At 32.1% G+C, this 72,089-nt stretch overlaps 4 protein-coding genes and 1 pseudogene across 4 annotated transcripts; 2 read left to right on the forward strand and 3 right to left on the reverse strand.

The window, feature by feature from the left end:
- The first annotated feature begins 5,531 nt into the window (after positions 1-5,531).
- LOC131608973 (importin beta-like SAD2) lies at positions 5,532-15,718 on the forward strand. Its single transcript, XM_058880584.1, has 22 exons — positions 5,532-5,874; positions 6,635-6,767; positions 6,857-6,944; positions 7,102-7,251; positions 8,085-8,247; positions 9,175-9,359; positions 9,461-9,634; positions 9,938-10,083; positions 10,168-10,291; positions 10,362-10,542; positions 10,854-11,013; positions 11,110-11,151; positions 11,239-11,357; positions 11,457-11,655; positions 12,268-12,399; positions 12,989-13,092; positions 13,216-13,395; positions 13,960-14,099; positions 14,223-14,362; positions 14,470-14,630; positions 14,866-14,992; positions 15,075-15,718. The coding sequence occupies exons 1-22, from the start codon at positions 5,785-5,787 to the stop codon at positions 15,239-15,241; spliced, it is 3,105 nt and encodes a 1,034-aa protein (XP_058736567.1). The 5' UTR covers positions 5,532-5,784; the 3' UTR covers positions 15,242-15,718.
- A 10,783-nt stretch (positions 15,719-26,501) lies between these two features.
- LOC131613350 (uncharacterized) lies at positions 26,502-27,689 on the reverse strand (annotated as a pseudogene).
- Positions 27,690-33,802: 6,113 nt separating this feature from the next.
- On the forward strand, positions 33,803-38,879 carry LOC131608974 (aspartic proteinase 36-like). The gene is made up of 10 exons (XM_058880586.1): positions 33,803-34,243; positions 34,350-34,479; positions 35,291-35,544; positions 35,783-36,010; positions 36,822-36,984; positions 37,062-37,135; positions 37,659-37,746; positions 37,982-38,057; positions 38,308-38,379; positions 38,494-38,879. The coding sequence occupies exons 1-10, from the start codon at positions 34,023-34,025 to the stop codon at positions 38,637-38,639; spliced, it is 1,452 nt and encodes a 483-aa protein (XP_058736569.1). The 5' UTR covers positions 33,803-34,022; the 3' UTR covers positions 38,640-38,879.
- A 1,697-nt stretch (positions 38,880-40,576) lies between these two features.
- On the reverse strand, positions 40,577-44,767 carry LOC131608975 (probable protein phosphatase 2C 33). The gene is made up of 6 exons (XM_058880587.1): positions 44,403-44,767; positions 43,929-44,273; positions 42,391-42,756; positions 42,176-42,293; positions 41,790-42,013; positions 40,577-41,312 (listed from the first exon to the last, which is right to left on the reverse strand). The coding sequence occupies exons 1-6, from the start codon at positions 44,409-44,411 to the stop codon at positions 41,019-41,021; spliced, it is 1,356 nt and encodes a 451-aa protein (XP_058736570.1). The 5' UTR covers positions 44,412-44,767; the 3' UTR covers positions 40,577-41,018.
- Positions 44,768-63,108: 18,341 nt separating this feature from the next.
- Positions 63,109-65,938, reverse strand: LOC131608976 (chitinase-like protein 1). The gene is made up of 3 exons (XM_058880588.1): positions 65,436-65,938; positions 64,148-64,307; positions 63,109-63,768 (listed from the first exon to the last, which is right to left on the reverse strand). Exons 1-3 carry the CDS (start codon positions 65,827-65,829, stop codon positions 63,357-63,359), a joined length of 966 nt encoding a protein of 321 aa, XP_058736571.1. The 5' UTR covers positions 65,830-65,938; the 3' UTR covers positions 63,109-63,356.
- Positions 65,939-72,089: the final 6,151 nt, after the last annotated feature.

The following is a 72,089-nucleotide window of genomic DNA, read 5'->3' on the forward strand; positions in this document are numbered from 1 at the left end:
AAATATTTGGATGTTTAATCACCTATTACCCGCAAATTATTCAAGGTTTAGCCGTGGGTAATATCGTGGGTTTACGTAGCCGTCTGTAGACGTTACCAAGGAGAGAATTACCGAGGGTCTCGTAGCCGTCGTTAAGCCCTCGGTAATTTACCTTTACCCACGGCTTTTTCTAGTTACCGATGGTTTTTGGCCCTTGGTACTGACAAATTTTCTTGTAGTGACGATGATAATAGATAGAAACAATTTATTAGAGTGGTGGATGGTGCCAATAGATGTGATAGTGGTGGTGAAGGACCGTAGGTGATGAAGAAGCGAAGGTGAAAGGGTTTTTGAGGTGAGGTGAATATGGAAGGAAAACGAGCGGGCAAGGCATCTGCTTCTATGGTGAGACTGTGTTAGGGTATTGGTAAAGTAGAATTTAGAAGTACATACATAGTACTGGCTACTCGGGTGAGTAGAGTACTTGCAGTTTAAACTTCTCCAAATGGACCCGCCCATGACAATCCGACTCAAACTGGATTTATGACCCGTTAAACCGTTAACTCATTATAAACCGCCCAAATTTCATATTTTTTTTCCGTTTCTTGCGGTTTGGACTGGGCCTCGCCTACCTGCGTGTCATGATTTATCGTAACTAAATACAACTTATGTGTCGTGCCATTTAATTATTTATTTTATTTATGTAAATATTATAATTGTTCGAGTTCAAGAGTTGAAGAGAAGACAACGCTAAATGATGACACTGGTGAAGAAGCTTGAGAAGCTTGTTCGAGGGTCAAAGAATTGTAACAGAGTAGTTTATTTAATTCTATCGCTTTATGTGGTCATAATCGCATTACCAAATTTAGACTCATCAAGACTAGTATTGAATAATGTAGGTTTTGCCTAACGCGAGCTGCATGTTTTATATTAGTAAGGCGCGATAGGATAAATGTAATATCCAACTGCTAAAATTTTGGGTTTGACTTAACTAAACTAATTATAATAGGTTATATATGTTTAGAAGCAAGAGTTGAGAATAATCCATATGATGTATGAGTTTTTTTTTTGTTTATCAGTGCCTGTTTATTCCGGTTCGGGGGTCAGTTCTGTCATAAAGTGGTTCCAGCCCCCTCCCGATCGTAGTTGCGGAGGATCGAACCGTGATTCTCCCTACCAAGTTCAGCGTCAATCACCACTGAACAAACTAACGATTGGTTGATGTATGAGATTTTGAAATGTAACCCCGCATATATCTAATGATAGTTGTATTAACACTACAATTAATCACGTGTTAAATTCATATTTGATTTTTTTTTTTAAATTAGAGATAAAGTATTTTTAAATATATGCAATAAATTCTTATTAATTCTTATTTATATCAAGTTATTTAAATTGTGAGTGAACTTTCTCTATGAAGATGTATTGGTTTTTAACATAAAGAGATAGTGGATTGACGAAGAAATATAATGTTTTATTGTTTTGAGATGAAAATATTAAGAGAAGTATAAGATAACAAAATTTAGAGAAATGTGATATGAATTTTTTCATTTCACGGTCACTATCACCGCAATACCTATTTTGTTGAAATAATCATGCTAAATTTTTCATTATCATTAATTTTCAGTGTATTTAAAATAATTAGTCATAGTTATTTTTATATCAATTCTTTTCATTCCACTTTTTTTTACAATAACAATAAAACCTGTGCGGACGCACGGGTCTTCTACTAGTATTATTATAGACGAAGTCGTTTGACATTACATCCAATAATTAACATTAATAATTAAGTACTATTCATTTACCTAATCATAAAGTAGGCTAGTTTGACTTAAATGACATAAATAGTAGTTCAATCAACAAAGGTGATTTGAAGCTAATCTATCATTTTTCCGAAAAGGTTTTGAACCATCAAAGTCACAAGATTAACTTTTATTTTAACAAAAAATAAATAAATAAACCACTAAATAATTACACATTAGATCAGAGTATTTTATTTCTCATCTCTCATTCTTTACGAGGATAGAAGGTAGTCCATATGTGTGCCACTTGCTCAAAAAATTCTTCTATATTAACTTGTTTTCTACGTTAATTATGACCCACCACATAGTTTAGTTTCATAATAACAATAAAAAAATATAAAGAAATATGATATATAAACAAGTAATATGGAGTAGTAAATACTAATCATGTCAACAAGTGCTTTTTGTATAACCATGACGCCTACACAAATACTAGTACATTTTGTAAAAAGGAAAAGTATTTTAAAGAGAACTTTTTCAGGACCAAACAATAATTAATCATTATAAATAAATTGATTAATTAATAAAAAATTAGAAAGAAAAACTTAAAACTATTTTATCTTAAGATATTTGCATGTGAATTATTTGTGATATAATTAAAGTTTGATCAAACTAATACTAACAAAATTGGAAGGTAAAATAAGACATGTAACTCTAAATAAATCCCCTCACATCTATTACTATCCAAATTTGATGCATGAATATAATTTATAAACGATTTGAATTGTCGATGAGACTTGAATTTATCAATATACCCTCGTATGTTCAACATTATTAATTTAGTGTGTTTTTGAATTGACGAATGATATATAGATTTTTTAAATTTTGGTATCTGGTCTTGCGACCGATTAATTCAAGAGAGACTAATTTCACCGTTCACTAAAAGGGATTCCGTTTAAAGTCAGAACAAAGTTCTGTATGGATTGACCCAACACAAAAATTGATAGCACATAACAGAATTCGAACTCAGGACTTTGAGAAGGATGAATGATATAATTAATTTTGATAGAGTTTAGTAGAATTGATTTTAACAATATTGAATTTAGTATAATTAATTTATATTTTAATATATTTTATTTAAAAATGAGTTGAACAATGTAAAAATCACATTTATATTCAGAAAGTATAAATTATAGTTTCAAATAAAATCAATTATGAAGACAAAATCAATTTTGTGTTAAAAGAATCAAACAACTCAAAATCACTTCAGAATCAATTCTATATCTCTATAATTGCTTTTGCCTCTTCCAAAAGTCAAACCAAATATGTTATTAATATGCATATAATAATTGCTTTTGCCTATTCCAAAAGTCAAACAAAATATGTCACTCCCTCGGTTCTTTTTTAATTGTCACATTTTGACTTTTTATACATACTAAGAAAACTAATAACGATTGTTACTTTTTAAGCTATACTTTTTAAAATATTATAAACCTTTTAAATTATTTTTTAATAAATTAAAAGACTAATTTCGATATTCTATAATATAAATATAAATTATTATTGAAAATCAAAATATAGTCAAACTCATAATATTTTCAAAAAGATGTATCTCAAAAATAATTTTTATAAAAAACTATTTGAAATAGTTTTAAATTGAAGTGATTTTTAAAATTTTATTATTCCAAAAATGTTATAGCAAAAGAATAAAATATTTTAAAAATAATTTTTTAAATTAATTTTTATTATTTTTCTAAAAATTCTTTATAAAGTAAATTTCAACAAAAATATATTACTCTATATAAATCATTTTTTAAAAAACTGAAATAAACAGTTTTTATATCTCTATCCAAAATTTGAAACCATTAAATATATAAATCATCTATCTTATTTATTAACATTTTCATAATTCAGGACACATAATTGAATTTAATTAAGAAGGGAATATATTTTTTTATAAAGCTAACTTGACATAACTATTAAAAGAGAACATAATTATTTATTAAAGCAGCTACATCACAAAAACATGTAAACAGTGATTAGTGCTGATTGGTAGAGAGAACCACAGTTCGATCTCTCGTAATTGTGATTAAGAGGAGACTGAAGCCACTTAATGCCAGAACTGACTCCTAAACCGGACTAAACCGATGATGATAAAAAAAAAAATCAATAGTTTTCATGTTAAAGCATTGGGGGTAAAGGAAAATAGTAAACAAAAACATTTTTGTAAAAAACAACAATAGAAAAACACATAACAAATGACAAAAACAAAAAAATACAAGCATCATTATGCAGTGTTAGGTGGAGTTGGCAGCCAACCTATCAAAGTTCAAAGCAGCATCTTCCTCCGTGAGTGTACAAAAGCATGAAAAACAAACCTTTCCAATGTCCCTCCAAACAACAAAAACCCAACCAAACTCATTGAAATTACCATTTCACTTTCCAAAATTACAAATGTGTACAATTATGTTCTTCAACTTAACTAAACTTCATAATAGTTAGAATAAATAATGTTTTTAGCTAAATATTTTCTTTCAATTGATCGAAATTTTACTTAAGACTATTTGAATGAGAACGTAAGAGATCTTTTTCAACTTAATTAAGTGTTTTGAGTTCGAACTTAACTCTGAATATACAATATTATTACATTCTCCTAGCGAGAGTTTTGATATCAATTGTAATTTTTTTAAATTTTATAAATTAGCTTATGTAGATACACACAAGAAAAAATATAATTTTTACGAAATGAGTATCAAAATTTCATAATTGTGTTAATTTTAAGATATATCTGTCATCGTCATACATGAGAGAATAAAGTGATAGTATATTTTAAATTCTATTTCAGACGATTCTTAAACAACCATTAATAATACTATTATTAACCATAATTGAGTAATTGATTCTTTCCTAAAATTTACATTTATTTTTGTAAAAAACTGTTATAACAAAGATTTACAATTAAGTTAAAAGATACAAGTATATTCTAACAAATGTACCACCTACCTAACCAATCTCATTACCATAAAACACACAAAATATCTCTTTGTACTCAAACATGCATAACACACACTAAAGAGGAATTTACATTTACACTGTCTCCATATGAAAATGCTAAACTTAACATAATAATTCAACCTCAATTCTCTAATTAAGATCAAATCCCTTGTTTTAATTATCATAATCACTTTCTAAATATATACAATCTTAAAAATATATGGAAATTAAAATAAAATCACTAATAAATAATTAAATAGGTTTAAAATAAATTTTTTGGATCATTCGTAATAACTATTTCATTCAATTAGAGCAATTAAAAAAACATAAACTGAACTAAATCAAATCGAAGTTAAAATAATTCAATCGTTATATTTGATTAATGAGTCAAACTATAATGCACAAACAATTCTAAAATCAAACTGAAATTAAAAATACTAAAGTCAAAATTAAAAATTAAAAAATATTAAAAATAAATTTAAAAATTAAAATAAAATTGAAAAATAGTTATCATTCGCTTCATTAATAAATAATTTAGTTTGAAAAAAATTATTTTCAATTTTGAAATAGCATACTAAAATAAAAATTTTAATTCAATTCAATTCTGAATAAATTAAAACGGATTCGATTTAATTTAATTCGATTCTGAATAAATTAAAATCGATTTGATTAAAAATAAATTTTTACTATAATTCGACTCGGTTGTCAGAACTTATGTACAATTTTTATCTCGTAATAGTGAAAAATGAAAAAAGAGTTAAGTACTAACAGTAGTAGTACTAGTAGCAAAGATGGTTAAAAACCTGTAAGCGTAAACCCTAGAAGTTTAAATAGCCTCCAAACTATTTCCACTTCGTTCCTTTCTCTTTCATCTCATTCCTCTTCACAATTTCATCACAACCATTTCTCTGTTCGATTCATCTCTGTTCTCGTAGGTGTTCTAAACCCTAGAAGAATATCTTCCCAGGGTTTAGATTCATCACCGCATCGCCAATTCTCGTTTTCCGTTTTGATCGAAGCTTTTTGATTTTGATTTTGATTTTGATCGAGTTTTTGTGATTTTGACGCTATGGATCTTCCTAGTCTCGCTGTTATACTCCAGGCTGCTCTCAGTCCTAATCCGGAGGAACGGAAAGCTGCTGAACAGAACTTGAATCAGGTGAGAGTGTTGAATTTGGTTGATGATTGGAATTTTGATTGGATGTAGCTTTTGTTGAGTTGGATTCGTTTTCGGATTAGTGTTTCGAAGTTTTTCGAAGCTTGAGCAGTTGTTAAACGTGTTGATTTTAGTTTGTTTGTGAATTTTGGTGTATTATGAGTTCGAATTGAATGTGTTAGTGCTTTAATTTGTTTGTTTTGATTAGCTTTGTGTTGAGTTGGATTCATTTTCGGATAAGTGTTTCAAAGCGCGATCACTTGTTGAATGTGTTGATATTAGTTTGTTTTTGAATTTTGGTGTATTATTATGAGTTATAATTGAATGTATTAGTGCTTTAATTTGATTGTTTTGATTTTTGAATTTTGGTGTTGTGTGTGTGTGTTTATAGTTTTATTGAGTGTTTAGAGTAGTATCACTTTAGCATAAGTTTGTTATTGAAGCTTGGAGACTTTAAAAAAGTTAGTTAGTTTTTAGCTATGATGCATGCGGACACCGGAAACACGACACTGACATCGGTAATAATTTGAAAAAAAGTACTAGTATAAATTAGACGTTATCACAAGTGTCGCATTCGGTTTCGGATACAAACACCTTTTTTCAGAGGTGACTGCTAAAGAGGTTTAGTATGGGTGTCTATTTTGTCTTGGTATAAAGTGGATTTTGATACTATCTTGTTAATTGAATGTATTTGTAATTTAGTTTTATATAATGGAATGAATGTAACTGATTTGTATTGTAATATCCATTTATAAATGTACAGTTCCAGTATGCACCTCAGCATTTGGTGAGGTTGTTGCAAATCATTGTAGACAACAACTGTGACATGGGTGTACGACAGAATGCTAGTATTCATTTCAAGAATTTTATTGCGAAGAACTGGTCTCCTGATTCTGGTATGCTTTTTATCATTGATGGAGTTTAGATAATGAAATAATGAATACCTTTGATTGCTGATTGTTTGCCTACCTATTGGTTTATGTAGACACCCAACAAAAGATATTGCAGAGTGATAAAGACTTGGTGAGGGATCACATTCTCATGTTTGTAACTCAAGTTCCTCCTTTGTTGAGGTAAAATTGTTTATCTGCGGCTATATGGTGTGTTTGGTGGCAACTTCCCGGGTTCTGACCTCTTGATTTTTCTGACTCTGTTTACCTAGTGATTAATCATAATAGTCTAAACATTGTGAGTTATTTATTTTTCCTTTCTCACATGTTGTTTTTGTAGGGTACAACTTGGTGAATGCCTGAAAACAATTATACACGCTGATTACCCCGAACAGTGGCCTCGTCTTCTTGATTGGGTGAAGCATAACCTACAGGATCAACAAGTCTATGGTGCCTTATTTGTGCTACGGATTCTGTCTAGAAAATATGAGTACGTTTCTATCTATTTAGTTAAATTGAAAAAAATTGTGCTACTGCTCATTAGGTCTGCAGGAGCTATGATTTATCTTTTCTCCTTTTGGTAATATTTTCTACTAGATGTTTGTATTGTCTAATAATGTTATTGACAGTCTTATCCTTTCTGAACCACATCCTGAACCACATTATACCTTACAGTTGTTTTTTTGTATGTTCAAATATAATTACAATGTACGCGGATATGACTGTACTATTAAGTCACTGTGAAGTATACTTTGTTATACATGTCCTACTTTTCCAGTAGAAAAAAAGAAGTGCAAGAACAAATAGTTAAACTGTGAAAATTTTCTGAATGATAAACTCAAGTGTATTTTGAGAGAAAAGTGAAAGATTATGATATGACCATTTATGATGTTTCCAATCTAAAAGAATGTAAAGAAACAGAGAGACAAGAGGTGACGTAGTTTCAGAAGGAAGGCCCAAACTTCATTCCAGATCTCCCTGTCATTGATTATATTGTTATCTCAACTAATAAGATTCAAAATGTTCGAAGGTTTCCCAAATATTTTGATGTCTTGTTTGACAAGAGCTTGTACGCATTTGATCGTTGAAACTTGAAATATCCTGTATATCTTTTATACCTCTTGGTTATTGATTGTATTGTTATCTTCAACTATGAGATTCAAAATGGTGGAAGGTTTCTATTCCCGCATCTTTTGATGTCTTGTTTGGCTAGAGCTTGTACATGATTGTTGAATTATCCGGCAAATCTTCTTACTAGTCCAAAATTATTATTTTTCTCATTTATATGTTAGTTATGTTAACTATCACATTTTATCTATGCAGGTTCAAGTCAGATGAGGAGAGGACACCAGTTTATCGCATTGTCGATGAAACATTTCCTCACCTTCTTAATATATTTAACAGGCTTATCCAGATTGTTAATCCATCACTGGAAATAGCAGATTTAATCAAGCTTATCTGTAAAATATTCTGGTCCTCGATATATGTATGTTGTCTCTCCTCACGTCTATTTCTTAAACGAAGGAATTTATTTTCAGGGTTTTATTATAGATTAAACTTCGTCCAAAATTGCATATTGTTTTTATTGAGTCATTGTGTAGAATTTGTGATTATTATTTACTTTGTATTGTGTGTTCCTTTTGTTCTGAAGTTGAGTTGATGCTCCTATTCTCCGCTTAATAAATCCTCTATAAACAAAGAACAGAGAGTCTTAAAATTTGGGTGAGCTTAACTCAACCTCACGAAATCAACTTGTAAGGTGAGAGATGCCCCTAATTTTAAACTCATTTCAAGAAATATCATTCCCCTCCCACTGCTCACAGCATACTATCCTTATTATGCCCAAGACTAGACAGACATCTGGAGTGTGACGTGACTCGGGTGAATTGGTAACTCATCTGTACCAAATGACTTGTAAGGTCAGGACTTCCCAAACTTAATAAGCATTACATAGGCCATATCTCCAGGCAATGTGAGACCTTATCCACCCTCTCACACCCAACACAATGAAGGTGCTGGATGCCGTAATGAAGGCACAACTCAAATGCCACAATTAAGGTGCACAAGGGCGGACTACAATTAAGACTAAATTTTCAAATAGGGTTGTTGAGGATGTTTATATCTTTGGTAACATGTTCTTCAGAGAGTAATTTGTATAGCAGTGAATGTTCCCTTCCATGCCAAATATAAAACAATTTATTTTGTTAGAGATACAAAAGAAAGTTATAGTTTATATAGCCTATGCATATCCTTGTCTTGAATCTTGATGGATGTGTTGTTTATTCAGATATTATTTTACACTGAACATAGTATTGTGCCATTGTCTATTGCCTCATTATTTTGATGACTTACTTCACTGGAAGTTCACATGATTAACATGTGCTATTGTGGGTTTCTTGGTGAATTTATTCAGTTGGAGATTCCAAAACTGTTGTTTGATCAAAATATCTTCAATGCTTGGATGATACTTTTTCTGAATGTATTGGAGAGACCTGTGCCTTCTGAAGGTGAGCCTGTTGATCCTGATCTTAGAAAGTCATGGGGTTGGTGGAAGGTCAAGAAATGGACAGTTCATATTCTAAATAGGCTCTACACTCGGTATGGTTGTGATGTGGTGTATTAATTTAATGAGTGTTTCTGTTGTATGATTGATAGATTGATTGATTCTGAATTCTATGTCTGTTTAAACTACTGTACAGTTTTGGAGACCTGAAGCTACAAAATCCTGAAACCAGAGCTTTCGCTCAAATGTTCCAGAAGCACTATGCAGGGAAGATTTTGGAATGCCACTTGAACCTGTTAAATGTCATTCGTGTAGGGGGTTATTTACCTGACAGAGTTATCAATTTGATTCTTCAATATCTAAGCAACAGGTAGACTGATTAATTATCATTGTTGTTCTATTTAGTTAAATTGCATCTCTAGGTTCCTTTCATTAACTGTATGCTTTCTGGTCTAATTGGTGTAGGACTGTACATATTTAAGTAGCTAATTTTGAGTGTGTTGAGCTCACTAGGGCGGTTTATAGATTTCCAATCTGATCCTGTGACAAGTATTGTATTCTGTAGAACAAGGGTGTTTTAAATTTAGAAATTTGTTATGTTGAATGCTTTTATTTGCCACTGATGAGTTGCAACATATTGATACTTTTCCCCTGAACTCTTTAATATATGCAGTATTTCAAGGAATAGCATGTATGCTTTGCTGCAACCTCGCCTTGATGTCCTACTATTTGAAATAGTATTCCCCCTTATGTGCTTTAGTGACAATGATCAAAAGCTTTGGGAAGAAGATCCACATGAATATGTAAGGAAAGGCTATGGTAAGTCCTATCAGTGTATAACACAGAAACGTTTTTCCACAAATTGCATTGTGATTGCTTATTGTATTGCATTCCTTGGTACAGATATAATTGAAGATTTGTATAGTCCTAGGACTGCTTCCATGGATTTTGTGAGCGAGTTGGTTAGGAAACGTGGAAAAGAAAATCTTCACAAGTTTATTCAATTCATAGTTGAAATTTTCAGAAGGTAATATCTTGCTTAATGTAGAACGAATTGTGTATACTTTTGTCGAATATTGAGGTTTGTGCTATGCCAGGTATGATGAAGCCGCAATAGAATTCAAGCCATATAGACAGAAAGATGGTGCACTTCTTGCTATTGGGGCACTTTGTGACAAATTGAAGCAGACTGAGCCTTATAAATCTGAACTGGAGCGCATGTTAGTGCAACATGTCTTTCCTGAGTTCAACAGTCCTGTTGGCCACCTTAGAGCTAAGGTATATAAAAAAGCAAATCCTAAATGATGTTCTTAAAGTGCCAAAACAGGAAAAGTTCATGACAAAACCTAAATTGCACCGCAAATTTGATTTGCATATCTAATCAAGCATCCTTGATGTAAAAAATTTGAAAATACTGTTAGATAAATTAATCCTAAGTGCCGGAGTTTTCTGTTGCTCAGCAATGTCCATGACTTTTGAATCCTTAATTAATTCTTAAATTGAAAAGATACTAACAGTCTAATTGTATTGTGTTTTCTTTATTCTTATATATATATTTACAATAATTTTTATTCTCATTTGAAATACAGGCAGCATGGGTTGCAGGTCAGTATGCCCATATTACCTTCTCAGATCAGAACAATTTCCGGAAGGCATTGCAGTGTGTTGTATCCAGAATGCAAGATTCTGAACTTCCTGTGCGCGTTGATTCTGTTTTTGCCCTGCGCTCTTTCATCGAAGCATGCAAAGGTAATTTTTACTCCTTGTTTTGATTTGTTATTGTATAGTGCCTTTTTTCTACGCAGTTAATATTTATACGTAATTTTGTATTCCTCAATGATGCAGATCTGAATGAAATCCGTCCTATTCTTCCTCAACTTCTTGATGGTATGTTTGCTTGAAAGTTTTATATTCCCCGTAGTATTATTATTTTGGACTTGCCGACTAAATTTAATCAAATTTGATTTTATCTAGAGTTTTTCAAACTTATGAATGAGGTTGAGAATGAAGACCTTGTATTCACTTTGGAGACTATTGTGGACAAGTTTGGAGAAGAGATGGCACCTTATGCACTAGGACTATGTCAAAATTTGGTAGTAATTTTGACCCCTTCTATTTGTCAAGAAAGTTGTACTTGATATTGAGTAATGTTCTGTAGAATAACTTTTTTGTTCTCCATTTTCTAATGACAGGCTGCTGCATTTTGGAGGTGTATGAACTCTGCAGAAGCTGATGATGAAGCCGATGATCCAGGCGCTCTGGCCGCAGTAGGTTGCTTACGTGCTATTAGCACAATCCTTGAATCAGTGAGCAGGCTTCCTCACCTTTTTGTGCAAGTTGAGCCAACTTTGCTTCCTATAATGCAGAGAATGTTAACAACAGATGGTCAAGGTACTTCCCTTGCTTTTCTTTTGTTATGCAGGATCCGTATCCCCCATTTTCCTTGTATATTTTTTTTTCTCCGTTTAAACTATTTTTTTTCTTGAATAAAATTTGTATTTCTCCCTTCGAGTCACTTTAACTGATTTAAATTTGAGGCTTTCCTATTTTAATCCCTTCTGTTTTAAAGTTAATTTTCTGTGTTGTACATTTCTGTCTTCTTTTCTCTTTTGTATTTTGATGGAAGAAAATAACAATTGAAAAACAACATGAGCAGGAATCCTCCCTAACCTATAAAACATTTTGTACTTCTTGGTATGTTTTTTGATTTCTTTTTGTTGCAGAGAGACAAAATTTGAACAATTTAAATTGTCGTGCTAAATTTTTTAAAGGAACTATATTGATTGACATTCTTTAATTTAAAGGAACAATTTAATGGACGATGTTGATTGTAAGTAGTTACAGCAGTTTTACTGTAGTATGTCAGAAAATTTGATAAGTATGCATGAAATGTTGAAGTCGGATGCATGTGTTACTATGATTCTTGTATCAAGATTATGATTTGTAAATTTTCTTCCCTTGGATTATCTGGCTTATCTTCATTATTTTTGTGCATGCTTACAGAGGTTTTCGAAGAAGTTTTGGAGATTGTATCATATATGACATTTTTCTCTCCAACAATATCTTTGGAGATGTGGACTCTTTGGCCAGTGATGATGGAAGCGCTGGCAGATTGGGCAATTGATTTCTTTCCAAGTATGGTTCTTAACTATATATTATTTTTGTTTGCTCTGTTCCAAGTGAAGTGCCTAGTTCAGATGATTTATTGGCGTCCAGTTGATTTATTGACATTGAATTGAAGTAGAGAAGAGTTGGTGTCTCAGATTTAACCTGAAGACGATCACAACTCAAAGCAACTTAGAAACATCATTTAAAAAAGTTACAAGCTAAAAAGTACTAACATGGAATGGTATATGGTATATTTCTGTTCCATGGCTTCTAATCAATAAACTGAAGTATGCATAGCCTGGTTACTTCTACAGTTTTTTCACTTCTCGAATGAAAAATAAACTGAAATGTCAATTCTCTACAGAGAAGTGAAAAAAATAAATAGCTAATTGCTTAATTATTTCTGTCTGTTTTCACCGAATGGAGGAGACGCTTGGGGATTATTTGATGGCTTGGGCATGTATGGAAAAGATTTTTAAAAGGAGTGCACCACCACATAAAGAGTCCATACATAGCATCCCAATATTTTAATTTATATTTATGTTAACGTAGAGTTTCCATCCTTTAAAATTTCACTTTGGTATGTATTTATTTGTCAAGTTTTAAACTTCTGCAGATATTTTAGTTCCTTTGGACAACTATATTTCAAGAGGAACTGCCCATTTCCTTACTTGCAAAGATCCTGACTATCAACAAAGTCTATGGAACATGGTTTCATCTGTGAGTTAGTTTTACACTGTTACTTGTCACCACCTGTTGAGTTGAACATGGAGTTAGTATTGATAATAGTGACAATACTAAATTTTCCTGGTTACTTATATTTATTTGTATATCATGTTGCAGATTATGGCGGATAAAAATATGGAGGATAACGATATTGTGCCAGCTCCAAAGCTTATTGAAGTTGTCTTCCAGAATTGTAGAGGACAGGTGGATCACTGGGTGGAGCCATATCTCAGAATTACGGTTGAACGGTTGAACCGGACTGAAAAGTCATATTTGAAATGTCTTTTCATGCAATTGGTAAGTGGCTCTTACAATGGATAATTACATGAATGAGATTATCAGGAAATTACTTTTGTTTCTTCCTGATTGTGATGTTTTGACTTGATAAATACTTGGATGTTTCTGTTCATTTTCACTGTTTAATAAAAATCATTATGTTCTGGAGCGTTGTTAACCTGACGCGTCAAAGATTATTTATTGTTTTGGACTTTCGAGATGTGTTTTGAATATCAAATTATCAAAAGTTGATGGATTTAACCTTTGTAAGATGGTTTTCTATATAAATGTGACATTGTGACATTCTTTGATCTATGTTGTCAGTCCTATCTTTATTGTTGTAGTTCTGATATAAACACGAAACACCTAATGTTGTCCGTTATAACTTCATATGGATTGCACTTCCTTGGCTGCTATATTCTCTATGTAAACTATAAAATTTAATAAATTCGAGGCTTTGTATGCTTGACTCCATTGAGCTTTATAAGTTCGAGGTTGTTAATTTGCCAAGGTTCTGAAAGATTTTAGGCAGACAGGAAAGTGACATCGCAGCAATACTTTTTCTAAGAAGAGTTATTTTTTCAGATTGCAGATGCTCTTTACTACAATGCAGCACTGACTCTTAGCATATTGCAAAAGTTGGGCGTCGCCTCTGAATTCTTCCACCTTTGGTTTCATTTGTTGGGACAAGTCAAAAAGAGTGGTTTGCGTGCTAATTTCAAAAGGTGTGCTCTTTTTACCTATTCACGGCTCCTGTGCACTTGGTATTTCCATAAGTCAACTATTTAAGTTATTTTCTGTGAAATTTAAAGGCCTTATGGTGGTGAACTATAATTATCTATATATAGGGAACACGAGAAGAAAGTGTGCTGCCTTGGTTTAATTTCATTGCTGGCACTTCCGGCAGATCAATTGCCCGGGGAGGCTTTGGGTCGAGTATTTCGGGCCACGCTTGATCTTCTAATTGCTTACAAGGATCAAGTTGCAGGTATATGTCTTGTTTCTGTAACTTTGAGATGTCACAATAGCAATGAAAAATAGATTTGTTTTTGTTGGTGAGTACTTAGTTTTCGGTCTGTTGAACTCACTATGCAGAAGCTGCAAAGGAGGAAGAAGCTGAAGACGATGATGATATGGATGGCTTTCAAACTGATGACGAAGATGAAGATGGCAATGGTTTTGACAAGGAAATGGGTGTTGATGGTGAAGACGTGGATGACGCTGATAATATCACACTTAGAAAGTTGGCTGAACAGGTGCATTGCTATTGGGGCTTTTGATTGTTATCTCGATATTTTAATTCCCCAAAAGTCCATTGTGACACCGAGAATAATTATAATTTCAGAACTTTAGATCTTTCTTTAATTGTAGTCTGTACTTCATTTCATCTTATTCATTCTTCGTTCATTATTTATTATATATTTTGGTCTTTGTATATCATTTATTGTTCATTCTTAGAATCTTTTCACATCCTGCATCTGTTACTCACAGGCAAAATCATTCCGGCCCGCTGATGACGATGATGATGATTCAGATGACGATTACAGTGATGATGAGGAGTTGCAGTCCCCAATTGATGAGGTTGATCCTTTTATTTTCTTTGTGGATACAATGAAAGGTACGCAAGCCATTCTTTAGGTTCATCTTTAGGTTCATCATTGTTTTACATGCTGACCTTTTCAAAATAAAATTGTTTGTAGTTATACAATTATCAGACCCATTGAGGTTTGAGACTCTCACCCAGTCACTCGAGTTCAATTATCAAGCTCTTGCTAATGGTGTTGCCCAGCATGCCGAGCAAAGAAGGGTAGAAATTGAAAAGGAAAAACTAGAGAAGGCCTCAGCTGCCACAGCAGCAGCTTCTTAAGCTTCTGGGCCTACATTAATACTATTACCGTTTTTCAAAGTTCTCAGCTGTTAGCTATTCTTTAGGAGTCTCGGCACGTTGCCAATTTATTTGAGGCGTTGGTTGGCTTTGATCACGAGTCAGTTTTTGAAGAGTTTGCAGTTTTGAAGTTATCGGAGCTTTATGCATTGAAGTTATCGATTGGCACTTTCTCCAGCTTTTGATTCCAAGCTTGGGGATATCCTTTGGAAGAAAGTGCTCTCTCCTATCTTGTACCAGTCTATTCTATTTCGATGATACGGTTCTGTAATATTTATTGCCTGTCACATAGACGGGTGGGTATTAGGGTCACCATTTGCTTTATTGGTATTTTTTGATGAGGGATGGTATAAAAAGTTTTGTTTTTTAAATCATGTGTCATAATTTTTGGGTCGAGAATATTGATGAAGGCATCAAATTCAGGTTATACAAAGGTTTTCAAGGGTGATTTATTTGTTACTGCTGGTTGTAAAAGTTAATCTTCATTCTTTATAAATTATTGGGGGAAAGAAATCAACTTGATTCTTGTTTGGTGGGAGTTTTGAAATTATTTGTTTTGTTAGGCTCTGAAAGTTTCAGCTTATCACTCAATCTTTATCCTATTTCTTTAACTAAAAAATAAACAAGATCTTGCTTAGCGGTAGTAAATCCTCGTATTTAATAATGTCACACTTTGTTGACTAATTCGATAAAAAATTGATGACCATCCAATTTGGATTAACAATTCTTTAAGAAGCGCTTGCAATAGTTTTCTAATTATAATTAAATGTTTGTAAATATTGACCTGTGTTATTTAATGTTAAAAAGGAAAAGCATCTGCATATTGACCTGGGTAATTTCGCTTACGCTTTAGAGGATTTTTATATCAGTTTTCTGTGTGCATGATTTTGACACCACTATGGTACGTTTGTGTATGGAAGAATTTGGCACCACTATGATACGTTTTACATGTTGATTGTCCAATCTACACAATAAAGCATTATTATGTAATAAGGTTAGTAGATAGTTTGTTTCTAACTAAGCTTTGCTAATGGTTTGCTTCAGTTTTCATAATCTCTTTTTATTAGTGCTTCTATTTGCTTTCTTTATAGATTAGAGCTGTAGGTTTTAAAAAATTGGGATTGATTTTTATAATAAATGAGTTCAATATAAGTAAACTCTCTAAATTTAAATAGGGCTTCAAGGTCTCAAAATTTTCACTATACTTTCTAATGTTTTTGCTAAAAATTATGATTTTTTTTTTTTTTTATATTTTCAAGGAAAAAACATAATTTTTTAATAATAATTTTGAAATTAATTTTCAAAAACTAATTTTGAATTGTTTTAATTTGAAAATAATTTTTTTTTTCATTCTAAACAATTTTTAAAAAAGAATTAGTCTCTGTAAAATAATAATTTTCCGGTGCCTAAAAATAAGGGGTTAAGAAAATTTTAAGAATAAAGAGTCAAGGATGTAGTGTGTGTTTGGAAACACGGTCCACTGCTGCCACCGCACGTTTGAAGTCCTTCCATCGTGATTTTCAGAAGTTACTATTGGTAGTTTTTATCCACTGTAATTTTCTACTGTAGTTTTTAATAAATTCTAAACATAGGCGTAGTCTATTTGGTAGAGTTTTTTCATGTAGTCCAATCACTATGACTATATGACTATATGCTCTAAGAGAATACTTGTTATGAACATGGAAACAAAGTGAGACTATAATTGACCACGCCATTTAGGTGTATGAAGATTCTTGAAGATTCTTCAAACAACAATCCAATGTGAGGTAAAAGGACAAGTCATGAATTGACATTCCTTGTTCACACAAAATGTTATATTAGGCCTAGTCAAAGTGACATATTGATGTGGATATAAGAAAGCATTTGTGTCATGATTACTGAGTTTCATATTGCTCAACATTGGTGTGTGAGCTCCATTAGCATCTAACATCTTGACTTTTGCAAGTAGATCTTTTGATGTATTTGGATTGCGACAAGAGAATGAAGTCTATAACATTGACTTCATTGTCTAAAAAGTATTCAGAATCCACATGACTTCATTGCCTAAAAAGTATTCAGAATCCATATAGTTTTATTACACATTTCCAACTATATTGATAATGGATTCATTGTATAAGACCAAAATATACTGACTATCTTTACTTGAATTTGTAGGCGTTAGTTGAACGTTCCAAAAAATATATTATAGGTGATTGTCACTGATTGTGATAATTTACTAATGAATTTTATTACAATTTTGTTACAATTTTTTTATACATTCTAAGATTTAGTATGTCGGTATCACGTAATTGAAAATGTGAGAGCTAGATTTATGCTAGTCTTAAAAATAAAATATTCAAGGTTGAAAATGGGAAAATTGTCAAATCTAAATAGATATTGGAACCAATAATACAAGAATGATGGTTCATCCAAATCACATCAAGTACATAATACAAGAATGATGGTTTTCGGCAAAGGAACGCGGAGGGTTAGTCGTTGCCGAGCACGAAGCTTCAGGGTGTTCGGTTGCACCTTGTTTTTGCTCGGTGTGTGCCGGAGAAGGCTGGCGTGTTTTTGGGCTAGGGCGTGTTGGGCCAGAGAGTAAATTGGACCAATCTAGATGATTGGTCTATATATATATATATATATATATATATATATATATATATATATATATATATATATATATATATATATATATATATATATATATATATATATATATATATATATATATATATATATATATATATATATATATATATATATATATATAACATTATTTCTAAATTTATATTTTAAAAAAAATGAATATGTATACTTTCTATATGAGTATAAATATCTTGTAAGTTATTATTTTTTCTTGTCACTGCTGCATGATATAGATTGATTCAATTTACAAAATTCGGTCAAATTCACCTAAAAAAAATCTAGAAAAGTATGTTGGAAATTGAGTGATTAGGTGAACATGGATTTAAAAACTAAAACTCATTAAAAATTTGGTTTCGAATAAAATCAAACCCAAACCTAAAAAATTGACGGACTCACTAATTAAACATTTCTTATTATAGTTTTAAAGATTTTGATAAGTATTTACTTAGTTGTTGCAATTCTAGCTTCTTGAACATTTCTTATTATAAATATCAACAATTTCAGTGAACCATAATTTTAATAATTTTGGATAATAATTTCTTATTATTTTGATGCTAATACAATTTTATGTAATACAAAATTTAATTTATTGGTAATATTTATGATAGTTTTTATTAATTGATGTTATCAATATTATTTTATGATGTTAAAAAATAATAAAAATAAGTTGTCTAAATTTTTTAAGAGGATAAAATTGTTGAATCACTATTTAATTATTTAATAGTAATAAAATAAAAAATTATTTGAACAAACCAATATCCAATCCAACCTAAAAATTAGTGAATTTGTAATATAGTGAGTGATTATTTTATCTCATTCAAACACTTTTATATGAATTGGGTATTGAATTTGGCCAAATTCAACCCAAACTAGCCTCCATACAACCAGGGAATTTATTTTGAAATCAAATAGCAAAACACTAAAAAAAAAATAATATTTTTATAACATAAAATGAGATATTAAAATTTAAAACTTTGTATAGTGAGTAGTATTTTTCATGGTAAATTATTATTTTTGAGTTGTTTTCATAACAAAATAAGTATTTTCAAAAAATAATTATGAAAAATTATTTTTATAACATAAATATAAAATTGTGTTAACTATTTTTAATAATTTATTAAGTAAAAAATAATGTAGGTTAATAACTACTTACTTTACATCTATATTTCTTTAATCGCTTTTACTATTTTATTAATTAATAAAACAAAATATTAATTATTCACTAAATATTATGTATTTTAACCTATATACGTGATTAACAACATTTTCCATTTTGCTCGTTTACCACTTCCTTTATTTAATATTTTTATAAAACAAAGAAAAATATTTTTGTAATATAAATACTGCATCATCAGTCACTTTTATTAGTTCTTCTATCCTCCTAACTGACAATTGTGTAAAACATTCAAGGTTCAAAATCGGTTAGTTTTCACTCATTTATTTATTTTTAAAAATGTAAACTTCTAATGTAAAATTCCAAAGAAACACAATATTAAATATTTATTTTACATACATATTTATGGTATTTTTGAAGACGTAGTTGTGGTGTTTGTGTGTGAAGACGTAGGTGTAGTGTTTGTGAACTTCTTATTTATTGAAATATTTAATAAAGTATGAATTAATTTCAATATAGTGATTAATTTTTTTAAATTCTAAAACACATAATTCAATGCAATTGTACAAATTTTTAAAACATAAATTGGATGAAACACATTATATAAAGTTAAAAAAATTCATCTATATATCATAATGCTTAATAATATTATTAAATTTTACCAAACAGTTATTTCTTCAAAATCCATGAGTAGAAAATGATACAAAAACATCAAGCAACCAAACTTAATATTAAAAATACATAAATTGCCAAGTATAGATGTACGGTGAGTGAAAAATTAAGACAAAAAGTAGTTTATAGTAATATACTAATTTTATTTTATATTTAAAATAATAATACAAATAATAAATCACTAGCTTTACATCAACGAGACTGAATTGTGAAACTCGAACCAAATACATGAAACAAATCTATGTAGGCACTACAACACGGAAGGCCTTTAAAAGCGTTTATTTTGGGCTTTAAGAGCTCTTTAAAGCGCTGCCAAAGCCAGCGCTGGCGTAGATAACGAAAGCGCTCTGGTAGCCCCCCTATAAGAGCGCTTTTTCCAGAAAAGCGCTATGGTAGCCCCCTATAAGAGCGCTTTTTCCAGAAAAGCGCTCTGGTAGCCCCCCTATAAGAGCGTTTTTTTCCAGAAAAAGCGCTCTGGTAGCCTCCTATAAGAGCGCTTTTCCAAAAGCGCTTTCGTAGGTTGCGTTTTTCTTTTATTTTTTTTAATCTTAGGCAGCGCTTTTAGTAATAAAGCGCTTTAGTAGGTGGCCCTTTAAGAGCGTTTTTAAAGCGCTGTCGTTGCTAAATGAGGTATTTTAAAGTGCAACCTGTAATTTCAGCCTCCCAGTTCGACCTGTAATATTTTCGACCTGTAATATATTTTCAACCTGTAATATTTTCGACCTGTAATATATTTTCGACGATATATTTTCAACCATAGGTAGGACTATATATATATACTAATATAATACCATTATAATATCCAAAATTATATATATACATCATTATAGTTCCTGTCAAACAAACTAAATCTTGTAAAGTATGGATACAGAAAGTTTCACATGTAACTAACTCATGTCAAACAAACTAAATCTGTAACATCAACAATAATATACTTCAAATATTGGCAACAGTATGAACAAAGTTAGTAACCATATATCCTAGAGTACTATAATATTATACTTCAAACGAAACAAATCGTCGTTTGAAGCATACTTCGTATTACACCTCGACTCAACATTCCCGTTACTTTTCTCACCATGCATTGCCCAACATGTATAACTTCTATCAATTCCAAACCGTAGTAAATGTGATGCCAACTTATTCCCGTCAACCTTATCCCCATATCAGCAACCCAAGCAAGGACACGACATTCGAATCGGGTCTTCGGAGTGCGCAACCGCAAACTTAACGAATTCCCATACCCCTTTCTCGTACTCTTTCGACAATCGGTTTGAATTCATCCATGTTTTATCCATGTCTTAATTAAGCTAAACAAATTCTTTTGCTTCTTGGTTTCTCTATCAGGTACTAAGGAATTCTGTCATGATAAGAAATAGCTATCATCATTATGTCTTGATCAGAATACCTAATGAGATCCTATAAAGTGTGAATAATAGAAATAAATCTTGTCAAACTACTCAAGTCTTGAAATAGAATGTTATGCAACTATAGTACAAAAATATACTACTGTGAATAAGCAACACTTAAGCAATACCTAATGAGATCCTATAGCTTTCATATTGGTTAAGTTGGTAGTTAGCTAATGATAGGAAGTTACAGTTGTCTCGATTGTTTGAGTCTCTAAAAGAAGACAGTACCTTATTTCAGCCTACCCCCGATTTCTTAAAGAAGGCATTACCTTATTTCAAGGTAATATAAGTCCACAAACCAAAAAACTGATTGAGAGACACTAAATTGAAATTAAATAGAACCATAAACACTAAACTATAAGCAGAAAACAACAAACTATAAGCAAGAAGAAAGGGCTAGTAACCTGAGTTTGACGAGGTCCTACACGCCGAAATTGAGTGCCTCTTGGACTATCTTGTTAGCAATAATCTGTCAAATGAAGAGGAACTAATTAAAGTGGAGAAGTAAGCAACTAATTAAAGTGCAAACGATCCATCATAGCAATTCATTCAAATCACAACTAATTACTTTGGTGAAAGAGATTCAAAAATTATAGCAAAAGAATAACTAATTACCTTTAGAGAAACTATAGCAAACGAATAACTAATTACCTTTAGAGAAATTCAGAAACTTCTGGAACCACACACCGTAAGCTAATTTGATGTCTCTAGTGTTGTTCTTTTAAAAAATCTTTAATATCCCCTGAAAAATAAAATTTAGAACAATTAGCCTTATATACATCCTGCGAATATGTATAATTGATTACGAGCCTCTTTTATACAATGAATCCAAATGGGACAGCACTACGAGAACAAAATGAATGACATAACATGGCTAAGAAAATGATCTGAAACCAAACTAATCATCACTCAGATGTTATAGAAAAGCTAGATACATAGTACCGCAAGGTAAATCAAAGTTTAACACCTACTTAGAAACCGGGGCAGCAACTACCCATGTCAAAACATCGTCGTGAAAACGACCACAAATCCATAAAAACCTTATTTTGCATCCTTGGGGTTACCGGCCAAACTTTGGATAGAAACCCCACAAAAATTAAAAAGCACCTCAAACTCTATAGAGATAGATGGAAATTAAAAGAATAGAAAGCACATACTGTTTTAGATTTTATCAAAGAAATATCCCTAACATTGCTCACCTCCCTACCAAATTCTCGATATTTTGAGAAGTCCCTGTACCATGTAGGTAATAAACTCATTTAAAGCAATTAGAAATAAAAACGTATGAGTCTCAAGCACTTCATAAATCATGATAAAGTGTAAAAGAAAACCTTTCAAAATGTGATATGAACAAGGAAGAGCGCAGGTGAGAACAATGAGATGAACAGGTGGAAGCTAGGTCACAAATCTTCCACGAGAATAAGGAATGAAGAAGGTTTCATCCCTTTCATTCAATAGTGTCTTCCCTTAGCACATCCAATGTCACTAAATAAATAAATCAATTACAAATCAAAACTCTTCAATTAACCATAACCTAATTCACCTAAAGCATTGAATTTGAATCAAAAACAAAAATACAAATATTTCAAAAGAAAAAAAAAACCAAACATCCAAGGATTGGTGAAATTAAAATAACCTTTTTGTTGTTAAGTCTTTGTAAATCTTAACAGAAACAATTTGGTTAATTTAATTGAACATATCATAGACAGTCAAGTAAAGCTCAAGGTTGCAGTGTGAAGATTGACGCAGACGCTGCGTTAATTCATGAGAAACACTCCTATTGACAAGTGAAGGAAGGATGAAGCAAATACCGTAAATCGAGCAACGTGGGTGTTGGATAATCAGTTTCTGCAGATTCAATATCTCCTTCGTCTTCTCTCGGCTTCTTCTTTGCGTGAGTTGTGGATAATCAGTTTCTGCAGATTCGAAGTGAGGGCGACGGTTGAATTCGTGAATGCGTGTGCGTGAAATCGTGAATTCTTGAATGCGTTTGCAAGTTGATTTTCTGAGTGTTCTGAGTTTTCTGGGCAGAGAAAGAGGAATTAGGGATTATGAAACGCGTTAAACAAATTTTAATTTTAAAAAGGCTATGACAACGCTTCTGAAAAGCGCCTTCGTACCCAGGCCTTTACCAGCGCTTTTTAGGGTAAAAGCGCTCTTGTACCCCACCCGCTATAGCAGCGCTTCTGAAAGCGCTATCATAACCCCCTATAAGAGCGCTTTTAAAAAGCGCTTTCGTACCCATGCCTTTACCAGCGCTTTTTGAAAGTGCTTTCGTAACCCCCCTATAAGAGCGATTTTTTTGCGTGTTTTTTAATTTTGTTTTTAGCGAAACCTATACCAGCGCTTTTTCCTAAAAGCGCTTTAGTAAGGGTGCTGCTAAAAGACAAATTTGGCATAGTGAGGTTGTTGTAGGTTGGGTCACGTATACCTGTACATAAATAAATTTGAGTAATTAGTAATTTTTTTACAACCCAAGTGTCATTCCCCAATTTTTGTCCTACGCATTTCATTCATTTTTGACTTGTCACATTTTATTTCGTGTGCATTCATTGTTCAATCATCACAATGTTGCATATTTTAAAAAAATCGACTTTTATTAAAGTCAACAAAAATAGTTCTCATTTGCATTTTTTGCATCTTTTTACTCGAGTTAAACTTTTATCCGAATTATTAATTTTTGTAGACGATTAATAGATATTTGTTTTTTTATTATTATTATCATTTAAAAAAATATCAAAAATTGTGTTTTATTTTTAGTTTAATTTTTTAAAAAAAATATAAAAAAATTAGTTTTAGATAATTTAGTTTAATTTTATTTATTTATGGTAATTAATATGATATAATTTTTATTTTAGTTTTTTATTATTAGATAAAAACATAATTAAAAAAAAAAGAATAGGAGTATGGTTGCATTTTAGAATTTTCTTTAGGCCCATTTTTGCATTAAAGTCCAAAGTTGTGAGTAGAAAACCCTAGTTTGTCACTAGTTTGTCATACTATATATTTGCATGGAGCATTATTAAAAGAATGACAGATCCCGAGCCGCCACTTGTGTGGAGAGTCAGGGTATCATTTTTCTTCACAAAAAGCTACTGTTCACGTATGTTTTCTTCTCCACCATATACTCTCTTCTTCATCTAAAATATGAAGTACCGGTACCAGATATGCACCGTACTGGGTACTCGGTAACGTACTAGTTGTATTTTATTTTTTCACATTAGATGAAGTACCGGTACCAGATACGTAACATACTAGTTGTATTTTATTTTTTCTCATTATTCACCCGCAACCGGGTACCCGCAACCGGTTGCGGCCCCGCAACCGGGTACCCGCAACCGGTTGCGGCCCCGCAACCGGGTACCCGCAACCGGGTACCCGCAACCGGGTACCCGCAACCGGGTACCCGCAACCGGGTACCCGCAACCGGGTACCCGCAACCGGGTACCCGCAACCGGGTACCCGCAACCGGGTACCCGCAACCGGGTACCCGCAACCGGGTACCCGCAACCGGGTACCCGCAACCGGGTACCCGCAACCGGGTACCCGCAACCGGGTACCCGCAACCGGGTACCCGCAACCGGGTACCCGCAACCGGGTACCCGCAACCGGGTACCCGCAACCGGGTACCCGCAACCGGGTACCCGCAACCGGGTACCCGCAACCGGGTACCCGCAACCGGGTACCCGCAACCGGGTACCCGCAACCGGGTACCCGCAACCGGGTACCCGCAACCGGGTACCCGCAACCGGGTACCCGCAACCGGGTACCCGCAACCGGGTACCCGCAACTCATATTTGTTCCGCCGACACCAGACGACGGTAACACACCAAGGCCCACCATTTTTCTCTTTCTTTTTTTTGACGATTCTTACTTCGAAACACAACAAAAATTCCACCGTTTATCGATCAAATTTTTCTCCCCTCAACAGAACCGGTAATACCACCGGAAAACAAAACTTTTGCTCACTCATCTCAATCATCATCATCGTCGTACGGACATAGTTAGCCGGCCGATATCTAAACAACTCATAGCTTCCGATCTGCACCTGGTAATATCCTTTGAATCAAATATATTTTAAGTGGAATATGTGTTTTACTCTTTACAAGTGCTTGTCATTTATTCTTACTTTTCATTTCTCTCTAGTTTAGTTTGTTTCCTTAATGAAATTATTAGTGGTTTGCTTGTTTAATATTCTTTTGCTAAGAGATTTGTTTGGTGAAATGTAGAGGAAGAATGAGAGTTTTGAGAGAGTAAGTTCTTTTTTAGAAAGAGAGTTGTTTTGTTATTAATTTATGAATGGTTGTGAGTGGGTTTCACTTTGAGTAGTAAGTTGCTTGGAAGTGAGTCTGGAAAGTTGATGAAGATACATTTCTTAGGATCTGTTTCACGTTTTTCTACCTTTAATTTCTTGGATTTGGAAAAGTCAAATTTAATTTGGTTTTTCTTTTATATTATTTCTTATTTCTCTTCATCTTCATGATTAAGAGACTAAGAAATTTACGGGGTTGGTTATACGTGGGTTGGTTTTTCTTTTATCTTAATCATGAAGAGAAATAAGAGATAATATAAAAGAAAAACCAAATTAAATTTGACTTTCTTTTGTATAATCAATCCTATGTTTCTATAGTATTCTATAGGGTGTTAATACATATTTTTTTTATGAGAAATGATATGTTTATATAATTTCTTACACTTCACCGTATTTCACTTTTCATCTATACGGTGAACAGTAAAATATTATAATAATAAAATAATATTTTTTAATAAAATTTATTTTTTAATTTTATTTTTAGATTAATGGATATTAATATAAAATTGTGTAATTAGCCAACTTCATAATTTAATTAACCAATATTTTACATTTCATTAACCAATTTTATTTTATTATTAAAAATTATTTTTAACATCTGAATCATTATTAACCAACTTCATTGCTTTATTAACCATATTTTTACATTTCATTAACCAAGTTTGATTTACGTCTAAAAATTATTTGTAACATCTAGTTGTTCATTAACCAACTTCATAACTTAATTAACCAACTTATTACATTTTATTAACCAACTTTATTTTACTATTAAAATTTATTTTTAATATTTAAGTGTTTATTAACAAACTTCATCAATTCATTAACCAACTTTTTGAATGTCATTCAACAACTTTGACTTACATTGTTTATGCACTATTCACGGACAATGTTTGTAACACTATTCACGCACTGTTCATGTCACCGTTCACCGTATTTATGAACAGTACTTACGGTAGTGGCGGAGCTAGATAAAAAAAAATGGGATGACCGCTAATGTAAAATAAAAATTATAAATAAAAATAATATTTTTAAGAAAACATTAAGTTAACATAATACAAAATTGATTATTTGATAATCAAAACTATATAATTTAAAAGTACCTTAAAATAATGCTCTACGCGTTCCGAGTGACTTGAAATCGTCAATAATAGACTCAGAACTAATGCTTGAACTGATTTCTCTTTCAATATATACTGTCATGCTATCTCCTAGAAACCCACCATCCATCTTGTTTCTCAACTTAGTCTTGATAATTTTCATTGCTGAAAAGGACCTCTCAGTTGTAGCCGTAGAAACTGGAAGAGTCATGATAAGACGGAGTAGTCTATCAATCAAAAAGTAAATTTCAGCCTGTCCTGTTGCAACCAAACATGAACATAATTCTTGAATAGTTGATAAATTATTCAAATTTGACTCTTTGCGAGCAGTAAATAGAAAATGTTGGAGTTGAAATTGCAAATTATTCTTCTCTTGATCACTAAAATCCATAGGATAATATTTTTCAACAAGAGAACAAATAGTATCAATGTTAAAAGCTTTATATCCATCCTTAGGAGACAAAGCACGAGAAAGGGTTAACAAATCCATTGCTTGCTCACTAAATCTGCTATTCAACTCTTATAACTGTTTGTCAATGGTAGTGAAAAAGATTTCAACTTTAAAATAATGTTGAATTGTGACTTGATTCTCTTCAAGACGCGATCGTCCAAATCTTGTTGTTGAATGAATATCATTAAGATCAGGAATCTCAATACCATGTTTTTCACAAAAAGATCTCACTTTAGTAAACAATATATCCCAACCATTTTCTCTCAAGTCTTGAATAAAACTCTTTGTTGAACGAACCAAGTGCATAGCATTAACTACATCCTGATTTTGTTTTTGCAAGGCTTGACAAAGCATATCTGTTATCCCCATAATTTCTTTCATCAAGTGCAAAATAAATATGAAATCAAATGCCTTCAAGTAATTATTATAAGAACTATCAGCATCCCCGCGTGTAGCATAACTTCCTCTTTCTCTTGCAATTTTTTTTAAAACTGAACAAGTTGCTTCATACATGTTTATCAAGCTACAAATAGAATTATAATGTGATCCCCAACGAGTATCTCCCGCTCGTTTCAAAGTACCAACTTGATTCGCACGTTTACCAGTTACAATCTCATCAATCTCTAATAAATATGCAATTTCTTCTAATTGGGCCGTTTGTAACTCATCATGGGGCTTCGTAGAAGAACAAACAACATTAACAGAGAATAGTTTTCTAAATGAATTTGATATGGACCCCATTTTAGATAAGCTCGTTGTATTGCATCCACTTGATCTGGTGGATATTGCCAAATCGGGGGACGCTTTCCAGGATCACGTTCCAAAGAATTTTCAAAGCCATGATGTTCTTCAATTATTGGATTCTCAAGAACTCTTTCAGGTTCTGTTATCGGGATTATAACTTCTTCATCTCTCTCTTCTCTTTCAATTTCACATGCTTTCCTCTTGAAAAAAGAATCAATTTTTCGATTATTCATCTTTACTTTTCTGATGAAAAAAATAAAACAAAATATAATATCAACAAAAATTCATCCAATTTATACTAATAAATTATATCACTAAAAAGAGTTTTCTTCCAATTCATATTTTTCAATGCAAACAGTATTAGTGAAAATATCATTAACTAATAGTATCTATTAATCTAATTCATACTTTTTTCATATACAATACAAATTTTATATTTATTTGTAGTAACAGTATGATGAATTCATATATATAGTCACTAACATTAACTATTGTTATTTCTCCACTATTTCTCCACTAACAGTAACAGTATGATGAACTCAAAATATAAGTTCACTATTGTTATTTCTCCACTATTGTCTATTGTTAAGTTTTTTTTACATATGCAGAAAAATTGCAGTCAGTCTCAAAATATAAGTTCAACCTTGAAGCTACAAGAAAGAAGATTTCTCTTTTCTTAGCTTTCAATTTCATGGATTGCTAACCTTAATAGATTACAAGAAACATAAATTTAACCTCTAAAAGTCTAGAAAATGGAGAAATTTAACATCCCTAAACCATAAATGTAACATCCCCAAATTCATAAAATGTATAATCATGTCCCTACTAACACTTTTAAAGGAAGAAGAAGAAGATAAAAACCGTAGAATTAAAAATACATAAGGGAAGAAGAGAAGAAGACCTTTTTGAAACAAAGAAGGTTGCAAGGGTTCCAACTTCCGACGGCGACGGCAACGATTTCTGTAAGTTTTGTAAAAATAATTCTTTTCACGGCAATGAGAGAATGATACTTGTGTTTTTAAAACTCTTTTATCTAACCCAAAAGAAAAAAATGTGAACAGACATGAATAAGGAAAAATATAAAATAAAATTTAATTAAATTTAAGGCTATTTTAGTATTTTCCAATATATAAAAAAAAATTTTAAAAAAAATAAAGGGGAGGCCATGGCCTACCCCTGTACCTCCCTCCCTCCGCCACTGACTTACGGTGTAGTGTATGTTTGAGTGTATGAATAGCATTGTTGTTCTTTTATACAATCAAAATCCCCTTAAATGTCTTTATTTCATTGCTTCTCCTTTACTTTTAGTTTTGTTTTTTTTTTTGTTTTGTATGTTTATTATTTTTAAAAAAATGAATAAACATCAATATTTTCACTCATAAATATTTTATATCAAACACTATATTAAATTTTAACGAAATTCATATTTTCTTATTTTCTCACTTTTTATATTATTTCATCTATATATTAAATAACATAATTTCATAAATATATATTAAAGGATTTAGTTTAAAATTATTTTTAAAGTTAAAAAGTTATAAATATTACCAAACACTCACAAATTCTCCACCTTCAACCCTTTTACTCACTTTTTCATCATTTTATATTTGCTTTTGCCCATAATTTTCCTGATTTTTTCAAAAATACTCACAAATATTACATAATGATACAATGTGATCAATGATCCCAAAGTGACACACTTTCGAGTTGTAAAACATGTTCTACATTGTCTCAAAGTCACTTCAGAAGGAGGAATCCTATTTAAAAGAGGCGCAAATCTAATTATAAGGCTTACACTTGTGTTGATTATGGAATTTCAATAAGTGATAGAAAATGTACATTAGAGTATTGTACCTTATTGTGTGGGAACCTAGTTGCTTAGTAAAAATAAAGTGTAGTTTCTTTATCAATAGTTTAGCAAAATTTAGAATTGTGACATAAACAATTTGTAAATGATTATGGATAAAACAAGTACTAAAAATTTGAAAATAATATGAAGGTCATAAAAATAAAATTGTGATAATAAATTTACCATATATCACATAATCAAATTGTGGTAAATATAATTTTTATTTATAGTATCATTTTTGTATGTTTAAATAACTAGAAAGATCATCACAGTGGCGTGGCACAAAGTTTGTAAACCATTTGATGAAGGTGGGCTTGGAATTAGAACGATTAAATCAATCAATGAGGCTGCAACCCTCAAGCTCACTTGGGATCTATTCCACTCTAATTTGCAATGGGCTTCCTTTCTTCGAAGCAGGGTAGTTAGAAGCAAGGGCATGATCAACTATCATATCTTTTCTAGTCTTTGGATTGGTTTAAAGCAATATGTTGGACTCGTCAATTTCAATAGTGTAACGCCCCATATTTTCTAATTTTAATTTAATCAAAAATTAAATTATTATTTAGAATTATTTAGTATTTTTGTTGAACTAATTGGAGGAATTATGAAATATTGATCTTTGGGTCAAGTGTGGTATTTAGTAACGAGGAGGTGTTAAGTTGTTGAACCCGTTACTAAATTATGTTATGTTTTCATAAAACAAGGAAATAAGAGGAAATTGAGAAATAGAAGAGGAAAACCTAAGAGGGAGAGAAGAAGAACTCATGGACAAAACCCATTTTCGTATTCATGGTGCAGCCCTCACAAAATGAGTCATAACTTTCTGCCCGTAGCTCCAAATCAGGTAATTCTTGAAGATTCGGATTATACACGAAATTTACTTCGATTTAATATATTAACTAGTGTCAGGGAAGTTCTTGATGAGGGAGATAAGCGAGTTTGAAGATTGGATATTCTTGCTATATTTGAAGAAAGAGGGCTTACGGGTTTGATGGAGAAGAAGGGGAAAAGTCCAGATTCTTGGCTAAGGTAAGGGGGGACTCTTCCGATTACTCTCTTTTATCGATTCATGAGTAGTGGGATAGAATTGTATGTTGTTTGATTCATTTGGGATATATGTTAGGTTTGTAGTATTGAAACTTTAGATTCAATTCATGATTAATGGGTGATGAGTAGAGGAATTGAAATGCTGTCAAACTGAGTTTTTTGGTTTTGGGCACGCTGTAACCGGGTAGCAGTCATGCTGTAACCGGTTACCGCGTGGAAAAATTGACAAATTGGGAGTTTTTAGTGCTGTAACCGGGTAACAGCCCTGCTGTAACCGATTACAGACGAGTTTTGAAAATAGCGAATAGAGTTACGTAAATGCGTAACCGGGTAACAGCCCTGCTGTAACCGGTTACACCTGATAATTTTTCAAAAATCTCATTTCTTAAATAATTCATAACTTTCAAACCGTAAGTCCGTTTTGAGCGTCGTTTTGTGCGTTAGAAAGATAATTTGATTTTCTATATAATAAATCAGTTTAATGAGCAGTAGCTCGATTTTATTTTGAAAATCTCGATTTAATCCCTTATGGTGTGTTTTATACATTGTGTGCATAATTGTTGAAATGTGGCAAAGTGGTGATGTCGTATTGTTCGGCATGAATATGTATAATGTCATTGTTTGATTCGTATTGAAGCATGGATACATTATACTTGACGTTGTTTCCGGTGAGTTATGTTTTGATGATGTTGTTTACCTTAATCGATATGGCTTTTGGTGAGTTTGTGCATTGTGTACCTATATTGATAAATGTGACAATGTGTATAGGTTGTGCCAACATGTTCATAATGAAATGTTGTGTTAGGTGTGAACAATATAATGTAATTGTTTGAATTATGTTGAGGTGTGAAAATATTATCCATGATTGTTGTTCGCTGTTGAAATATGATAAAGATTGTTCATATTGTTTTATGTTGATGATTAGCATGCGATAGGTGATGCATGCATACATAATCATATTTGTGGTTGTATCCTGGTGTTGTTGGATCAGCGGTAGCTAATTCCCATTGTGTAGAATTGGTGAGTGGAGGTAGTCGTATCCTTGACGATGGTGGATCGGTGAGATGGGTTGATCCCATGGATTGGTACCACATGCATGTAGTTGCATTGCATTAGGATGTATGTATGGTTATAACATGAATGGAAGATGTCCAATGTTATAATATGGTGTGATTGACTTAATTGGTGTGTTTGGTCTATTATTGTTGAATACCTGAATATATTAAATTGGGTGAATAATATGCATGATATCTTGTTATTTGTGAATTTATAACATTGATTAATTGCGAATGAGACTCACCCTTACTGTTGATATTTTTCATATTAAGGAGTAGCGACTTGTGCTTGGTGAGGATAACTCGTAGAGTTACTTTGTTAGTTCGGTCGTGTCAGTGTCATGCTCTGGTCTTGTAACACTGGGGGATGTTTAATTTATAATTGTTTGATGGATTAATTCTTATGTTAGAATAATGTTTGGTGGTTTTAAATTGGTGAAATTTATGTGGATTCCCGTTGTGTAAACATAATCACTGAATAATATATTTTGACGTTTTCCCTAATGCATGACATGGTTAATATTTTGGATATTTCAGAGTTGTAATGCCCTTGTTATGTTTTACTCTGAACTTTATTTGATTATTCTGCGGGGTTTTAGAAGGGTGTTACAAATAGCAGTTGCCAGCTAGGCAATGGTCAAAAGATAAATTTATGGAATGATGATTGGATTGGTAGAACAATTGCAGAAATCTTACAAATTCCTCCCTTAAGTAGAGATAGCTTGCAAGCCAAGGTATCAGATTTTATTAGTGACAGGTCCTGGTTTTTCCCAGTAGAACTCCTGACTTTGTTTCCTTCCATTCCTGAAATTGTTAAAGACATGGTTATCCCGTTAGATCCTGGTCCTGACAGCCTCAGATGGAGACATACGGCTAATGGCGATATGTTTATGAAAGATGCCTACAAGTTTTTGAACACTCCATGGCAAAATATTGCTTGGGCTAAGGATATATGGAACACAACTATACCACATCCAAGTCCATTCTTATTTGGAAAATTCTGAACAATAAAGTTCCAACTTATGATGTTTTAATAAGGAAAGGTATCACAATTACTTCTATGTGCAGGTTAGGTAAAGCTCAAACCGAAACAGTAGTACATCTATTTTTTGAATGCCCATATGTGCAACATATTTGGACCTGGCTTAGCAATACTCTTAACATCCATCTCATTTGCGACAATGTCGTCACTATTCTGAATTCTATCCGCAAATCTTGGTCAGCTTAGGTCAAGGTGGTTAGTTTTGCTGCTATTACTTTACAGTCAACAACATTTGGCAAAGTAGAAACTAAAAAAGATTTGATAACAAGATTCCTCATTGGAGGACTGCAATCAACAACATTTTATCTCTTGTGTCAATCTCTGGAAACTCTTCTAAGTGCACCTCCTTGGTCTTAATGGAAGATTTTCAAATATTAAAAGCGCTTAATGTGACTATTCATCTTCCAAACGCCCCTTAAATCATCGAAGTGTTTTGGACCCCCCCTAACCTCTTGGATTAAATGTAACTGCGATGGAGTTGCGTTAGGAGCTCCAGGCCCTATTGCGAGTGGAGGTATTTTCAGAAATCATGAGTCTAAGTTCCTTGGTTGCTTTGTTAATAACACAGGTATTTCTTATGCGTTTAATGCTGAACTCATTGGTGCTATGAAAGCGATCGAAATTTCTGTTCAAATGGGCTGGACTTTTCTTTGGTTAGAAACAGACTCTAAATTGGTCTTTCAAGCTTTTCCAAACTCCCTAATGGTTCCTTGGATTTTAAGGAACAGGTGGTTAAATTGTATTCAATTAGCTTCCAATATGACGTTCACGGTCTCCCACATATTCAGAGAAGACAACCACTGTGCGGATAAGTTGGCCAACTTGGAATTAGATATTCAAAGAGATCATTGGTGGAACTTTATCCCGGACTCAATTAAATCCGACTTTTCTCATAATCGTTTAGATTTACCTTATTATCATTTCTGTTATTATTGTGTACCTCTTCTTTATTTTTAATCCACTGTTGCACACCCTTATTTAAAAAAAATATATCATAACTACAATTTATTATAAATGTGCCGGTGTAAAGAATTATTATATATTTATCTGATGAGAATATTTCAAAGTACCAAATCATAGTGTTCTATAGTCTGATTTAGCAAATACACGATAGTCATTAGCACCGTCCCATTTCTCATAATAAATATGTATTTGAGAAATGGAGGCGTGAATGTGACGGCCACGAAACTGAATTACACTATTGAAAAACCCAGTTAGTGGACCCCACATTCCAACTCGAACCCAATACCATTCAATATTCATAACAACACCACTCACACTTTCTTCTCTACTCACACCGAGTCACCACTCACAACTCAACTCAACTCGCCGTCAACATGAACATCACCACCGCAACAATCTCACTGTTATTCACTTTTCTCCTCGCGATTTCAACTGTCGCCGCCAACCACGGCGTTTTCAACGTGAAATACAAGTTCGCCGACGATCAACAACGCTCTCTCTCCGTCCTTAAAGCTCACGATTACCGCCGTCAAATGTCTCTCATCACCGGCGTTGATCTTCCGCTAGGCGGAACCGGTCGTCCTGATTCCGTCGGGTGCTCGCTCTTATCGTCTTCAATATTCGCAATTGTTTTAGAGAAAATAGAAGATATTGATTTTTGATTATGAATTTGTGTTTTGTGTTTGTGTTTATGATTATAGGCTTTATTATGCTAAAATTGGAATCGGAACTCCTTCGAAGGATTATTATTTGCAAGTGGATACTGGTACTGATATGATGTGGGTGAATTGCATACAGTGTAAAGAATGTCCTACCAGAAGTAACCTTGGTGTATGCTTCTTCTTCACCTTCTTTCTCAGTTACTTTACTCTATCTGTTGCTCTTTCAAGTTTCTCTGTTTTTGAAACTTTTTACACTATTGTGTAAACCCTATCAAAACTCTCTCATTTGATTATTTTAAGCAACTTGATGAGAAGCTAGAGAATAATAATTTTATCAAATTTAATATTAACATGTCTAACATTTATCAAATATTAGTATATTCATAATTGAAAATTCTGGAGCACTGACACATCTGAGAAAATGTGTGTATGTGTCAGGGTTGGTGTCTGAAACCGACAGGACACTTGTGATTACGTTTAATTTATTTATTTTTTCAAATTATTAATGGTGTCGACGTGGAAATCGGATTCCCTGCTGTCATTACCTTGCCAAATTCACGCATTTGATGCGTTTACAATCGTTGAATCGAGATTAAACGGTTTGGATTTTATAGCATTTTTCAATTTACTTTAAAATAAAAATATTGAATTTAAAATTTCAACGTCTGATTTTAATCCAACGACTGCGAATATGATGAAGGCGTGAATGCGGTAAATCTCGAATGCAAGGAAACCTGGTCTGTCGACGTGTCAGTGTCAGTGTTTGTGTTTACACTTATAGGTGGTGTCAGCAGTAATAAAGAGTCTTTGATGCTAGGTTAGTTTGTGTTATGTTCCCCACAACCTTGGACATGTCAAATAAATATATAAGTTCCTATGGTTGTTGGGGCATAGTCAATAATTTATTCTATGGCTGATTCTTGTACAACCTAAAATCAACATTGATGTTCTTGTTCATATGATTTTTTTGGGTATCAAAGATGGATCTTACGCTCTACAACATAAAGGATTCCTCCTCAGGTAAATTGGTTCCATGTGATCAAGAGGTCTGCAAAGAGATAAACGGGGGTCTTCTGACTGGATGTGCTCGTAATACTAATGATTCATGTCCATATCTGGAGATATATGGTGATGGGAGCTCCACTGCAGGTTACTTTGTTAAGGATGTTGTACTATTTGATCAAGTTTCTGGGGACCTTAAAACTGATTCGGCTAATGGAAGTGTTATATTTGGGTGAGTTTTGTCATTACAATAGTGCATGCTATGCTATTATGTTTTTATTATGGATGTCTCTTTCTTTTACATGACCGTAAACAACAAAGCCGTTTATGCAATTATGGAGGCTCTCGTGCTACAAATATTTTCCTTGCTATTTTTCTTGTGCATGTTAATTTAACTCCGTGATGTGTAGTGAAATATATTCTTTTTATTCTTATCTGACCAATTTAAAATGAGTTTTGCTGTTTTGCAGGTGTGGTGCTAGGCAATCGGGAGATCTAAGTTATACAAACGAAGAAGCACTTGATGGAATACTTGGATTTGGAAAAGCTAACTATTCAATGATATCACAACTTTCTTCTTCTGGCAAAGTTAAAAAGAAGTTTGCTCATTGCCTAAATGGAGTAAATGGAGGCGGTATATTTGCGATTGGGCATGTTGTACAGCCTAAAGTCAACACGACTCCATTATTACCTGACCAGTATGCCATCTTTTTACTACACTTCTGAATGAAATTATTTATTCTCAATTTCCCATAGTGTCATTGATTACTCTTTTGAGGATAGCATCTCTTAAGTTTTCTTGTCATGTACTTTTGTTGGAATATTCACACTGTATATGCTGTGCAAATATAGTAAAGATCTGCACTATGCGAGAATCGTAGATGTGTTTTATGCTTCAGAATCGCATGTATCTTTAACCTTGTCTGTCCTTGATTTGTTGGATCCCATGTTAATCGTTGTGACTTTTACTAGTCCTAGAGTCATTAGTGGCAGGTTATGTCTCAATTTCTACTCTATAAATAAATGTAGCCCTCCCTCCTCAACTGGTAACTTAAGTCACGCTTCATGATTTCTGTAGTATTAAAATTTTGGTTTAGAGGTTTCTTTGAAGCTAAAGGATTGCAAGTCAAAATGCAATTGATGATTCCTTTTGTGAAATGTGAAACGCTTCTCATGTTGAGGCAGGCAATAGGGTTTTTCCTAATGTTGCAGAGTGCAGACTCAATACTTCATTGGTTTTTGATATTTGTATTCTTCAGCTATAAAAATTAAAAATTATTCACCTTTTGGTCTAAACTAAAAACAAGATATCTTTGTTAAAGTTTATGTCTTTGCCTCTTATTTGCTGGATTGTTGGCCAATTTGCCTAAGTTCATAAAATTGTTTTCTTTAATGAGATAAGCTCATATAGTTGTTGACAATGATACCCGGAGTCGCTTTTCAATTTAGATGTTAATTTATATAAACCCATATATTGAGAGATATCTGATATTTAAAAATGTCTTTTAGGCCACATTACAGTGTCAACATGACGGCAGTTCAAATTGGCCATACTTTCCTTAATCTCTCAACAGACGCATCTGAGCAAGGAGACAAGAAAGGGACAATAATTGACAGCGGTACAACCTTGGCCTATCTACCTGATGGGATCTATCAGCCCCTAGTATATAAGGTATACAAAGGAGTAATTATTTGTAAAATTATGTAACAGTTGTACGTAAAGTTGTTTGAGTTTCTTTTTCTTGTTAGATAATTTCTCAGCAACCCGACCTAAAAGTTCAAACTCTCCATGACGAGTATACATGCTTTCAATATTCTGGAAGGTATGATGCATTGCATGCATTTACTAAATCTGATACTATACTACGGGTTTACTATAATCTTTCTTTCTTGAAACACGTGTCTGTAAAGAAATATGTATGTATGCATGCATATTGTGTGTCTGTGTATTGTGTTTCATGACTGCATAATGAAACTGGTATAGGGTGCATTTAAGCTTTGGAAAAACATGCTTAATAGCTTTTAAGATAACTGCTAAAACTGAACTTTTCATGTTTTTATTTTTCCATTTTGAAAACCTTACCTGATTATCTTAAATTATTTCGATGTCCGCTTTTTTGGTGATGAAAGCTTAAACAAAGAGGCCATTGATTAATTAGGTAAAAGGCATTTGTGTCTGGCACAGAGCTAATAACTATGATTGTAAGAACAATGCATTATATGATCCATTCTTCTAATAACTATGATTGCTTCAGTATATGGACTTGCTCCTTGCATAATATACGCTTTTATGATACTATGAGCTCCATTCAAAATATGTGATGGTTATTTGATTTTTTGCTGCAGTGTTGATGATGGATTTCCAAATGTCACCTTTTATTTTGAAAATGGACTCTCCTTGAAGGTTTATCCACACGATTATTTATTCCTATCTGTAAGTATTTGAAAAAACCTTTCACATGTTTGTTATTTCGGTTATCAGAAGTTAACAGGTCTTGTTTTGGAACCTATCATCAGCATTTTCTTGTATATTGCTACTGTGTCATTCCATGTGAAAGCGCGCATTGCCTCCATTTAATACTTCCCAATTATTGTTTTTGCATGTCAAAATCAAATTTAAGTTCAGAATCTGTTTATTTTAATTAACTACTTATGTACCATCTCTGCAGGAAGGTTTTTGGTGTATCGGTTGGCAAAATAGTGGGATGCAATCTAGAGATAGTAAGAATATGACTTTATTGGGAGGTATTCTCTTGAAATCTTTGTCTATGCCAATAATGACTTTGCTTAGTTACGCATTCTATCTTTTATTATCTAGTGATGCATTTGAATTCGATTAAAAATCCATTAATTTGTTTAACTTTAAGGATAGCTTGCGTGAACCTCTTTATACTTCAAGTTTGAGATCTGAATAGTTTATACATCTGATTGTGTTCGTATTTGTTGGATGAGTTCATCTTATGCTGCTGATTGACTTTATTTTCATTTGTTGCAGATTTGGTGCTTTCAAATAAACTCGTCTTTTATGATCTCGAAAATCAGGTTATTGGATGGACGGAATACAACTGTGAGTATCGTTTTACATTTCTTTGTTTTCGACTTTTGTTACTTTGACACAATAAGACAACAAAATCTAGTTTTTTCATCTTCGATAACTAATTTTTTCTATGTTGTATCGCAGGTTCATCGAGTATTAAAGTAAGGGATGAAAGGACCGGAACAGTTCATTTAGTTGGTTCACACCTTATATCTTCCTCTTACGCTCAAAATACCAACTTGGTCACAATTTTATTTCCAATTGTACTACTTCTCATGTTGATTTATTGAGATGAAAGAAACTAATACATATAACAAAAGTCAAAACTATGGTTAAAATAATCGAAAATAGGAATAACATGAAAATGCTGAGAGAAATCAACACTGCAGAAACTCGATGATTTTGTAAATGTGCTTTCGAAGAAAGCCAGATTGGGACCCTTCGCCGTGGATACTATTTTTCTTCCAATGGTGAATCTGTATATTACAATAGCTTACTACTAATTGTATATGTTATTAGACATCGGTTTTTAGCATGGTGGTTCTATTTCAAATGTGTAACTATAAATGAATTGGAGAATGATGGACGCAAAACCGAAAAGAGGAAATTTAACTCAGTATTTTTCAACTACCTATTTCAGTGCTAGCTGCCTTTATTTAGCGTATGATTGGATATGTTGGGCAAGGCTTTCTCAACGCCATATAACCAACCAGATATTGTAGAGAAGGAAACTTAAATACAATTTATTAGGTGTGATTTTTTACTATTTTCTAATGAAAATATGACAATGTGTTTAAATATCATATAGAGAGTGAAAATAACATGAAATTGCATATGTGTAGGAGGAAATTATACACTTGTCCTATTTTTATTGAAAAATAGTAAATATCAAATCTAAGAAATTGTTTCTAAGTTTTTCTCTTATTGTAGAAGTCAGGATTACTATCTTTTAAGCATATATGTTTTGATTGTGCGGGGAAGAAGTCAGGATTACTATCTTTTAAGCATATGAGTTAATTTTAAATTAATTTTTTAATGTAAACTTGATTTTGACTTTGAAAGTAAAATGCAGTATAACCATCCTGATATTGTAGAAGTTAGAATAATTGGTTTTGATTAAAAAGTGATAAAATGACTCATGCCTTGATAATTTTCTGTAAAAGTAGATTAAATAGTAAATTTTAGTGCAAAGATCACATTTAGACTTGAATACTATAAATTCTAATTTTAAAGAGAATCAATTGTAAAAAAAAATGTCAAAGCTAATTCTAAACATTGAGAATTGATTTTGTAAGTTTTAAATGTGAAACCAAACATGCTAGGTTTGATTTAGTGCATCTTTGAATTGACTTTTACAAGTTTCAAAAGCACAATCAATTCTCAAAAGCAGTTCTAATAAAATCTACAATTCTTAGCTTTTGAGTTTAGTAAAATCAATTTTATATTTATTATATACTACCTCCGTTCCTTTTTATAAGAGACAAGTCATTTTTTAGGTTCATTGAATAACTAATGTATTTGATCTCTTTATAGACTAGATACATTGACTATTCAATGAATCTAAAAAGTAAAATTTCTCTTATAAAAAAGAACAGAGGTAGTATTATTTGTTACAACTCTTTTAAATTTTTCTTCTTTACCCTTTTTTATTTTTATCAATTACTTATTTTCTTTTTTATTTGTGTTTGAATTTATTACCATTTTGATAATTATACCATACAAAATCAATTTTGTTAAAATATCCAAACAACATTAATTAATAACAATCACTTCTATATCATTTTATCCAAACATAAATCAATTCTTCTTCATCATTTTATCCAAACACAAATTAATCCTTCTAAAGTCAAAAGCAGTTTTAAAAGTATAGAATTGATTTTGAATGAGAATTGATTCTTTGATACTAAAATTTGTAGCTTGAGTTTAAGCATGATTTATATAAATCGTGGATTATAAGATGTCAAAGTAAGATCGGTCAAAGAATAAGTCTTTCACTACTCACATGCTTTCTATCATGAAATAGTGGAAACCACCTCTTGACTTTCTAGCTCACACCTAATAGATCATCTATAAATACCCAAACCATCAATTGAACCACCATAGAAACAAAACCCCTCCCTACTCTCGCACAAACACTGCCAAGCTGGAAGGAACAAAAGCATCCTGCAAAGGTTATTATTGTTGCTTTCACAATGATCAATTGATAACTTTAGCAGAACAAGGAGAATGTCAATAAAAAGACCTTATTGAAAAGTTCATAACCATAAACCAATAACTCCAATTTTTGTAAGTTCTAGCTTACTGTCTAAATTGGAAAAAGATGTAATGTAACTACAAATGATGCAAATCAAAATGACGACAGAAAAGATAATCACCGGACAAACTATATAATGTGTATCTAGAGATTTGGATTTACAAAAACTCCAAATCAACCTATACAGAGAGAAGGAAAATGACCTCTAGCACAAAAAATAAGCCCGGTACCCCTTTTCCTCCGGATGCAAAACATATATTAAACTCCTCCAACCTCGCCCATCAAATGCTGTCCATGAAAATGAAAGATAAATAATGAAAAGAATATTGGTTCTCTTTGACTGCTATAGCACAATTTTCCCAGACTTCTAAATTAAAAAAGGATTGGGAAGAGATATGGCACAGAAGCTATACAATCACTGCGGTTTTTCAGCTTCCACTCCAATTCCATTCTCGCTAGGTAGAGATGATTGATCAACTGGGTCCATTGTTGCATCTGGCATCGACTTGTCTGTGGTATTATCATCGGCCTTCGACTCTGAATCTGAATTGAGGAAGAGGCACACTGCAGCACAATCATCAACCTTACAGAAAGGGAATTTTGTCCTCCAAGCATGAACAGCTGACTCAACCAATATTCGAGCAGCGGTAGATTGCGGTGCAGATGCCACAATCTCCACAACTTCTTCATTTGATAAAACATCCCAAATCTGCATGGAAGAACCATTAAGATTTTGAAACAATTCAAACATTTCATAACAAATTTACAAGCTCCAGCATTTAAGGAAATGATTTGGCCTATATCTGTCTTCAATAACCCTCTATATCTTAATCTTACTATTCGGACCATCATACATTTGATGAATCAGTGGTGCCCCTAAGGAAAATCAATATACTGATGCAAATGACAAGCCTTTCGCAACCCCAACAATTCTACAAATTCCAGTTCGAAATAGGAGAAGAATGAACATGCATGTCTATGTAAAAAATATGAATGATCTCATAAGTATGTGTTAAGCATTTATCTTAGCGACTAACTTGAATAATAATTCATAGATTTTATGAATAAATTTCAAATTGTGAAGTGTGTATAAACAGTACAAGTTCAATTTAAATGCAATCAACTTTGAAACAATTTAGAGTCAAGTACATTGAATTAGCTACAGATATGATGTCATATGCCTTACCCCGTCTGTTGCTAAGACAACAAATTCATCCTTCTCTGTAAGGCGGTGATATGAGACATCTGGAACAGAAATCAACCCAACATCCTTTAGGCAAAAATCTCCAAAAGCCCGTGCCATAGCCAGACCAGGGAAATCAGAGTTAGGCAGCCAAACTCGAGACACATCAGGTTCATTCTTAAGAGAAAACACCCTTCCTTTACGATGCCTAATCCTCTCTTCTTCCTCTGTATGAAATGAAGTGTTAATCATACATCAACACACAAACATAAATTATCAAATGTAAAAAGTATTTGATCTATTGATTTGGAGTTCTTCAATTTAGTTCATCAAGTTCATTAAGGAACACACACAAAGACTCAGAAAGGATGTGCGAGAGAGATATATACTTGGAAGATTAGGCTTAAGGTCAATGGTCAACTGAACGGCAATAAGAGAATCGGCATGATCTCGGGTTCCCAATACAGCTCTTGAATCCCCCACATTTGCAATAACAAGATTCAGCCCCTAAAAGAACATAAGAAGTAGAGACATAGTGTAAAACAAATAAAGGAAAAATATATAAAAAGGCATTTTGTATTATGTTGTTGTTTATGTTGCTTACCTGCTTGATCAAGGTGACTGCAGTAGTCCCGCTGCAAAAGCAATCAATATCACGGTGCAGTTTCAGTTCTTTGTCCATAATCTTGCTAGCCTTCAAAAAGGATTCTCTTAATGCCAAGATAGCATTTGATCCATCGAGCTCATGATCAAAGTGCTCGCCAACCTGTCTAATTTGCTCTTCAGAATTATAACTTGTGGCAGCACCATTTTGATTACTGAATCCATCTTCATTCTTAAGATGCAAATCCCATTGTGCACCAAGCTTTAAAGGGAAAGAATCCCTAACTTTTTTTGCAACCCTATGGCCATAAGGTCCATGACCATCAAAAACACCACAAAAAATGGTGTCCTCCTTCGAACAAAAGTTCTGCAACACAAAAAGTGAACGTAGTTTTAGCATATAGGTAACATCTATAACATAAATCTTAGTAGAAAATTAAAGAACCATACTATGAGTAAGCCATCTAAACTCTAAATAATTGATAAACAATTGTATTGTACAGTTAGTGACATTAAAACTATGGTAGGTGGGAAAAAATGGACAAGACATAGTATTAGAAGATAAAAGAGGGTATGATTTTGGTTATACTGAATGGGTGGCATGAAAAGGAAATAACTACCAAAAGCTTGAGAAGATTGAGAAAGAGTGTTGCAAAGCGAAATCAACAAAGCTAATGATCAGACACGAGCATACTCTCTCCGGGATGATTTATAATCAGAAGTAGACTAAATCAGGCATATTAAGAATGACAATTAATCGTAATTTCATTTCAAAAATTATTCTTATTACCCAAATTATCCCTCAATGTAGTAATGAATTGATTAGCCAGAAACAAAAGTTCAATGGATTGGCGAGTAATTTGGATATGTAGCATTAATTAGGCTAAAAAGTTTTAACTTCCCTTATATTTCATTCCCAGATAAATGGACTACTTTGGCTTATAAATCTTTCCGGAGGTAGCATTAATTAGGCTAAAAAGTTTAAACTTTTCCTTATATTTCATTCCAAGATAGATGGACTATTTTGGATTACAAATCTTTCCGGGGTGAGTATTCATCAAGTAAAAAGCCATAAACTCCAAAACCAAAAATAACCAACAATTTCCATTAAAAAAGAGAACAAAAAAAACAAATTTCCATAGATATTTGATCTAAAAGCTGAAAAGCAAAAACAATAAAGTGATAATAGAATATAAACCAAACCATAAATTGACCCAGTTTGGATTTTCAGTATAAAACAAGCTATACAAATTCATGGACAAGTGAAACAAGAGAACTTCTACAAAAACAAAAGATACAATACAAAAGTTAATTTCAACTTATACGAAAAATTCCTAAAGCAATTGACGATTCTTTTAATATTTCTTCTTCCATAATTGTTTATGTTATCCAAAATTTCTCATAGAAATTTGCAACAAGCACATGATCCTGCTACTCAACTTTGATAAACTTTAAAAACACATAACCTTTTCACTTTAAATTAAAGAACCATCAATTTAATAAATTCCAAAAGAGAAAGGAACAAAAAAACAAACAAACCTCCCAAACAAGCATAGCATCTTGGTTGACTCCTTTCCTTCCTTGCTTACAATACATAGAAGCAACATCACTTGACCCATTCAAGAACATCCTCCCAGGCACCTTATAATCCATGGTAGAAGAACCCCTTATCCTCTTCCTCTTCCCATCAACATTCAATTCCTGCGAATAAGTTAGCAGAGGCGGCGAACCACCAGCACCAACCTCCGATATACAAGATCCCATCCCCAAAGCCCTCACAATGTTCAGAAAACATTCAAAACCACCTAAACACTCCGCATCTGAACCCGAACCCCTCCCTTCCGCAACAAAATCCGTTCCGTAACGACTCAACGCTTGCACAGCCTGTAACAATCATCATCATCAACAACATCATCATCATCATCATAATCATCATCAACAACACAAAAATCATCATAACTATATTCAGATTCAGAAGCAAACAAAATCGAATTAGAAAGTGAGAAGAATCACCTGAGTCATGACGATTACTGCAATGAAACTGAATCTCCAATTCGATTGAACGAAACACGAATCAGTCTATGTAACAGTAACCTTGAATCGGAAAGCGCGTGAATCGGAAAGCGAAGCGCGTGAAAGGAAAAAAGTCAAATCGAAAATCAACGAATCGGAATCGCAAATTGCAGAAATAATCGACTCCGCGTTATTCCTTGTTTGGATTGCGGAATCGAAAATCGAAAATCTGGATTGAATTGAAGAGGTTTTTGTGGTTGTTGAAGTAAACCCTGAGAGAGAGAAACGGTACCGTCACGAGTTGCTGCGTCACCGGCAGGTGGTGGATATTGTTGAATGGTTTGGTTTAACGCCACGCAAGAACAAAGAACGCGTTAATATTTATATGAAAAAAAATAAATAGTGTAAGATTTGATTTTTTATTTTATTTTATGTAATTGTTAGCTTTTTTAATACATAATCGTAATTGGTGCATTGTAAGAAAATGATTTTTATATAGTATAAATAACTTACCTGTCATACTTCTTAATTCTTATCCAACAAAATATAAGTTTTAATAATGAAAAAACAATAACTAAAAGATTTTTTTTTTAATTTGAATCAAAAACATTATTTGACTTGTAAGACAATTAAAAGATATAGTATCATTTTAAAATTGAATCGAAATATATTAATATTAAAATAAATAAAAAATAATTGTATTTTATTAAATGATAATGTAGCTTAGAAATGTTATTTTTTATTTAGAACACAAAATAGTATTAATATTAATGGTACTATTTAATTTTACTAATAATAGTATTAATAATATCAAAATCAATTAATAATAAATTGACTATGCATTAATTAATATATATATATATATATATATATATATATATATATATATATATATATATATATATATATATATTGGTTTAATTAATAACACTATTTAATTTTGATAATAATAATACTAATAATATAAAATCAATTAATAATAAATTTCCAATAATTAATTTGATGTCTCGATTTCTAATCATCAAAATCAATTTAAAATTGCACTATATATCAACTTTTTTTTGTGTTAATAATAGTGTTAATAGTATCGAATTCAAAATCAATTAATAATAATTTTTTGTTAATTAATTTCACATCATTATTTCATTAATTACTGAAATCAATTTATAATTATACTATATGTATTAAAATTTAAAACAAAAAATATAATAATAAATTAAAAAATATATTTTAAATAATATGTCTATTTAACATCAAAATATATTGATATTGGAAAAAATTTTAATAAATTATATTTTATGAGAATGATTATATAGCTTAGAAAAATAGTAAATTTGGTTTTTTTTTTTGTTGAGAACACAAAACTACTAATACTAATAGTATTATTTAATTTTTTTTTGATAATATTGAAAATAATACCAAAATCATTTAATAATAAATTTTCATTTATTGATTTTATATCTTGATTTGGTTAATTTTTTTTGTTGAGAACACAAAAGTATAAATTTTCATTTATTGATTTTATATCTTGATTTGGTTAATTTTTTTTTTTGTTGAGAACACAAAAGTACTAATATTAATAGTATTATTTAAGTTTTTTAATAATATTACAAATATTACCGAAATCAATTAATAATAATTTTTATTTATTAATTTTATATCTTGATTTTATTAATTACTGGAAGATTTTTTCAGCACATATTAGATTAGATAAGTGATTTTGGAAGGAATTATATTTTAATTTTAATTGATTTTAAAATTTGAGTTGAACTTATTAAAAAAATTTCATTAATAATAATAGTAATAAGCTATTATGATTCATCTATTTTTTTAATAATAATAAATTATATAGAACTATTTTGAAGATAATACATAATAAAATATAAAAAATTTAGAAGTCAAATAAATGATATTAATATATTTTTAAAAACACAACACAAAAAATACAACAATTGTTGAATGGTTTGGTCTAACGTCTGCGCCACGCAAGAAACAGAGAACGTGTTAATATTTATATGAAAAATAAACAAATAGTGTAAAATTTGATTTATTTATTTATGTAATATTAACTTTTTTAATGCATAAATCTTAATTAGTGCATAGTTAAAAAGAATGATTTTTTTATGTATAGATAACTTACATATAAAAAGTTGCAGCTTCTCAAGCTCGAGCTTACGACTTGGAATAAGGATGTATTTCGTAATATAAATACTCTTGTAAAAAATGCTAGTGATTGGTTAGCTTGCATTCAGAGTGATCTAATTGGTAATGAAGGGAATAGGGACCTGAAGGCCAAGGAAGTGGCAGCCCAGCAAGATCTAGAGAAATTCCTTAACATAGAGGAGGAGTTTTGGAAAGATAAGGCTAGGATCAAATGGCAGTTTGAGGGTGATAGGAACACTTCCCTTTTCCATAAAAGTGCTAAGATCAAATTAGCTAAAAATACTATAACTCACCTTAAAACCTCTGAGGGGCTGATTCATGATCCTGATGATATGGCAGCTCATGCTGTAGACTATTTTTCTAACCTTTTATGTTTTACAGGCACCTTTACTTAGGATTTCTCTATGGTGAATGAGTGTATTCCAGACTTGGTGGATAGTAACATGAACAACATTCTGATTAGCATTCCTTATGCTGTTGAGATTAAGAAGGTTGTTTTTTATCTGAGTAAAGATAGTGCACCAGGTCCAGATGGCTTTGGAGGGCTTTTTTTTTATCACACATACTGGTCCTTAATCAAGCATGAGGTCATTGCTGTTGTTACTCAGTTCTTCACAACTGGGTGGATTCTTCCCAATTACAACTCAAACAACATTATTCTTCTTCCCAAGTTCAAGGATGCAGACACTATGGATTCCTTTAGGCCTATTGCTCTGACCAAATTTAAATTTAAAATTATTACCAAAATCTTGGCTGATCGTCTTGGTTGCTTCATGCCTTCTCTCATTTCTACAGAACAAAGAGGATTTGTTAAAGGGAGATGTATTAAAGATTGTATTTGCACAGCCTCTGAAGCCATTAATCACCTGCATAACAAATCTTTTAGAGGAAACATTGCCCTCAAGGTGGACATCACCAAAGCATTTGACACGTTAACTGGAATTTTCTTTTGTATGTTCTAAAGAAGTTTGGTTTTAATGATATCTTCTGCAGCTGGATTAATTCTATCCTCTCTTCTGACTTTCTATCTATCTCTTTGAATGGAGCTCTTAAAGGTTATTTCAATTGCAAGAGAGGGGTTAGGCAGGGTGACCCTCTCTCCCCTATTCTTTTTGTTTGGCTGAAGAGATCCTCAGTAGAAGCATCACTAATCTGGTCCTAGCTGGTGATCTGGAGCTTATCAAGTCTAACAACAACAATTACATTCCTTCCCATGTCCTCTACGTCGATGACATTCTTATCTTTTGCAAATCTAAACTCTCAAACATCGATCTGCTGATTTCTCTGTTCATTAAATACTATAATGTTTCTGGTCAGCTTGTGAACAGCTCTAAATCTTCAATTTTCTTTGGTTCCATCAGCAATTCTAAGGTGCAAAACAATCTTAACATAACTGGCTTCACTAGGGGATCCCTGCCCTTCAATTATCTTGGCATGCCTTTGTTTAAAGGAAAGCCTAAAGCTTCTTATTTCAGACCTATTGTTGGCAGGATTCTTGCGAAGATGTCAGAGTGGAAAGGTTCCAATCTCTCTATGGCTGGTAGAATTTGTCTTGCCAAATCTGTTATTGAAGGAATGCTAACGCATACCATCTCTGTCTACTCTTGGCCTATTACTCTTCTTAAGGAAATAGAGAAAGCTGCTAGGAATTTTATCTGGACAGGTTCTATTGTAAAGAAGAAGCTTTGTGTTGCAGCCTGGAATAAAATGTGCAAGCTAAAGTCTCATGGAGGTTTAGGGTTGAGGTCTCTTATAAAGCTAAATGATGCTGCTAATTTAAAGCTGGCTTGGGATCTTAGGACCAGTTCTGAGCATTGGGCAATTCTTCTCAGGGGTAGAATTTTGAAGAACAGTTCTAAGATCAAATATCACATTTTTTCTTCGATTTAGTCTTCTGTTAATTCTGAATGGCTCAATATTAATCATCACTCGGCTTGGATTTTTGGCAAAGGGACCAGCATCAATTTTTGGTTAGACAGTTGTTGTGGTTCTCCTCTCGTCGTGCACACTTCTCTCGAGTTTCTGCAACAACAGGGTATCTCTACTGACTCGGTGGTCTCGGCTTTCATCTACAATGGTTCCTGGCAGATTCCGACAATTTGGTTAGACTTTTTTCCTTTTTTGGATGATACACTTTCTCCACATTTGCTTAATAATATGGACAGTGAAGATGAATTAATTTGGCCTCATAGTTCTTCTGGCTCGTTATCTTTTCAAGAAGCATATAAATTCAAGAATCCTTCTACTCCTCTGAGTTGGGCCGAAACTATTTGGAGACATGACTTACCTCCTTCTAAATCTCTTTTTATTTGGAAGCTCATGCAAAACAAAGTAGCTACTGATGACAATTTGAGACTTAAGGGATGCCATGTAGTGTCCATGTGCAGTTTTTGTAGAAACTCGATCGAAACAGCCCAACATATTCTTTTTTATTGTACCTTCTCCAAGAAAATTTGGCTATGGTTTTCCAATACAGCTCAGATGCGGTTCAATTCAAATAACTTGGAAGATTGGTGGACTTTCTGTTCCAAAGGGAGATCCAAACAATGTTCTATGCTCTTTATTGCAGCCTCAACATTTATCTTGTATAGTTTATGGGAAGCTAGAAACAGTGAGAGATTCAACAACACTAAACCGAACGTCAATCTTGTCATTAGAAGAGTTTGTGTTCAGCTGCTCTCGTCTGCTCATATATCGAAGGCAACTTCTTATATTTCCATTTTTGATTTTAATCTCTTGAAGGCTTTCAACATCACAATTCGACCTCCTAGAGCTCCCAACATAGTTGAAGTCGTTTGGCATCCGCCGTCTATTGGCTGGATAAAATGTAACTGTGACGGTGCGTACAATCATAATGGACTTCCTGCAGCGTGTGGGGTCTGTTTAGAGATCATAGAGGCAATTTTCTTTTGGCTTTTGCTGTCACGGTTCCTTGGAGGTCCTCCTTTTTAGCCGAGTTTCTATGGAAGTTGCAATGGAGAGAGGCTGGCATAGTCTGTGGATAGAAACAGATTCAGCCCTAGTTGTTCAGACGTTCACCAATCCGGCTTTGGTCCTTTGGCAAGTGAAAGTTGATTGGTTCTCTTGTATAATTTTTTTTGTTTCTAGGCAGATTTATATTTCTCATATTTATAGAGAGGGCAACTCTTGTGCTGATTATTTAGCAAACTTAGGCCTTAATGTTAGTTCCCTCAATTTTTTTGATTCCATTCCTTTGGGCATGAGGAAAGAATTTGTTCGAAATAGGCTAGGAATGCCTAATTATAAGTTCTCCTCTTGATGGGTTTTTTTTGCCTATCTCATCTTTTTTATAATATTTCCTTTTTAATATACAAGGTTTCGTTAAAAAAAAAAAATTACAACTAACAAGACATACTCCTTATCCAACAGAATATAAGTTTTAATAATGCAAAAGAATAAGTAAAAAAAATTTACGTAAAATGTTTTTTTAATTTGAGTCAAATATATTTGACTTGTAAGATTATTTTAATCATATTTTATTTTAGATTATTTTTTATGCATCATATAATAATTAAAAAATCATTTAATTAATTTATGGCTGTAAATAGATAGTCTAAAGTTCAATGATAACAACATTTATTTTAAATTATTTATTAATAAAAAATAATAAATATTTATAAACTAATAAATAAATAAATTATAAAAATAATATTTGAAGAATTAATCAAAATAGTAACACACCAATCTTTTATCATATAATACTTTGACACTCTCACGAATATAAAATACATAATTAATTTGGTATAGAAAAAAGGTATGTGAATTATTTTACAAAATTATTTTTCATTAATGATAAAAAGTAAAAATAATTGAAAGAATAAATAAATAAATAAATATGAATATGTTAAGAGAAAAATAAAATTTGATATAGTAAAATGATTTATAATTTATTACAATTTAAAAAAAATGACATTTAATAAAAACATGGATAATAATATTTAAAGAGATTATTAATATCTATTTATGACTAATTGTGTGAAATTTTTTTACATCAAAATTATCCTCACAAAATATTAATTAATAAGTATTGAAATAATACTTTTTAAAGAAAATAGGTCAAATTATAATTTTGATCCATATTGTCCACAAAATTAATATCATAAATAAATTTGATTTATTTCATATTTTTTACTTAAAATGATGATTTATTTATTTTTAAATACCATATCACCTGTAAAATAGCCATCATATATAATCTTTGTCATTAAAAATAGATATGTAACTAGTTTTTTTTTTTTTGGAAAAAAAATGGGAAGAGACAAAAAATCCATGGTGACATTTTAAGATAAAAAATATAAATTATAAATTATTGAATAAATGGATATAACATCAATTTTAAATGAAAAATGTGAAAAAAAATTTTAAATAGAGAACTTATTTATGTGAATAAAATAAAATAAGATATCAAAATTTTATTGAAATCTAAAAAATAATATTAGCATTATCAATGTTAGTAAAATCACGACTAAATTTATTAGAATATAATAATAAAAATAATGTTATTAGGACATTAAAAAAAATTGACCATAGTATAAAAATATACTATATAACTATTAATGTGACTTTGAGAGAGAGAAGAAAATCTAAATATAAATAAAATCTAATATATAAAGTGTCACATAGTAAAAGTAAAATACTGTTCGAATGACATTTCTTTAATAAATTTTATTAAAATAAAAACAATAAATTTTTAAATAAATAGTAGAAGAATATTCTAGAATATATGTTTTAATATCATTTTGCTATATATTGATAGAAGTTTGATTTAATATCATTTTGAGAGAAGAAAATGCTTGTGTTAATAGTCTTGTCAATGTTAATTTAATATCATTTTGCGGAAAAGGGTCTGACTCGTTACAAAAGTAGGACAAAAATGCCTATATTCCTATTGATAGAAAGTTCATAGTTGGCGAGAGCTCTAAGGTTAACTTTGAAACTCAATCTGTTGATATGGACGCTTCTGATGGAAACATACACACTCAAAACAATTTAAATGATCCTACTGCAATTATACCTAAAGGGCTTTCCAATGTTGTGACTGAAGTCAACAATATTGAGATTAATGATGCCATTATTGTTCCTATTCTTAACTCCACTCCTATTGTCAATTCTCTGGGGACTGTTGGATCCTCTGAAAGCGAGTATGTTGATGCCACACAGTTGGTGGATTTTGTACTTAAAACATAGCTGGATGAAAGGCACAAGGCTCAAGTCACTGATTTCTTGAAAGAATCTTGGAACAATATGGCTGACTTGGAGGATCCTGGCGTGGACCTGTTTCAACAGAAGGACTTTCATCTTGTCACTAGAAAGAAAAGGAGAAACAAGAAGTCAAATACTGCATCTAATACTAGTGCTATGTTTAATGCTATGCTCTCTCTTATCCCTAGTGCTACTAAGATTCATAATGCAGTTATGAACCTTAAGACTGACTCTGCCCCTGGGCCTGATGGTTTTGATGCCATTTTCTTCCAAAAATATTGGAACATTATTGAGAGGGATGTGATTGGTGTTGTCACTCAATTCTTCTTGCAGGATTGGCTTCTCCTTAACTATAATGCTAACAATATCATTCTTATCCCTAAGAATAATGAACGCAACTCTATTAACCACTATAGACCTATTGCTTTAGCTAATTTCAAGCTTAAGATCATTACTAAAATCATGGCTGACAGACTTGCTCTATTTTATCCTCCTTGATTTCTAAAGAGCTGAAATATTTTGTCATTGGTAGAAACATAAAAGACTGTATTTGCCTCACTTCCGATGCGATAAATCTTCTTAATAATAAATGCTTTAGTGGTAATGTGGTTTTGAAAATTGATATCTCCAAAGCTTTTGACACCCTTAGTTGGGATTTTCTCCTTAAAACCTTGAGAATTTTGGCTTTTGCAGTAAATTTTGTAGTTGAATTAATACCTTGTTACATTCTGCTCATCTTTCCATTGGTTTTAATGGAAAGCAGGTTGGTTATTTTAATTGCTATAATGAGGTTAGGCAAGGAGATCCTTTGTCTCCCCTTCTTTTCTGCTTGGCTGAAGAAGTGCTCAGCAGAGGAATATCTCACCTTGTTGAGAATAACATTATTAACCTTATCAAAGCTTCTAGGAATGCTTTTATGCCCTCTCATACTTTATATGCTGATGATATTATGATTTTTTTTTTGTAGAGGAGACAATAAATTCATTAGTGTTATAGCCAATTTACTTAAAGAATATTTTCTTTATTCTGGATAAAATTGTAATAACGCTGCTTGTTGTACACTTGAGTTTGGTTGTTTTTCTAAGATGGAATCATTGGTCTACATTTTACTTCTTACCTTCAATCTAATCCATCTAATTATCTTTGCCTATATAAAGGTAGAGAAAATTGAAAAAAAATTCATAACCTTTTAGATTTAATTTTTACTATTTTAATTTTTATGTTTCAAATAGATTCTTTCAATATCACACTTATTTTACACTTTTTTATATGGTTACATTTGAGTTATCTATTTTTATAATTAAGTTACTTGCCTATATATTTCATAATTATATTATTCGTTTATTCTTGTGTTGTTTTGTGTTGTCACTATATCACACTATTATTTTATATTATATTTTTTATTTGTTTTGGAGCATGTATTGTATGTTTAAAAATATGTAGATATTTGTTATTCTTTTAATATTATTTTTTATTTATTTTGGAGAATGTATTGTGTCTATGAAAATACATAGTATTTGTTATTCTTTTATTTTTTTATTTGATTTTTTAATATAAATATGATTTCTTATGGTTAGTATTCTTTTTTTAATCAAAAGAAGGTCTTTAGGCATATAAAAGAAATGGTTAAATATATTTTTGTTCTTATAAATATTTTAAATTTGACTTTTAGTCTCTATAAAAAAATATCATGTTTTAGTCCTTATAAAATTCTTTTTGCATGACATTTTAGTCATTCTACGAAGACTAAAACAACGTGCATAAATAATTTTATAGAAACTAAAACATGATCAAATATAAGTCTTAGATGTTAAACCTAAGTTAGAAAGTGTGTCTGCATATCTGTCACCTTCTCTATTTTCAATTATCTCATTTATTTCTTAATTTTCAAGAAACAAAAGAGAAGAGTTGGTGTAAGCTTTAATCACTAGCATAGAATTTGACTCCAACCAAAAACTATGCCAAGACATGAATAAAGCATACTCCATAGCCATGATAACTGCCTTGATCTCAGCAAAGAGGCCATTACTTGGGCTTAGAAAACTTAAGAAGCTATCAATGTGATTAGCGTTCAATAAAAGAGATGTTAGCCGAGATACAATCAGTGTTAACTTTAAACCAATTAACCAATGAAGAAGTGTGGAGGACCTCATTGTCAAAAGAGGACCTCCTCGTATGATTAATATATATTAATAATGATTAATATTGTGAAAATCGTGAAAATAATGTATTGGATTTATAAAGGAAAATTTAAAAATAGTAAAAATCATTTCAAACTCATTTTTAATAAATTAAAAAATAAACTTTAAAATTCATTAATTTAAATATGCATAGATAAATTTTAACTTAATCAAAATTATATACTTTTTAAAAATATATATTTCTAAAATAATTTTTATAAAGAAATATTTCAAATAATATTAATAATTTTTTGAACTTTTATATTCTAATAAAACAATAGAAAAAACATGAAATATCTGTAATAATTTTTATTTAAAACTATTTAAACAAATTTTTATTTAATATTTTTTAATAAAAATATGTATTACTATGAAAATTAATTTTAAATAATAACCTAAACAAATGGGCGTGTTTGGCTCAATTTTGTTGAACTTAAAAATTATCTGAAAGTTAAAGTTAAAAGTAAATATAGAGCCGTCTGGCAATTGTTAGTTTTAGAAAAATAAAAAGCTAAAAACTAATTAGTATACAATATTTATTACTATCAATAGTCTATCATAAAAGATAAAAATATTTAATAAAAAGAAGATATATATATATATATATATATATATATATATATATATATATATATATATATATATATATATATATATATATATATATATAAATTATTTCTCAATATATAGATTAAATGATATTTTTGATGGATCTATTTTCTCTAATTTATAGAATTAATTATTATAATTTAGATTTTAATATTTTTTATATCTCTTGCACTTTTACACTTTAAAATAATAATTATTTTATATTTAAATGATATGTCATTTGTAAAACATGGCAAATCATTTTATAATTATATAATTTTAAAAATAAAATATATATAAATTATATGTCTTTAAAAATAGATAAATCATCAGTTTTTAATATAAAAAGCGAAAAACTGATCAAAAAGTCTTTGTAGATCTTTTAAAATTAAAAAATATAAATTACACGTTATTAAAAATAAATAAATCATAATTTGAATGTTAAAATGTGAGGAAAAAAATCAAAATTAGTTGAATTTAAAACATAAAATTATTTTTGTGAATTAACTAAAATAATGAGATCAAATTTATAATTGAACTACTTTATAGAATAATAAAAAAAATTATAATTAATTAAGTTTAAGAGTTTGGTATAATATTTTACAAAATTAATAACTTAATAAATTAAGATTAAATTTAAGAGCCCATAAATAATTGCTAATTCAATATATAAGTAATCAATACCTTTAAATTTAGTCATACCTTATTTCAAAAATTACGTTATACAGTGTCTTATTTTTTTTTTAATATCAATCAAGTTTTGTCTGTAAAATTTATTAAATTTTGTTTTATTTTAAGTATATTAAATGCAAAACAAACAAAAAAAAGAATGGATCAGAACAACAACGTGTAATGGCCGACCTGATGAATAAAAAATTCTTGAAACAAAAATAAAATAAGAAATAAAAAGTGATGTGATGAATATATGACACATGGCTTGGACGGTGTGGATGTTTGTATTATTAGGATGTCGATGGATTGGATTATGAAATTCCAATAATTGAACGACTAATAAAATATTAACATGTCATTTTATTTTTGAATCTTTAACATCAATGCCATATTTTTTACAAATATTTTACAAAATGCTAAATAATATTCGAAATGTTACATTTTTTATTTTTGTGTAATGTATTAGTGTTGGTCTTCTTTTTTTAATGTGTACTTTTTTGCAAATTTAACTAAAAATCTAGTATTTATGAATTTTCTTACAATTTTTTTAAACGATTAAAAACAAATTCAACCAAAAATAATAATCATACTCGTCAAAAACAATTCATACAATTCATAGATAATCAATATTTTAAAAGTTCGACTGATCATTAAATTAGTGAGAATACTGAATTATTAGTTTTTTTGGTCGAATCACTAGATCACTTGTTAGATCGAATGATTAAATCGGATAATTAGGTTGAATAACCAATATCTATAACAAAATTATATATTTATTAAATTAGTCGAACCCAATGACTAAATCTCTAGAAAATATCATGACACCTATAAAATTTTAAATTTTCAAAATATCAGAATTTCACATATTTATTCTTTACATTTAAATTTTAAATGTAGTCATCACTCAAATCAATATATTACAAAATACAAATCCAAATAAATTTTGAACAATATTTAATTGTAAACTAGAGAAAGTTGTTTCAAATAAATTTGATCAAAGTTTAATTACATTTTTAATTCATGTTTTCGAAATTATCAAAATGCGTCATTTTGTCTGAGAAAAAATATGCGTATAACTCGTCGATTTTCCAAAATCGTCGGTTCATCGTTTTTTACTGATTCCCACTAATTCAATAAGATACCGATTCAACAATCAGATCAAACCAATAATCCCTCTGATTTTCGATTCAAGTGGTTCGATCGGCCGATTCGATTTAACTTTTAAAACACTGTAGATAACTACAAAAATTGTGTTAAAATCCAATTTTTTTTTACAAATAGAAAAAATACATACCATGGTCGTTACTTTTTATTTTTTGAAATGTATCATTTTAGAAAATATTTTTAAAAAATTGGTAATGTGTGAAGAGTTAAAAGGTAGTGCACTGAGAGTGTAAAATAGTTTTACACTGTCATCCAATAGAAAATCATAAATGTTCCATGTCATTAATTTTTTTTAAATAAAAAAGTGGTTTAATTAAATACATGGGTGGTGATTGGTTGACAGTGTAAAAATATTTTACATTGTCAGTGCATCACCCATTTTCTCATGTGTGAAGAAAGAATCTTTTATTTAAAAAAAAAAAAAAAAGGCAATATATCATCACTCATAGATGACGCAATGATTGTTATACTACTAATAGGCTGCTCAAATACAAATTCCGACCTTCGTGTACGTTTCCCTAGTTTGATTCAATACGGTTTTGATTGGTATATTGGTCAAATTATGTTATGTAACGGCTTTATTTTGCTATATTAAAATCAATATATAAATCTAGTTGAGCTTAGGAGAATAAATCAGACACTCATGCTATGAATTAGTATTATTGTTTCAATTTTGACTGAGATAAATATTTATTTTAATATTTGTGACATATGATTTATTGTTTCAATTTTGACTGAGATAAATATTTATTTTAATATTTGTGACTGAATGGAAATAAATATTTTGATATGTCTTATTGATACAATAAATATTTTAAAATTAATATCAAATCGAGACTTTACTGCTGCAGCATTGAAACTTTACAGTAGGAACATCAAGGCAACAACATTTGAATATGTCTGTCTAATCTCCGACTTGTTTAGTAGAAACATAATGTAATTGATAATCATCAAAAACTTTATCAGAGTGCTAAAACTAGAGCCCTAACAAACTATGAAAAATACATCAAACTTCTACAATAAGAAACTAGAAGATAGAAAATAGATAACACAACTAAATAATATATATAGATCTCACAAGTTGAAAGATAAGGGACATTTAGCATTGAAAAATGGAGCAATCATATTTGATACTTTAACATCCCTATTTTTATTATTAATTATATCTATTTTATTATATTTAATTAATTAAATTATTTGTGTGATTTGTGAATAATTGATTTGTTTTAATTATTTGATGTGTCGGGTTAGTCGGTGTGAGAGCGTTGTACTGTAGAATTATAATTAGTAATAATATCGGTTTATGATGAAATTATTTTTATTAGATGGAAATTGTAGAAAATATTAGAATAATAAGTAAATGGGCTTAATTTAGTGGAATATGAAGAGTGAAAGTGGGGGTGTGCTAGTAAGCCCATTAGTGGTTACTAGAGTTAGTGTTATTTTGTAAAGAATTTAACTTGGCACCTCCAATCTGTATGAAATGACCTAAATGTTAAAAAAAAAATTATTACCACATTTTAGGAAATTTATGTGAAACACTGAATTTTTCAAATCTTTGGGCGATACAGGAAATTTGGAGAGCGTACCGGAAATTTGGCGAAAACAAGTTTCCGGTAGATTTTATGAAATTCCCGGTAGTTTGTACGGAAATTGTGAAATTTCCGATATTTTCTACCGAAAATTTCACATTTCCGGTATTTTTATAAAATTTCATCTAGACACAGTATACAGGTCACCATATACATATTCCTTTTGATGTATCTTTTTTATATTCAGGGTATGTCAGATGGGAGAGCCATGTGGCTAGACACTTGCCTGAGAGGTGTTTACGCCAATATTGTTATATACAGGGCATCCCACGGCCGGTCCTAGATACTCCAGCTGGTGACATTGATCGCTGGTTTCAGAGTCACATCCTCAGCTCCCCCCCGTGAGATCATTGATACAGGCGTTGCAGTTCAGCAGCCTGGGCAGTGTCAGGATGGTTACCTGGAGTGGTTCCTCGATTAAGTTGTATTTCACAATTCCATTTGTATCAATCTAGTTCTCCTGAAACTCGATCTTTGTCACCCTTCTGTTATCAGAATCAGGCAGCAAATTGTTCAACTTTTCTTTCAAGGTGACAAAGGATTCAGGCTCATCTGGAATATTGGTTTGAACAGCATGGTTGCAGCCATTGAAATACACTTATACATTAATCAAATACTGAAAAAATTTCAAATTAACTAAATTTCCGGTATGTTGTACCGGAAATTTCAAATCAACTAAATTTTCGGTATTTTGTACCAGAAATTTTGAAGTGCATACCAGAAATTTGCTTCGGAAATTCTTTGTTTCTCAATTTTTTTTCAACAACGGTAAAATTGGGTTAAGAAAATGGGGGTGGCAAGTATAAAAAGAGGGTGGCATGTAGATTCTTCTATTTTGTAAGGGTTTAATAAAAAGAGAAAATAGAGTTAGTAAGAGAAAAGAGGAGAAAAAAGGCAAACCTAGAGAAAAGTAAAGGGGAGAAAGAGGAGAAGAAAACCTACGGAGGAAACTCAAGAGTTCATCAAAAAATCAAGGTAATGGTGAATTTTTACATGGTTATTGGAATTGTATGATGATGTATGACTAGTTTCGGATGAAATCCCTAAATTTCTATGATAATTATGGTTGATTATGATTGTGTCTTTCGTGCTAGATTTCTTGGCCTGATAGCATAATTTTTTTGTAATTTGAATATGAATATATATATATATATATATATATATATATATATATATATATATATATATATATATATATATATATATATATATATATATATATATATATATATATATATATATATATATATATATATATATATATAATTAAAGCAATTGTTTTGGTATTGTTCATTCATAAGTATAGAAATTGATATGTTAAAGTCATCTAGTTCATAGGAATTGATATTGTTCATTCATAAAAGTTGATATTGTAGCGCTTCATTCATAGAAACTGATATTGTAGCGCGACTAGTTTGTATTACTCGTTTCAAGCCTACCAATATATGAGGAGAGATATTCTTACTCCAACGTTAAGTTATTACAACTTCACATTCCACCATTAATTTTTTTCAATCTAATGGTTAAAAATAATAGGTAATTAAATGTGGAGAGAGAAAACTATTACTTATTATTTTTAATCATTAGAGTGAGAATAATTAATGGTGAAGATGTGGAGTAAGTTATAATAACTTACTCTTGGAGTAAGAATAATTAAATGTTATTGATACAATATTTTTAGAAGTTTTGAGTTAGAGACGAATATTTGGGTTATTTGGTTAACTTAAGTTATTTTAAATTCTGTTAGAGTTGTCAATATGGTTGTCAGAATTTCTTTCGAGTTGTTTAGAGTTAAATCTGATGAGCCGTAGAATTAAATTTGAATGTGTTTGACTCTTTAGAGTTGTTTTATTATTACCTGACTTAGATCATTAGTCAATTAAGTTCATAAGAGTTATCCATATGTGTAAGAGTTGTCAGTAGAGTATTTTTAAGCACTTTAGAGTTGTAAGGATTGTTGTAGAATTGCTAAGAGTTTCTTGGGAACTCTGTTGAGTTATAAATATAAATATTTTTAATAACTTTTACGAGTTAGGGGTATAGAATTAATTAATAAAAATACTCTGTTGAGATGTTTTGAACTTAAAAATTTGTTGAATTGCAATAATACTTGTGGACTACTTGTTGTGTATTGTGATAATGTTTCGACGCAAAAATACTATGAATATGAATTATATGTGAATAATTCATGAGTATGTGGTTGTATGTGCAATTGTGTGATAATTTAAGTGTGATGAATTATGATGGATATGCATGAATGTTAATATTAGGGAACCGTTTTAATTGCATATGATTGTTGTAATTGCACATGCATTATTTGGTCAAGAGGCGATCTTCGTTAGTTCTGTGGGAGCGAGTGACTTGTCCCAAATATAGAGTGGGGTTTTAAATCTTTAGGGAATGAGCTTTTTGTTGTGTTATTGGTCTAGGGGACAGACCCGGTTTAAATGTAAAAACCAAATAAAGTAACAGGTGATTGGTACCACATGCATAAGTATTGCATTGTCTTGCATTGAGTCACACTGTGTTTATGTGAAAATGTCGAATTGTGAATTGTGTGCAAAGAATGCATTTTCTGAAATTGTGAAGTTTGATTATATTATTGAAAATAGTATTATGATGGAGTGATGCTATGTATGTGAATTATATGAAGTGTGGTGAATTCATAATGTGTGTGTATGTTATTCATTATATGTTATTATACATTATATGTTATTATATAATTTTTATAGTGATGTGAATTTTCACCCTTCTATTGGAATGATGTTTTATAACGGCATCGCTCAGGTACCAAAGATTAGAGTTGGTACTTGTGCTTGGAAAGCTGAAGAAGCTACTTTCCTTCTTTTTTTGCATTTCGGGTTTAGAGTCGTGCTCTGGTCATGTAAACACTGAGGAATATTTTGATTTATGTTTTTCGAAAGATACTTGTATTCTTCTATTTTGTTTTGTTATTCTTATGTGATGTTTGGCTTTTATGCCTAAGTTTTCCAATAAAGTGAAGTTATTATGAGACAATAATTGTATTTTTCTGAATGAATGTATTCCACCGTGTTGCTGTTCAGATGTGTTTAGATGCTGTGTGAATCTCAAGTAAGTTGATCATACATGTTTGGATGTCGTGTGACATCCCATGTATGAAAATGTATGATGTAAACTCTTTCCGTAAACCGTGTTACGGAGCGGGATTATTTGTGTGTTTTTGTTTTTATGATGGGTTGTGATGTGACGATAATTGCGAGCTCTGTGATTATATGATATTTTGATGATAAAAGATGTCTATGTTCTATTATGATGTACCGATGAGTGTGATGTGTTGATGAGCGGTATGTATTATTATATGATGAAGTTGTTCGTAACTAATAATATTTTCTTATATCTTTTATAATAAATTGTGATTGCTCACCATTTTTATTTGAATCTTGGCTCCACCTGGGTAACGCGCAAGTGATCAAGAGTAGTTGTAGAAGCACTGAAGATATGAACTGACCAAGTCCATACAACTTTTCAGCAAAACTATCTTTCTTGCCCATGAACCAGAAAATATCTTCCCAGGATCTCATCCAGAGATAGAACAGGATGCCTGCTCTGATACCAATTAAAATTCTGATATAGCAAAACTCAGATGTCCAATAGGATGTCGAGACATCTAGTCTATTATCAACAACATATGCAAGATAAAGACAATTAAAGTAGTTGCTGAAAAGTAAAGTCCACACAAGAATTGTTAACCCAGTTCGGTGACAAACACACCTACTCTGAGGGCATACCAAGCCAAGAATGAGATCCACTATCAGTAGTATCAATTTAAAGCTAAACTCCCTCGTTTACAACTTCTCACTTAATCCCTACCCAATGCAATCTCTACATAGGTCCTCCCTGGATATGGAATATCTCCATTCCACTTCTAATCACCTCAGTGATGTTGTACAGTTTCCAGTCCCAGGAGTTGTACCAACGACCTAATTTCCACAATCATGTATTCACATAATAAAAGACACGCTTCCATGAAGAGGAGACACACTCTTATGCCGGACAGGAAGCCGCATTTCCCTCCATACCCAGTCTTGACTCTAGACTAAGAGCACCATCTTGGAGTTGCTTAAAAGCTTCCTCTAAGAACATAACTCAACTCATTGCCTACAAGCTTCTGACTGAGAACACGATGACCATCCCACAAACCGGATGGTTCATCGACCAACACAACCCTTATATTTTACATGGTGGTTGACTTCAGTTTTCTAGGTTACAATGCTTCTATTTATAACCTATTACCCAATTGGAATTGGGGCTTCTAATTACAGCAAATATGTTGTAACAAATCTCCAAAAGATTCTCCTACAAAATAGGTCTTCAATCAAATCTTCCAAATAAATCTCCAAAATTATAAAGTTTTTATTCAAACATATTATGATTTGATTCTTCCAGATCTTTCATGCGCCACCTATGATTGCATAAAACTCTCTGAGTCCCAAAATAAGTGTCATAGTTGACACTTTCACACATATTAAGAAAATGTAATAAATGAATGAGAGTGACAGTTTTACCAAATTATCCTTATTTGTTATTGGTGTATTCTTATCATCATTAATGTAATGTGAGAGAAATAATAAATAAAGAGTATTAGTTATAGGGTACAATTGGAAGATAAAAACTAAAATTGTATTGGGAACTAAGAGTGACATTTATTTTGGGACAAATAATTTTTACAAATGTGACATTTATTTTAGGACAGAGGGAGTATTGGTTAGTAATATTCTCATTGCTGTTAATTGTTGAGTCAGATTCAATCAACAGTTCTGATTCAGGCGTGATGTCGAATTAAACATGTTTCGACATCTTTTTTGACATGTTGCTTCCAAATGTTGAAACACTTCAACACAACATGTTCTTCTGTCAAATAGATCTTCAACCTGTTTTCTCTTCTCTTACAAGTATAATTCCTACTCAACTAATTACTGCTATATTAGTTTTACCAAACATAATGTCAATTCAAATAATAAAGAAATAACATTTATATCTTAAATAACAATTTAAAATCAACATAAATTTATAAAATCAAATTGAATATATTTGAGAAAATAAACAAGACCTTATATTGTTGGCCACTAATAAACACATAGATTTTGTTTGAAATAAACAACTTCAAATTTACACAAAATATCCATAATGTAGTTATATACCAGATACAGATTTCTCACAAAGTATAATGATATTACAAATGACTTGACTTCTACACAACAAAAGCTATAAAGAATTCGCACACTTCCACACAGTTCAAAATTATTGCATTGTTGCCAATAACTTTTTAAGAACTCCTTATTAGCTTACCGTTTTCAAAGGTATAGGCACAACACAACAATATAGCTAATTTAAGATGATGCAGTTTTGGTGTTTGGGTTGAAAGGACGCTGCTCACCACAGGTAAGAACATCATGGGTCCCGCCTCGTTCACGACCGACACCGAGAAGATCAAGATAATATAGGAAATGGGAAACAATGTTGTTCATCGAGTCAACATCACCCTGTCCACAAACACCTTCACCGTATAGAATGTTCATTGTAGCGCCGAAACCAGGCACACGGTTCTCCAATGTGTCGTTCTTGGTTGGCTTCCAGTTACCGACGAAGGCATCGTGAGCAGAGGGTTGTGCCTTTTTGATTGGCGACATCCATCTCCATATCGCGGCTTGGAAAGCAAGGGTTGCATTCTGCTCTATGTATTCTGGATGGTCAAGGAGATTCACCTTCAGAGCTTCTCCAGCAGCTCCATAATTGTAGTTCCTATGTTGATGGCAACAATAAGCAGAGTCATAAAATATGTTATTCTTTCAAGACACTGATAAACAAGGCCAATATTTTTCTTAATACCAATTCGACATGTCAAGTAAAACCAGCTCCATAACAAATAACTACAACTGGTTTTTATAGAAGTGAGCATGAAATGCTGGTTTAAATCTTCCTAGAAATTTTGTGCAGTCTAAACACATGAAGAAACATGCTGCTTACGCTCATAATCGATTGTAACACCACAGATAAAACAATAATCTTGCAAGTTAGGTTAAATATTAGCATTCAACAGATCAGATTAACTTGGTACTCTTGTCAGGGATATTGCGAACTTTCTATTGTAAGTTTTTAGTAGTGAAAGACATATACGTACCAGTAAATAGGAATGGCTCCACGTCCGTAGTATTCAGCTCCAGGAGTGCAGGGGTATGTTAATTTGTAATAGTCATCACAGTATGTCTGGCTAGGACTCATTTCATGGTTGTAACATAGACCCCAGGCTGTAGGTCCTCCAGTTGCCACTCCATAACCACCTGGCATCAGCATTACAAGAACAATAAGCCTTCAAATTGTCAAAGTTACAACAAGAGCAAATCAATCACTTCAATGATATTCAAGTTCTACTGTACAAATAATAAACCTAATTCAGATCCATCAAAATAATGAACATTCACTAAACACATTTTTATCTAGGTAGTCAATAGTTGGCCGTCATGCTGCCCATGAAACCCCATTATGTTGCACTTTTCCAGTAGAAGCCGTAGCGGCTACTAGGCCTCTACAGTGAGGACCCTTTAAATATCCAAAAAAATACCCTCAACTTATAGCCATTCCCTACGCTCTTTCAGGATTTTTGTCATTTTACCCTATAACACACTTGCTTTATATCAAGTTTGAACATTGGTAACCAATTTTAGTATTAGTTATGAACTTATGACCATGTCTTAATTAAATTATGTAAATTCTTCTATTTTTTAGCTTTTATGCATGTATGATCAATCATAAATGAAGAAGAAGTCGACAACAACTCAATTTTTTAGATAATCACTAGCAACCATATTCCTACAAGGTTTTAAAAAACGGCCTGATACCGCAAAAACAGCCGCGGCAAATTGGTATTAGAAGATGCCAATACCAATGTCGCTATTAAGTTTTATTTATGATAAATAACGAATTGGGGTTAATTCATACTGCAACAACCACAATCAGTGTCGCAACAAATGTACTGACCGAAATCGCTAAAGTCTTTACGCAATCGCACCACCACAACCGTTATATAAATAAAACCCTATAAGACTTAAGACATCATCATCTCTCTCAACATCATATGAAATCAAGATCTGCAGCAGACCATTCAAAGTTATAGAACTTCGAACTCACCCAATCTTAGTCAATCAGTCCACAACAATTCAGTTTGCCCAACTTTACAAACATGGTAAGACTCAGATCTAAAATCTCCTCAATTCCACTTCAAAATCAACTATCAAAAACTACCAAAGGAAAATCTGATTAACACTTCGCAATTTCATATATCATTTTCAAATATCATTAATATCAAAGACTAAATTGCTACATTCCTACAAAAATTAATAACTAAATTTACTAAATTAAGATATTTACTAAAAATAAAACAAAATCTAAAAAAAAATAAAAAATCTTACAAGAGGTTTTGGATCCAACGTGTCCAAGAAAAGCGGCAATCTCCATCATCTGCATAGTCTTATTCCCGGTAGTACCAAACCCCTGCGGCTCAAAAAGCGCGGCCGCATTAATAAACGAATGATAATCCCAAAACCCTACCGCATGAGCTATCGGAGTGTTCCTCTTGGAAAACAGATTCTCGAAATGATACGTTTGAAAATAATCGCTTATCGTCAAATTACAACAGTAAATCGACCAATCCTTGCATTCCCAGCCTTGCGTACAGTACTTTTTGCCGCGCTTGTATTTCACTTGTATCTTAGGGTTTGGATCGTCGCCGTTCACGGTGGTTGTTGCGTCGGTGAGAAGAAGAACGAATGCGAGTAACAAAACGACTGCGTTTTGTTTCGCCATGTTCTCTTCTCTTCTCTTCAGAAATGAATGAAATGAAATGCTAGTAATAAAGTGTTGAATGTGTTTATATTTGGCTATGGATTGAACGGTTGAGGATTGATCGGACGGTGGAGAGAGTGTTGGTGGAAATTGTGGGGGCTGGTGTTTAAGTAAGAACAGACTGGCTTTGAAGTAAGGAACAACCAGGCTTGTTTGCACCGACAGCTGAGGTGGATGTCGGAAATGACGATGTTGCCCTTTGCTGTTTTTCTATTTTGTTTTTTCGTCGGTTGGGTTGTTTATGTGTCTATTTTGTTATGAAAATAAAATTGAGTGTGACGTAACACGATTATATGAATTAGTACTATTTGTTTTTGAGAGTGACGCTGACAGAATATACATATGGAGGAAATTTCAGTATAGTTTATTACATGTTGAATTTAGATTTATATCGATGTAACATATACATTTAGTTATTGATGGGGGAGAAAAGTTCAATGTATCTCAAATTCACTTCATTTGATCTAAGTATATAATCAGTTTACACATTAAAAGTTGGGTTTAATATACTTCACTCCTTGCCAATATAGCGAGATTCGGTTTGGCCCCCTTGAATATTTTTTTTACCAAACGCCCCTTATAAAACTCAAAACATGGATTTACCACTCCTTCTTACCACGCTTGCTGACTGGACAATGTGTTAGTGGACACGGTGGCGCTGACTGGGCTCACTACTCTTATCATTGTCCCTGCTTCTTTCTTCATTTTCAACAACATTAATAGCAGAATCAATACACCAAAACAACCACCTCTCCACCGCCATATCCCGCTACACAAACCTCATCAAAACAGAACACCACCGTCCCTTAACTCACCCAACAACAAACGACAACAACAACCTCCCTCCTCTACAATCCCTAACTGTAACCGTAACAAACCCAACCGCCGAACTCACCCATGCCACAGACGAATCCTACACGCTAACAATCACCACTCCCAACGCAACCCTCACCGCCTCAACACCATGGGGAGCAATGCGCGGGATGGAAACCTTCTCACAACTCACATACGGGAACTCAACGCGCGTGCCTGTTGAAGTGCATGTCATGTCACCGACGCGCCTCTGTTTGCTCATCGAGGTCTAACGCTGGACACTTCGAGAAACTACTATACGGTGGAGGATGTGAAGAGGGTTGTTGAGTTTGCTCTTGATCGCGGTGTTCGTGTTTTGGTCAAACAATTTATATTTCGAAACCCTAACATTCACTTAACCTAACCATATAAAATCATAATATCACTAGTTCACTATATTCACTCTCTTCATCTACCTATATTCACTCTCTTCACTCTCTGCTATGGTTAACTTGAGAAAGCAGCCAGGATTGCAGGTCTACTATTCTTTGTACAATGTTTTTATTTAGTAATAATGGTTCTAGTTTATGCTTAGAATATTATAATGTTGATGTTGGATAATTATCAGAAATTGTCCAATTTGATGAAAAGCAATTCAGGGGAAAAGTGGGGCAATAAAAGTCATGAAACTTCCTTCTATGTCATTAGAGTTATGCTTACAGCTTTTAAACCTGATCAATTATTATGTTATTTTATATTTTTTTCCTGAGCAAATTAAATTGTGCAATTAGTTTTATCCTCTTCAGGATGCTGCTCTTGATCTTATCAAATGACAATTTATTTATCTGTGGATTTACAATGTTCATGCTACGATTGACAAGGAAATAGCTGCTGGCACATACCCTAACAATTTATTTATCTGTGGATTTAGTCAAGAAGGTATCTCTTTTATTTCTCGTGTCTGTATTAATGTACATGTGCATGTGTGCAGCTAATTTCTGGTCCTTCCCACTAGTTCTTAATAATAGGAAAACATATATAAAAGCAACTTGCTGATAAATGGTTGGCGGCTTTGTTTTTCAGGTGCCTTGACGTTGGCTAGTTTGTTACTGTACCCTAAAACTTTAGGTGGAGGTGCTATCTTTAGTCGTTGGGAGGAGGAGGATATGGTGGTGTTGGTTATGGTGAAGGTGGTGGTGGTGGTGGTGGAAACTATTTTGTATTAGTGGTTAAATATAACTCAATTAATTATTTATACAACCCTTTTGCCACATCATCCAGCAAGTCAAAGCCCAGTCAGGAAATGTGGTAAAAGGGTTTGGTAAATCCAGGTTTTAGGTTTTATAAGGGGCGTTTGGTAAAAAAAACATTCAAGGGGGCGAAACCGAAACTCGCTATATTGGCAGGGGGTGAAGTATAATTTATGGTTATATACTTATAGTTTCTTCTACTTCAAGTTGCAGAGTGTGGCAATCTGAATCTTGTGTAGCAAGCAAACTGAAGATTCTAAATTTGGAAACTGTGACAAATTCCAAATAGAGGATGCTTCAAGGATGAACATCAAAGATGTCCTAAATTTATATAACTCAGGGGGAGTATGAGAGGATGAAGATCAACAAAGACAATGTTATTCTGCTTCTAATCTAATGGAAAGTCTCTCAAATACTAATCTTTAAGCCAGAAGAACAATGTCATTTAAGATGTCAGAACATGACTCAAGACATGTTTTATCCTTGAAAACCAGCAAGGATCATTCTTTGGATTATCATCTAGAAACATGTATTGATGGTGTGTATCACTTGTTCTGACAAAGTGCATGTTCCAACCTATGCACATATCCACCTGATGCAGTTCTTATTCAAATAACATCTCTTGATTGAGACTTTAGTTAAAGTCCAGGAATGTTGTTTAAATTGCTCATGTTTATAGAGTCTTTTCGTTTTGTTTGAGTCTTGTTTGAGTCCCTCATGTTCCTCTTTCGAATATGAGAAAAGTCTAGAGTCTAGGTTATGGTTGTCAAATTGTGACAATCATAGGGTTTAAGGGTAATGTTCAGACATTGTTAAGTCTGAGGTCATTCTTTGCAGTTGTTTTGTAAAGATATTCTTTTCATTTTTAGAGTCTTGTTTCGAGTCATGAACACATTTTGTTTCTTGTGTTCTAAGTCATTCTATAGAGGTCTAATGTCTCTATGGATAGTCCATCATTCTAAAGTCATGAGCACTGACTGTCTTGTGTTATGAATTATCCAAAATAGGGGTCTGGTTCTCTATGTTTGTAAATGGATAATCCAAGTGTTTAGTTGGATGTTGACCTGTGTCATATGGGTTCTGGTTGTTGTGTGACACATGTGTAAGTAAAGATTCATCTCTCTCAAGGTGAATCTAATTGGGAAAGGATTTAAGATCAATTTCTATTTGTGACAAGTACAAGTATTTAATTGATTATCCTTGGAGTTCAAGACAACTGATGCTCTTAAAGATGTTGGAACATCTCTTCTTCAAGACCCTATACAGTAAGGATAGTGCATTTGTTTTAAGATCTATCTCTTTAGTGGCAGCAGAAGCATATGTTCTCTGAAAAAGGTTTCCTGGCAAGAAACATGTTCAGAGTGTACAAGAAGAAGAAGACATCATAATCTTGATGGTGGTTACTTGAATCAGTTTATGATCTAGGTAAGGAAGTGCATTGGCTAATGCACACTGTGGAGTCAAGAACAAGTGGCAGTATTCTTGACATCATGGAAACAACTTTGCTCAAGGAAGTGGCATCCTTGGTACAGCTAGAGGGTTAGTCTCTAACTAGTCCTTCTGATGACTCATGCATTGGAGTGTCTGATGTCTTTGGAGAAGAAGCAGAGATTCATCAAAGTGTGAGCTTGGATGACATAACTGCATAACTGCAGAATGGAGGTTACTTACTCAAACTTGGTTTCACAATCAAGTCTATGAGAGTATTGAACTCTGGTTCTATGAAGGGAGGAAGTTCTTTCAAGTGGCAGAAGAAGGAACTGAATTCAACAGCTAGATGTTAAAACACAATGTTTTGACATTTGGTTCAACATCAGAATCTTAGTTGGTGAAGTGGCACATAAACTTAAGATAAGAAGATCTACAGAGTTGAAGATTGGATACTTCAAAAAGATCGCTCTCAATACAGTTCTTTGGAATTGTTGGGTAGAGAAGATGTTACATGTTCTTGTCTTAGAAAATCTAAGCTTGTTTTTATAACATGTAGCTTGAAGTTCAAGTTTCACTTGAAGGGTCAGAATATCTTTGAGAGAAGTCTGATAAACCTGGAGAAATCAAAAAGTGGCATTTGACTGTTTCATATGAAGATTCATGAAGGAGGTAATCAAACAGTGGCATTTGGTTTATCTCAAAAGTGGGTTCGAAGAATCAAGATTATCAACATGTGGCAGCTGATTATTCTTGAGGATAGTCTTAGACAGAATACTTTTGGGCAGAAGAGTAATAAGTTGAAGACAAAAAGGAGATGTTTTCTATTCATCTCTTGGAGCTTGTGGTAGAAGTTCTGAGCTATCTATGGAAGATTATATCTTGTAATGGGATGGGGATGTAGGTCTCCAAATGTGTGTGACTGATCTAGCTGGTGGCGCAGTGGTATTTGAAGATTATCAGGTGGTGTTTTTTTTGTGTGCATGACAGAAGGAAAAGTGGTCATGTTATGAAGAGCAAATTTTAAGGGGGAGATGTCAGTTGCTTTGGCAACATTTATGGCCAAACAGGGGGAGACGTGATTGTCACCCAGATTATGTTTTTGTTGCTGTTTTTAGAACAAGTTTTCTCTGGTATATGCATGTTATGTGATAGTGTAGTTTGTGGAACTTGTTCAGCAGGTCTGATGTTATGATGTGTATTAGCAATTATGCATATCTGGTAGTTTGTTAGTTGTTTCCTGCTGCTGTGTTTCTCGGATATGGTGACAAGAATGTTTTAGCCAAAAATTTGCCAAAGGGGGAGATTGTAGATGTTTTTAAGTTGGCTGCATTTTGTGGTAAAACATTGTGTATCTTATGGATGTCATGCTCGATGTCATGACATCAGTATTTGACAGCAGATGCTGTTATATTTAAGTGTCACGCGCCTGCTGAGCTGGAATATAAAGATTCAGTAAGTACGCAACGGATGCAGAATATTCTATGGAATATTATGCAATATTAAGTGGCACAAGTTTAAAGGTCAAGAGAATCAAGTAAGAATATTGAAGATTATGCAGTTTCTAATTTAGGAGATAAATTATGAAACTTATGATTGAAGATCTTGTTTTTAGCAGAAAGTTTTCTGTGATTTGTAACAGCAAATAATACTGTGATTGTATGCCCAAGTCCATTTGGGAATAGGTTATAAATAGGAAACTTTGTAACCTAGTTTATTAAGCTACTCGGCATTTAGAAAGATGTAACCATTAGGGTTAGCCGTGTAGGTGAACCTCCCGGTTTGTGGGAAGGTCACTGATTTGTGCCTCGAAGCCTGTAGGTAAGAGGTTTAATGTATTCACTCAGAAGCTGTGAAGCAATGAGTGATGATTGTGTTTATGGAACAATTCCATTATGTTTATTTAGAGTGTTGGTAATTAGGCCGTCGATGCAGTGGCTGAGTTGTTGACTGCTAGACATTATTGTTGTGATTGGGAGTGGAATGGAGATATTCCATATCTAGGGAGAACCTAGGTAGAGGGGTCATTGGGTAGTGATTAAGTGAGGGGTTGTAAACTGGGAGTTTAGCTCTGAATTGATACTGCTAATAGTGGACTTCATCCCTGGCTTGGTATGCCCCCAAAGTAGGTTGATTGAACTGAACTGGGTGAACAATTCTGTTGTGTTCTTTATTTTCTGCACTGTTTATTTTGCCTACCTTGTCTGTTTTATAATGTCAGATCAGATGTCACGACATCCATATATGACATCTGAGTTCTGTCTTACCGGAATTTCAATTGGTATCAGAGCAGGCATCCTGTCTGTTTCTGGATGAGATCCATGGGACATACTTTCTGGTTGTGTACAAGGTAGAATATTGTTTGAACAAGGAGTGTTCATATTGTATGGTCCCTTGAAGTGGAGGATGGACCTATTTGTGTATGACTAGACCAACCCGACCAAAGGAGAGGAAGAAGCTGGAACAAGAAAAATTCAAAGAATTCATGCGGGAGTGAAGACTTTGGAGGGCATTGTTCAGCCTATATTTAGCATAGAGAATAGTATTGTCAAAATCTTCATGCGGGAGTGAAGACATTGATAAGGTTACCTTTGTGCTCAAAGCTCCTTATGGTCAGGAAACTTGGTTAAGTCTGTTGCTTGGTGCAGAAGCAAGCAGTGTGTAGGGTTGAATTACATTCAATCCTTAGATTTCATGCTTACCATAGATTCATGGAGTAAGCATTGTGTAAGTTCTGTTGAAATATGACTG

This window comes from Vicia villosa, linkage group LG6, assembly GCF_029867415.1.
Source record: "Vicia villosa cultivar HV-30 ecotype Madison, WI linkage group LG6, Vvil1.0, whole genome shotgun sequence".
NCBI lineage: Eukaryota > Viridiplantae > Streptophyta > Magnoliopsida > Fabales > Fabaceae > Vicia > Vicia villosa.

What these genes read in the sequence shown, in the direction of transcription:
- LOC131608973 (XM_058880584.1), top strand. Translation starts at nt 5,785, where the DNA reads ATGGATCTTCCTAGTCTCGCTGTTATACTCCAGGCTGCTCTCAGTCCT. An exon ending in CTTCAATATCTAAGCAACAG is followed by an intron (nt 9,635 to 9,937) that starts GTAGACTGATTA and finishes TAATATATGCAG; the next exon opens with TATTTCAAGGAATAGCATGT. An exon ending in GTTAACAACAGATGGTCAAG is followed by an intron (nt 11,656 to 12,267) that starts GTACTTCCCTTG and finishes GCATGCTTACAG; the next exon opens with AGGTTTTCGAAGAAGTTTTG.
- LOC131608976 (XM_058880588.1), bottom strand. Translation starts at nt 65,829, where the DNA reads ATGGCGAAACAAAACGCAGTCGTTTTGTTACTCGCATTCGTTCTTCTT. An exon ending in CGTTGGATCCAAAACCTCTT is followed by an intron (nt 64,308 to 65,435) that starts GTAAGATTTTTT and finishes TGCTGATGCCAG; the next exon opens with GTGGTTATGGAGTGGCAACT. An exon ending in GGAGCCATTCCTATTTACTG is followed by an intron (nt 63,769 to 64,147) that starts GTACGTATATGT and finishes CCATCAACATAG; the next exon opens with GAACTACAATTATGGAGCTG.
- LOC131608974 (XM_058880586.1), top strand. Translation starts at nt 34,023, where the DNA reads ATGAACATCACCACCGCAACAATCTCACTGTTATTCACTTTTCTCCTC. An exon ending in GGTCGTCCTGATTCCGTCGG is followed by an intron (nt 34,244 to 34,349) that starts GTGCTCGCTCTT and finishes TTATGATTATAG; the next exon opens with GCTTTATTATGCTAAAATTG. An exon ending in CTACCAGAAGTAACCTTGGT is followed by an intron (nt 34,480 to 35,290) that starts GTATGCTTCTTC and finishes TGGGTATCAAAG; the next exon opens with ATGGATCTTACGCTCTACAA.
- LOC131608975 (XM_058880587.1), bottom strand. An exon ending in ATGCTATGCTTGTTTGGGAG is followed by an intron (nt 42,757 to 43,928) that starts GTTTGTTTGTTT and finishes TTTGTGTTGCAG; the next exon opens with AACTTTTGTTCGAAGGAGGA. An exon ending in CCTTAAGCCTAATCTTCCAA is followed by an intron (nt 42,014 to 42,175) that starts GTATATATCTCT and finishes CATTTCATACAG; the next exon opens with AGGAAGAAGAGAGGATTAGG.